The following is a 71619-nucleotide window of genomic DNA, read 5'->3' on the forward strand; positions in this document are numbered from 1 at the left end:
CTAATACGTTAAAAATAATATTATGTTGATATTCACTTTCAACAGATACTGAACTAACAAAAAATAACAAATAAAACTGTACTTTACATTTATCTTAATTATTAACTGTGAATGCTAATGCAGCTTTTAAAATGTGGTTACCAAATTGCAGGAAATGTCATGTTGGTGCATAAAACTGCTGTACACACTGGAAATGTAAACTCTTAGTATAGATTTTACATTTCCAGTGTGTACAGCAGTTTTATGCATCACTAGTATATATATATATATATATATATTTTTTTTTTTTTTCAACATGATACATTCTGTTAAATGCCATCATAAATCAAACATTAATCATATTTAATTAATTTAACAGTTAATCACATTTTTCCCACCACATAAAGAGGCTCTCAGACTACATGTAAGCCATATTTTGTAGAGTTATATCGTTTCATAGTAGCTGATGCTTCCGTGTGTTGTCTCCAGCCCTTACAAACCTGCTCAGAACGTCCTAACTGCCCTGGGAGCAGCTGGACAACAGCTGCAGCTCCTAAACACATGTACAACCACAAGAGCCTTGAGGAACATGTGATGGACAGGGCTCTCTTCATATCACTATACAAGTTTGAAGCATTTATGTGTTTAATCATGTTTGTCTTTTATTGCTCATTCAGTGTGCCATTTCTTTTTAGTTGTGTAAATTCTTTTGACAAATTTATTTTGGGGTGGGGGAGGGGTGTGTGTGTGTGTGTGTGTGTGTGTGTGTGTGTGTGTGTGCGCGTGTGCATATTGTGAGTTTTACTAAGCTGTTTGCTTTTAAAGTGCTCTGTTTCAGTGTCATTCATTCAGGTATGTTGAGGGAGAATTCATAATTAAATAGACTTTTTAAAGTTGGCTACTATTTTTTTGCAGCAATGATATCACAATTGACATTTTGTCCACAAGGCTGTTCTCTAAACTAAAATAAATATGTTGATTAATTTAAACTATCAAAAGTAAAAATTTGACATTATGCTTATTTGAAATAGTTCATTCTGTCTGTGTCTGTTACTATTATAATGCACTGTTTTGAAATCAGGAATACACAACAAGCAGAATGTTGCTAGGTGCATGCATTGTAACCAATTAAAGTTACAAATGTTATTTTATTAAATATTCTGTTAAATTCCATTAAAGTAAATAGCAGTCCATTTTACCTTGTGACAATAGTACAAATGCACCGTTTTGTTTTGCAGATGTAATGTGTTGCACATTACATAGACAGGAACTGCACTTTTGGATTTGAAATGTTTGACAGCTTTGGTCCTAGAGTTCTACTGTCCTGATCTAAGACCTATAATCTAGGCCTTCCGTAGCATCTCAATATAAGAATCATTCATGTTGGAATGAATCTCTGCAGGACAGTGGCTCTCCAGGATGAGCCAGGCAGCCCTGCATCAGTACACGCAACAGTTATTTTTTAAAGTCTGCAACATTTCTCGTCTGTCTAGTTTGATATTCTTTTTTATTTCCTTTTTTTTTTTTTTTGTACAGGTCTTTGGAGTGCTTTGTATACACTGTTTGGGTTAAAAACACCCACCTTAAATGTAGATAAATGTCAATTCTCAGTCCACACTAACTGACGTGTTTATTTACACCATGGCTATATTTACACCAGACTAATACGTCTCTGCTGACAGTATGCACACGTCATTTCTGAGTGAAATGTAATGGGTATTTTTTGTGTGTGTGTAAATGCAGTGCAGTGAATGCAGGATTAAACCAATTACAGTTGTGTTACTCTAATCATTACTAAGTAAGTAAAATAAGTGATAGTCATGATGCTTGACTGACCTGAGCTTGAAGACCCAGTGCCGTCACAGCAGAGCGGTGCTTTCTGAGCAATGTATTATTTATATGCCTTTCAGATCTTACAAAGTACAACAAATAAAGCAATTATGGGATACCTTACCGTAATGTAAACAACAGTCACATGGTGTTTCGAATTTTGAATAAATACTTTTTTTCTGTTTACTGTATTAGCCAAGTTCAATGACCAGTATCTCATGACCAACAACCCCAGTGTTACAATTAATTATTTATTTTTCTATGATAAAACTTGAGTTCCCCGTGTTGTGTGAAATTGGGAAGGTGGCAATATGAGCGCTTCAGTTCGTTTTATTCCGCACCATATGCTATGTGGTCTTGGCTCAAGAATTGGTAACTTGATTCTTGGACTAGACAGAGTGTCACAGAGTGACACGGTGGGACTCAGCAGTACTTACTTTGTTCACTGACAGAGCGTCAGGGAATGAAAGGGTTGTTGCTGCTGTGAGACGCTGAATCTGTTTAGCTCAGAAAAAATCTGGGCCCCAGCACAAGGCCAGACGACAAAATGCCAGGTAGGCAAACAGCTAAATTGTTTACTATTCTATAGCAAATTTCATTAACTCATAGTAAAATCTCACTAAATCTGAGTTAAAGAATTCTTGCCTTGCTGGTCGCAGGTATACTTGCAAAGAACATTTATTTAAACATTTATTCATAGGAAACTGATGTAAATTGCATAAAAGTAATATGGAGGCACTTTACTAATAGCACTTTGTATAAGGTTTTATTTTTTAAAGAGGAAAATCATAGTCACTAGTTCAGTCTAACCCTGAAATGTCCAGTCTCACAGCAAGCTAACCTAACACCAAAATACACCTTAGTAACTGAAATAGGTTAATTTTGGTCTTAAAAAAAATAAGCTGCAGTTTTTATCACGCCTGCATAACTACATAAGTCTTTATCACTTCTGCATAACTACATAAGTCTTTATCACGCCTGCATAAATACATAAGTCTTCATCATGCCTTCATAACTACATAAGTCTTTATCACTTCTGCATAAATACATAAGTCTTTATCACTTCTGCATAAATACATAAGTCTTTATCATGCCTTCATATTGCCTAAGTCATTCCAGCCTCAACTGCCATCCAATAAACGGTGGCATTTCGTTTAACGGCCATCTGGTCTTATGGTCCGGCATAGGAAAGAAGGTCAGTGTAGCAACTGTGCCATCAATCGAATGTGCAAAAGGTTCCTGACTCATGAAGGTCATGCCAGAGGACAGTTCACACAAGCAGGCTAGAGTAGGGGGCACCAGGATGTAAATATCTTTTCTTTTTTTCTTTTAATTCTTTTATTAGACAGGGCTATTCTAGTCTGGAGCCTGGGAAACACCAGACGAAGGCCAAATTTATGACTGCATATTAGCTGAGGAGCAGCTTTGTTTAGATTTTAATACCAGTTTGTTTCTACTATAAAAACATTTCCATTTATTGGGGCTAACATCTAACAGTTTGGCTAAAGAGTTAAATAGATATATTCCCAATGTGAAAGTGTGAGTCCTGGCTTTGTAATGTGGCAAGATAGACTATGGCCTAAATTCTGATGTCTTACGCCACGCTTTTTTGCTTTCTAGAAACAGATTGCAATTAAAGGCATTATAAAGACATTATTATAAATACAGCGTAAGAGCAGTGTAGTAAGTAGTTTGCTGAGTTACAAGTTATTATTTGAGAAAACAGTATGTCTGTGATCCTCACTATCAGCTATTAACTTTAATAGAAAACTCATACCTGCTGAATTGTTTGATTTCCTCTGTAGATTGTTCAAAATGTGCACAAACGCATACCAATAATGATACAAGATAACATGAAGGCAACAGTACAGCCAACAGCTAGTTTCTGATGGTCCTGTTATTTATTATCTACCACTCTGTAGTGCACCTCAGTCTTACCGTCTGTCTCTGTCTGACTGCCTATATTTGTCTGTTTTCCTGTGGGTGTCTCTCTCTAAGAGGCCTTCGTGACTCTGGCCACTAATGTTGGCTACTGTATGGGCAGTCTAGTGGTGGGCAAGTGTTTGCGAAGGTACGGGACCACCCGCAAACTGGTTGTGATGGTCTCTCCCAACATTAGTGCAGCGACGCGGTAAGAAAAGACACTCAGTTTAAAAGGATTCTAATCGCCAACACAGTTCATGTGAATGACAGTATGAAGAATTGTTACTGGTGCAATTAGCATAATCTTGCATAATGTTAACAGGCCCTTTCTGACTTTCATTTATTATGAGCTATGTTAGCATGTTAGCATGTCACTTATTGTCATCATGTTTCAGTGTAGTATTCCTGTCACCTCACATCCATCAAGCATAACCGAGATGCCTGATCATGCCGTACCTGATCATCTGTTTGCTTGGGTACCCAGTTTGTCCTTAGAGGACGTCTTTGATGAGGTCGTAGTAGTGGACGTTTTGGACAGCAGGGACCGGGCCCACCTCTTGTGCCTGGGGCGCCCAGACCTGGGCATCACGTTCACCAAGCTCCACTGCTGGACACTGACACAGTACAGCAAGTGCGTCTTCCTGGATGCTGATACTCTCGTGAGTGGCCACTATAAAAACCAACATAAACGGCATCTGTTCCTTTTTCCTTTGTCAGTTGTCCTTAAAATAAAAATATTCCCAGCAAGAAAAAAAAGTTGACCCCTATTGCATGAGTTTATTTATTGAAGCAAACCATGAAATCCAGGCTAGGAACAGGCATTTAGAATAATGGAAGTCTAAGTAGACTGACATTAATTTCATTCATCCAAGTCAGTGATTCCTGACAAATATTGCTCAGTGCACATGGGAGGTAGTTTTGGTTGTTTATCCTACACGAAGGTATGAGGTTGAACCTGTGACTCGATACTGAAATGAGTGTGCACAGCATGCTGGTGAAAGGGCACACTTTCTTTGCTGACAGGACAAACAGCAAAGTCTTTACCTTAGGGTGTGTTTGGAGGTCATGGTCAGTTAAACCACCTAAACTGGACTTCAAAAGACTGGGTGCACTGTGTAATTTCACATGAATTGCACAGAGGCCATGTCCAGTGGTCCACAACCAAACAGTTTTTTGTTTTTCTTAGTAATACCGTTTGTCACTGTTACAACTGTAACATACTGTAAGTGTATAACTGTAGGTTTACAGTTAGAGAGTATAGCCAGTTGGTTGCCATACACAATTTGTGTTAGACATCCACCAACTCATCTATGGTCAGCTTCTGAACTCTGTATCACTGCAGGCAAAATAAAATTTTTATATATCAAGATTTTTGTTTTAAAATATGCTAATTTGACCATATTTAAATAGATCATTCTCATACATAAATGTAATTTGGGAGAAAACTTCCAATCCTAATAAAAGTATTCCACTGGGAGAGATTCATTGTGACTGTTATTAAAAAATGACCCTGTTATGCTGTGCTGTTCCAGGTGCTGGGCAATGTTGATGAGCTGTTTGAACGTGAGGAGCTATCAGCTGCTCCGGACGCAGGCTGGCCCGACTGTTTCAACTCTGGTGTGTTTGTGTTTGTACCCTCGCTGGCCACCCACACACAGCTGCTGGAGCAAGCACACCTGCACGGCAGCTTTGATGGTGAGGAAGAGGAGGACCAGCAGTAGCACTTCAGTTTTTATATATATATATATATATATATTCACCGGTGACTTTATTAGGTACACCTATCCAACTGCTCATTAACTCATATTTAATCAACCAATCACATGGCAGCTATCAATGCATGTAGGCATGTAAACATGGTCAAGGCGACCTGCTGAAGTTCAGACTGAGCATCAGAATGAGGAAAGAAGGAGATTTCAGTGACTTTGAATGTGGCCACATGGTTGCTGGTGCAAGACGGGCTGGTCTGAGTATTTCAGAAACTGTAGATCTGCCAGGATTTTCATGCACAACCATATCTATGGTTTACAGAAAATGGTCCAAAACAGAGAAAATATCCAGTGAACAGCAGTTTTCTGTGGGAAAATGCCTTATTGATGCCAGAGCAGAATGGCCAGATTGGTTTGAGCTGATAGAAAGGCATCAGTAAGTCAAACAATCAATTTATTACAACTGAGGTATGCAGAAGAGCACCTCTGAACACACAACACGTTGAACCTTGAAGCAGATGGGCTATAGCAGCAGACGACCACACCGGGTGCAACTCCTGTCAGCTAAGAACAGGCAACAGACTACTGTTTACACAGGCTCAACTGTGGACAATAGAACACTGGAAAAACTTTGCCTGATCTGATTTCTACTGCAACATTTGGATGGAAGGATCAGAATATGGCATAAACAACATGAAAGCATAGATCCATCCTGCCTTATCAACTGTTCAGGCTGCTGCTGGTGTAATAGTGCAGGGAAATGTTCTTTGTACACTTTGGGCCCCTTAATATCAATTGAGCATTGTTTAAATGCCACACCCTACCTGAGTATTGTTGCTGACCATGTCCATCCCTTCATGACCACAGTGTGCCCATCTTCTCATGGCTACTTCCAGCAGGATAACAACCAACGTCACAAAGCTCAAATCATCTCAAACTGGTTTCTGGAACATGACAATGAGTTCACTGTACTCAGATGGCCTCCACAGTCACCAGACCTCAATCCAACAGAGCATCTTTGGGATGTGATGGAACAGGAGATTCACATCATGGACTAGCACCACGTTGGATATATGCCATGAAGAATTAAAGCAGTTCTAAAGGCAAAAGACGGTCCAACCTGGTAGTAGCAAGGTGTACCTAATAAAGGGGCTGGTTGGTGTATGTGTATGTATTCTTCAAAATCAGTGCATGTAGAAGCTATTGATGCATTTGATGTTTCCTAACATCAGGGTCACGTTAGGGTTAGGATTTTATAACACTATGTTGTCTTTTTTTTAGGAGGTGATCAGGGACTTTTAAACTCTTTTTTCAGTGACTGGGCAATAAAAGACATCAGTAAACATCTGCCATTCATTTACAACCTCAGTGCCAATATGCTCTACACATACCTCCCTGCTTTCTGCAAGTACGTCTTCAGTGTCGAAATTAAAGGGTAGCCATGTTCTGTAGCTGCAACTGCAATACAGTATTTAAATTACAAAAACAGGACTTGAAAATGTTTTTTATGAGATATTTTTGGTGTTATACAGATATGGCCATCAGGCAAAAATTGTCCATTTCTTGGGGAAGACCAAACCCTGGCACTTAGGATACAACCAGCAACCAACCAGCGGTCTTCCGTCATGGAATTCCAACAGGAATTTGCAGCGATATGTAAATCTCTGGTGGGCGGAGTACTACAGTCAGACACAAAAGCTTTCCGAACAGCCTTCAGAACATCCTTCCGAGCTTCGGGATTCTGCCCCGATTCAGCATGTAAGGTTCAATTCCTGTCTATGTTATGGCTTCCTCTCAACCTTTATTTATAGCATATAGTGTGACATTAATTACACAAATCAGAATCACTGCAGTCTGGTGAACTGTAGTTATAATTGTAGTAAATGCAGTGAATGTAGTTGTAGTGAATGTAATTGTAGTAATGTAGTTGTAGTGAAGGTAGTTGTTGTGAATGTAGTTCTGAATGTAGAATATGGGAGGAAACATTACTGCTTATTCTTTATGCTGTTTATGCGTTTCTAATAAATACCACTGCCCCTTTAAGGCTTAAGGCCTGCCACAGTCCCAATCTTTAATTACGATACATTTTTTATGAGGCAATATTTGAGTAGTTGCGTAATTTCATACAATGGTAGTTTTTAATTCAAACTGCCGCAGGCCATTATGTGACCTCTAAACACTTGTGCTTTATAATTACCTATGCACACACCTACACCCACACCAAGTACACATGTTGCGAATGCAGGTGTATGCATCGACCCCTCCATAACACATGTTCACCTCGGATATTTAATCAGCATGTATATCTCCCCCCCACAATAATAGTCAAGGTTAGTGTCACCCTCTCATCAAGGTTCCCGTGCAGGAAGACGCGGGGGCGTGTTTGTCCGCTGTCCCCGCCCCTCTTCAGCTGCAGCAGGGCCGGTCCGTGTCACCGCTACGGATGACTCCTCCTCCTCAGAGCTTGGAGATGGACTCGAAGGTCCAGGGTGAAGATGCGCAGACAGGCAGCCCATCACTCGGGGAGGGGACTTTGAGTGAGTCCCCTGCAAGTTCGTGCCAGCAACCACAGGAGGTGGTGAGTGGGAGGATTCCGGCTAGATTGGTTCAGTTTGGCTCGTTCTGATTGGTTTTGTTTGGCTCGTTCTAATTTGTTTAGTTTGGCTTGTGTTATTTGTTCCACTGCAATTCACACAGAATTGCTGAAAGCTCTGATCACAGCTGGGATGTGTAACCAGAGTTTGCTTTATCAGTGTCAGCGGCGTTTCTGTATGGATTTTTGTATTTTCACACTTCCCCTCTGTCTCTCTCTCTATTTATTTCTCTTTCACTCTTTATCTGTCACACCCACACCCACAACCGCAAACAACGAAACACAACAAAACCAACAAAATATTTTGAGGATGAGTCAAAAGTGAGAAAGGAGTTCACCACCCAACTATTCACTGTCACTCAGTTCAAGACACATTATTTACACACTGTAACTATATTGAAAATGTGCAAATAATTTTATACATTTATGAGTACTGAGGAAATTTATTTTTTATTTTTTCCCTTTTGGGGTAGCCATGACTTTGTACCTATGGCTGAACCCTGCTCAATAAGTCTGTACTTGGTTAGAGTCCCTGATAAGGAAGAGATACCCTACCAATGTATCATCTTTCTAGTATAAAATGCAGTAATTTGTGTTTTGATATATCATAATGTAGCACACTTTTGATTTATCTTGGTATAATCTATTGTAATCTAGAACACCTTTGCTTTATTTTACAGACGTGTTAATTTTGATATATTTTTTTATTAGTAATAGTGTTTGTTGTGTATCAGGGCTCTGAGCGTTAGTTTTAGAAGACAGTAGAGAACAGTGGACCCAGAACTTTTAAGTTTCCACATCAAGATATAAACCTTTTGGTTGTTTGGAAAGATCTGTTCTTGTCTATGGAAAATCCAGGGAACTAAGTCTCACTATTTCTCCCCGTGTCTCTGAGTGATAGTAATAGACTCCACCTAAGCTCTAAGCTTTGTCTGCACTACACCCTCAGGGCTCAAGTTCTAACTCCCTAGTGAGGAATTTACGCGCATGTACCAAAGTACACGTCAGCCCCTTTGTTCACTCAGGCTTAAACACACCACCAGACAAGGTTTACTTCCTGTATGAAGCGATCAGCAGAAAGAAATGCTATAACCGTACGTTATACAAAACTGAAACAAAAAAGTTTGCCCTTAAGTTTTGATTAATCTGACCATTAAACCCTAATTATTCTTGCTCTGTGGTTGCTAACATGCTAAGTAGTACTGGAAACTAGTTCTGGTATTGTTGCTGATTAGTTTATGTCTTCCATGCATAATTCCTCACCATTACAATTTATATTACAAAACGCTTATATGCAGAAAAAAGACATGCCATGTTTTTTGCTCATGTCTCCTTCTGTTTGCCCCAACCCTCAAGCTATCTGAGTCTGAGAAAGTAACTGCTAGTGACAGCGACGACTCCGACTGGTCGGAGATCCGGGATGTCGCCATTGGCCAGGAGGGTGGAGACACAGGAACGGAGCCCGCCAATGACTCCATCACACCCCCTGACGAACCAGGATCAGATACCGTGTGTTTTGTGGTGTGACACCGGAGCCACCAATCTCACGTGTTTATATGAGTTTAATGGGCAGCATACATTCTCTGCCATTTTAGTTCTGAAGCAAATGTAATGAAGTGGGTCTTGGCTTAGACAGGAGTTACCAAATCATTCCATTTACCACTGAACCAAGAAATTCCAAGGCTTTTTGCTTACCCTGACAGGTTTTCTCAAACCAAAGAAATACTGCCACCTTCTGGTAAAGAATAAGTGCTGCGTGGCATGTATCAGCATGGATGCTTCACAGCTATGTCGCGCTGTAGTCTGTGGGGTATTATAGCACTGTTGAGTTGTTAGGGCCTTACAGGACACTATTCTACCGCTCAGGTGTTCTTCATAACATGTAAGGATTATTCCTTTTGCTGACCTTTAATATATAAAAACGTTGTGGCAGGTCATTATGTAAAAAACAACAGCTGCAGTGAGCTAAAAATATATATAAAATAAATGAGATGTCCACAGTTCTGACTAACAAAATATAATATTATATATATATATATAAAAGAATTCATATGAAATCTATTGAAACCTTCCTTTTGACACTTGCACAGGGAGCACAGGAGAGCGAGGAGGAGAGTCGGGAACATCGGAGGAACTGGGAGGAAGGGCGCGTTGATTACCTGGGCAAAGACGCCTTCGAAAACATCCGAAAAAAACTCGACCGCTTCCTCAATTAGCCGTATGGTTTGTGTGTCGCTGTGAACGGATGTGTTACAAATTCTCATTTGCATTATATGTCCATTATCATTTCTACCTCTTTCCGTGAAGTAGTTCTTTGAGGGAAATGTTTCTAGACGGTGCGTTTCTTTTTATTTCAGAGGCTTATGTGGCTCCACACCGTTTCAGAATTAGTTCAGTAAAACATTGTGATTTTTGTCATTTCTCCCAATGTTCTATTAAAACCAACTAAGAGTCTGTAACCAGTCTAATACTGCAGTGTTAGCTCTTGTTTACCACAAGGAGGCACTATTTCAGCAATTTGCAACAAGAGCCTTCCATATTACGGAAACGGAGCATAGCGTTGTTCACCAAGAGTTAAATTAGATCTATATAAAATCCACACCATACTGTTTAACATCTGTAATATCATTTTAGATTACAGCAAATCTGTTAAATACCGTATGTACTGAGATAATGGAAGTCAGAGCCATGTGCATCTCCTACAGGCTAGTTAACAAGTTTACTACATACGCACTTGCCTCCTGGTCAGAAAATTCTGGCCTGTAACCAACAAGTCCTACACGAGGCCTCACGACCTTGACCTGCAAACAGGCCATGTCATCTTCTGCTCTTCCCTTTGAGCTGTCTGTATATCCACATCCCATTGTTGTTGTTTACAAACAACATCTCACTTAATGGCCCTTGATTTATGGTCAGTGTTTGAAGTTGATAACTGTTTCCCCATCAGGCTGCTCCTCTGACCTCAGGGGCGTGGCCATGAAAAAACGGCTTCCAGGTCCAGCATGGACCTGCTGCTGAGACAGACGAGGAGTGGAGGGTTTGGAGTTGCACTTTGAAGGGGCTTTTCCCTCACTGGTCTGTCTTAATAGCAACTGAGGAATGACAGAGGGTGACTGATCTGAAACTTACTCATCAGATGAATTATGAATTAGATATGAAGATATGGGTTTGGCAAAAAATAAATAAAAAATAAAAATCCCCTGAATGCGCTGTTATTCTTTTGCAGTCAAACTATGCAGAACAATCACCTTAAAATGCCGAAAGTAGGAGTCACCATTTATCCTGTGCTGCTTTCACTGAAAGTCTCGACGTCGGCGTTACATTAAGGTAAAGCATACTCTGTGTGACAGCTATAAACTCCGTTTACCCCTGCTGTAAGCGCTTAGTCTGGATCATAAAACTTCTTCATAGCTTCCAGGACAACAGATCCTCCCACTGCATTATATTCTAGAGTGCTGGATTTGCTTTTTACATGCCAGGCCCACATAGTCATGTACCGTCATGGAAACAGAAACATGGCTTCCAGCAGGAAAGCAAATGGAACAGTCTCCCTGGCTTAATACAAGCCGTGGCCTTTTACATCTAACACCTGCCTCTGTGGCTACAATTCCCACATCACTCATCTTGACATTTTAATAATCTTTTACAAGGAATCTCCTCGTAGACAAAGACAATGGTAACCTTTAAGATGTGATTTTGGACCCCCTATATTTTTCCAAGCCAATTGATGTGGTTCGTCAGGATCTAAGTGTGTACCATAGATGTCTGGTTGTCTGGTGACAGAGACAGCAGGATATGGTAAGGCAGCCGAGATGATATGAGATCCCAAGAGCAGTACACCGAGTTTAACATTGGTCCACATTAGTCCACCTTACTCATTTGTCTTATCATACTTTTATATCAGGCAGGTGCTCTTTCTGGGATTTCTTTGGTTTATTGTGCTTGAGAGCTGATGAAAGCTGATCCTGGGTCGGTATTCCTACTCACATATAAGTTGTCATCACCTGCAATATTCAATATCAGCTTAAGAATATTAAAAATATGGTAAATGTGAAGATTTACATACTTTCATACTTTCTGCTACTATTGCCTTGCCTTTTAAAAATTTAACTGAGGAACAATATGAAACCTTTCCGTCTATATTTTATGCAACTTTTCCTTTGGCTTCTATGATACATACTAATCCTATGAAGCGCACTTCATGCGCAGTAATGATTTGACTAGCGTTGCTGATCTGTATTTGGCATGTCTCTGTGGGCCTGTCACAAAGGAAGTGGTTCCCATAACAGCAGTGAAAGATGAGGAACGGAGGAAAATCCCAGACTATCTAAAGCATCTCCACTTCGCTCAAGTCAATTTCCATCTTCCTCAGCCAATCCCTTCGGCATTTCGATGCGAACGCATTTGTTATGGTTGTGCACATCCGGCGCGACGTTTAATAGTCAGTAGCATACGCACCTTCTTGACAGATTTCCACTTTAAACCAAATCACGCTTAGTGCGAAGGATACACTCAGGTATTTAATTAACAGCATGTTTAAACGAAGCAGAATACACTGTGTCAGAGAACCGCGCTATGGACGTTGGGGAGAGAAACATGCCACATCTGAATGCTAAACTAGTACAGCTCAGCTAACTAAAAGCCATGGGGAAGTTTGGCGGAGCGCCCTGGGTTTGCATGCTCTGAACCCACCTAAGGAGGGCCTGTGTGTTGCCACTTGCACATGGGAACTTTTGGTGTCTAGCAGGCACTTAGTCCAGCAGGCTAATTACTGGCATTAAAAAACCAACGATGAAGACGGAGGGCTCAAGCTACCCAACTCATTCATCATGGGCAAAAACACCACTTATATTACATTTTACATGGGTTGAATTCTCACAGCTGGCATTTACTGCTTGTAAAGTAATGATAGATTTAAAAAGAAGAAAAGATGCTCATAAACAGTAGACAGCTTTCTCTGCATCCTGGCTGGCTGCCTGACTCAGGGGTTTGTTTTCGCGCTGTAATGTATCTGCTAAGTTTGCTTAGCTCCAGGCTGAGGTACAGTATAGGTCATTTTCATAGGCAACACATATGTTTTGAAGGGCTGATGTGGCATAGGCATGAACTGCATGGGTTGTCCTGTAGGATTTTGGTCACTTGAGCTGTGAAATGGTAGAATATATTGAAGATTCTGACATACCTAATCAATTTCATGTTATTGTTTTAATTTGTATTTGTAATACATGAAATGTTTTCAGTGAGCAAAAGTTAACAAAAGCCAACAGTTGTTAAATGCAAAACAGTGCAATATAACAAATCTTGAAAACAGAGAGGCGAGCAAGACAGCTGGCCTAAATATTCAGGAAATACAGTCATTACACAGCAATCCATTAATGCAATGCAAAGCGCCCGGTTGTGCCTTGAGTGTCTGGGCCTGATTCCCATTAAGAAAAATAAGAATTTCATCCCTTTTCTTACTTCCTTTTGGAAAAGTCCCATGTTGCCAGTCCTTGCATTTTTAAATGTTGTATAGCCTCTTAGGGGTGCACCTAAAATTTAGCCACACTTATTCAAGAGTGAGGAATGCTTGGAAAAAAATGACAAGACCATTAAACACCATTTCAGGAAGCCATAAATTATCTTATCACTGCATCATCAAATGTCCAAGGGAGTAGACGAAGTGAATGATTTGAATTAGAATTGGCATTAAGCCTGGCTTCCCCTGTTTTATAAAAGCTCAGGTCAGCAATACACACCCAAGCGTAAATATGGAAAGCGCTCGGGCCGGTTGAGATGGTAACGAGATGCAAATATATACACCCAGACCCAGGTGGTTTAGAGGGAAGGCTAGTTTAAGTATCTTCTTGCATACATGTGGATTATGTGAATAATTTGCATACTACTAAATTAATTGTTTATAATTTACATATATATTTACATATCAGTTTAATATCAGCATATCAGCAAAACCCCTCTGATGGAAAGGTATTCAGTAAGTACCATTCTTCTTTATGCATGTGGAGTTTAACACCACATGACAGTTTTCCCAGTTGCAAATATGGAAAATGAACAGGGTATTTCCCCCATAAATCCACATTTTTAATTTCTGTAATACAAACCAGTGACACTGTAATAACTCCCACAAAAAAAAAAAAAAAGAAATTCCCTGAGCAAACACTTGCAGGGCAAAACATTTTCCTTCCACTTTCGACCCATTTATTATTAATCCACAGTAGGAAATTGCACTGTATAACATCTTATGAGTTTTACTGACTGTCCTAATAGCATAAAAAATAAAGGCCTTCCTGACTCTTTTCCTGTCTATATACTGCCAAGCTATGAAAGTTTATGTGTAATTGACTCTGGGTTGTATCACTTCATTGTCACTTCACATTGTATGTCTGGATTGTCTGACTTCAAAAACTCTCCACTGAGTTGTTTTTTGTGAGTTCTCTTTATTAAAGACAAAATAACAATATGTCTCAATACACATCTTCAAAAGACAAATAAGTTAAATCAAGGACACGTAATACAAATAAGGGTGTCATTTGGGGTTCTTTGGCGATGAAAGCAGTATGTCGGCTTTAAACAACTTAATATGCAAATTTAAATCATGTTGACTGCTGAGCTTGTTTGGAAAATGAGCAGGAAAATATGAGCATTGCACATAAATAAGTCTTATATGCAGTGGTACATGGATGTTGCCCAGTGACATGCATGACTCTCAGTATGCTGATGCACACTGATTGGTTGATCAGTGAAGTTTGATTCTGTGCCAACACAGACCTTATTTGGCTTCATTCATGCCATCTACCGACCTGAGACGCAGGTAATCAGGAGTGAACAGTCTGCTAATTTTTTTTGAGTGTAATGAAACAGGAAAAGGTTAAGTATTCAAAAGCAATTAGGTAACAATAACTCAAAGCAACTTTACTCCACCTATAGAATAAAAAATAGCTAATGTAGCTCTGGTCTAATATCCCTGAAACAATTCTGCATAGAAGACTGCCATAGAAGATATCAGTAATATTCTTAGATTATTCTCCATGATTAAATAAAAAATATAATCTTTCTCATCTATACAATTTGACATACATTGTCATTGTCTGTAACAGTGAAAGAAGTTTTGAAATATCAAAAGGCTGCATTATTTACATGAATCAGGCTTTAATACTAAGGTTAAGTAGCACTTCGTAAACGCTTGGAATGTATGCAGTAATTGACATAATAGTTCTGTCAAAGTAATGCTGAGATTTCCTGACACATAATAAGAGCTGTCGTAGAACTAAAGAAAGCCATGTTCACATTGACAGATGCTTTAGAAATCAAGCTACTGCTTAGCTTGATGGCTTAGCATCGCAGTTCCCCGGGCATGTTATGAAATGACATGAACACACGCACACACTTCTCAGTACACATGTAAATATGCCCCCCTGGAGTCAACTCCTAGCACGTTTCTGGCTGTGCATCTGTAGAAGCCTGTGTCTTTCGGCATGGGATTCTGGATGATAAGGGAGCCCTGAGGGTGCAAGTACTTGTTTCCAAACAGCCGTGGCTGAGGGCTGACGATTAGCCGTGTCCTGTCCGGAGTCTCCCACGCCACCTCTGCCTTGGGGATACCGACAACTACACAATTCAGTTGCACAGCCACTCCTCTTCGGGCATATGTGGTAGCAGCTGGGCTACTGGTGATCCGTGGTGGGTATGCTATTATAATAACAGAGATTGTTAGCAAGGAGCTCCCGTATTCGTTAGCAGTGCGGCAAGTATAAGAGCCTCGGTCATATACAGAAGCCTGCTGGATGGAAAGTGTTCCATTTTGTAGAACGGTATAACGACCTGCCCGCTGTGGTCGGTTTAGAACCACCCCGCTTGGCAAGGTCCAAGTGAGGTGGACGGGGTCACTAGCAGATAGACAGTGCAGCTGGAGGCTTTCGCCACTGATGATGCTAACAGGTGAGTTGTACCTGTTGTTGATCTCTGGCTTCCGCCCTGGTGATAGAACCACTGTCCTCTCAACCTGACCACCAGCATTGCGTCCCAAGCAGCGATAATTTCCTGCCTCTGACAGAGCAGGATTACTAATAACCAAAGTCCCATCAGTCTTGTGGAAGAACTTGGTAAACCGAGAGCCGCTCATTAGTGCAGTGCCACCAGGAAGAACCCAAGTCACTTGGGGGGCTGGGGAACCCTCAACAGAACAGTTAAGGGTAAGTGTCCTGCCTACAGTTAGGGAAAGAGATTCCATTTTGGGGCTCCTGAGTCTTGGTTTCTCTATTGTGTCCAACACATCGAGCTGAATGATAAGCTTTGCCTCTCCTCCTTCATTTTGTGCAATACAGGTCAAGAAGGCTGCATCAGTTACCTTCAAAGATTGAATATCAAGAGTGCCATTCCGATGAACTGTCATCCCAGCCCCATAGTATGGTGCTGGGAGAACAACATTCTCAGGGAGAACCCATATCACACGGGGAACAGGAGTGCCTGTTGCCTCACAATGGATCAGTTTCCTTTGATCTCTCATTGCTGATACTTTTAAAGAGTTTGTGGAACCTCTCAGCCCATTGATTGCAGGTGGTGACACCAGGATTTCTAGCCTGTATACTTTTTTATCTTGCCCTGCACTGTTTCTTGCCAGACAAGTGTAGTTACCACCATCAAAACGCTGCACATTGTGAATAAATAAAGTGCCATCATTATGGATCAAATATTTGTCTGAGGCTGAAGTAATTGCTCTGTTGGTTGGGGAGATCCACAGTATGTGTGGGTTAACCTCTCCTTTGACACTGCACTTCAGTGAGGCCGACTCTCCGTACATGACCCTGACAACCTCATAGGTTTTGTTTCTGATCACAGGCACATCAGACACGACTTTGACATGTACTTTCATCTCATCCTTGCCGATCTGGTTCTCGGCATAGCAAGTGTAGTTACCTTGCTCTCGCATCCCCACTTCATTGAGGAAGAGGGTGCCGTTGTCAAAGACCACATACCTGCGACTGCGGCTGCTACTGCTGCTGTCAGTTTTCCTGACGCTATTGACCATAGTGCCATCAGGCAGAGCCCATTGGATCTTTGGGTTTGGCAACCCTGATGCCACACAGTCAACTTTCAGGTCACTCCCGTACATCACCTTCTGGTTGGCCTGAGTCCTCTGCTCAATCTTGGCTGGCTTCGTTAAGATACTCACCTTGAGTGGTACATAATCGTCTCCAATTTTGTTACGTGCCACACATAGAAAGTCACCTGTGTCTTTGTCTGTCACAGAGTGGATGGACAGTGTCCCATTAATAAACACTTTGATCCTTGGGTCATAACTGAAAAAAGAGATTGAGACCATAAATATAATATCATGTGTCAATAATCAGTGCTTTTGTATTAGGTTATCAACAAGTACTTTTTATCATGATCAATGGGAACATTGCTAATGGGAACATAAGAAAAAAATATTTTAGTAAACAAATACTTTATGTGCCTATATTAAAAAAATAGTTGTAAGTTGTGAGGTCCTTTTGGTTGAAGTTTGGTTGAAGTGATTTTGTTACACTATTGCTTGAATCCTGAAAGGCAATACAATATTGTGTGTGTGTGTGTGTGTGTGTGTGTGTGTGTGTGTGTGTGTGTGTATGTGTAAGTGTGCATGGGTGAGTACATATGCATAAATGGATGTATACTGCAAGTCCTTGAAAATGTTGATGTGGCAAGTGCCTGCTTCTATGCGTCCGTGTATTTGTGCCTGAGCGGTTTACAGTATGATTGCATTACCTGTAATGAGCATCCACAAGCTTCTTGGATGGAGTCCTCCATATGACCCTGGGCTCTGGATCTCCTGAGGCAACACAATCAAGCTGCAGCCTTCCCCCATAGATGACCTCTGTCTTCTGCGCAGATGACGAGGTAATCCTGGCCCTGGCTGATGCAACACTCTGTATCACAGTCAAACTAAGTGCTCTCAGTGAAATACCAACTGTATTGGTTGCTGTGCATTCATATTTTCCTGCATCCACCTGACCTAAATGACGAATATACAGGGTCCCATTGGGGAAAACAAAGGTGTTAGTTCCACTAACAAATTGTGAAGGCCAGAGCTGTGTACCATAAGGTGTAGTCCAGCTGATTGTAGGGGGAGGAGCACCCGTGGCACTACAGTTCAAGTAGGCAATGCTGCCTTCGGAGAGGGTGATATTCTCTCGCCTCAGCTGTTGGATCACCGGTGGCAGGGCAGCAACCATCAGGTGTACTGATGCAGCATCTGCACCAGCGGCGTTGCTAGAAATGCATTTATATACCCCTCGGTCTGTATAAGTAGCAGACGTAATCCGAAGTGTGCCATTGGCCAAGATCAGGAACCGTCGGCCAGGTGTGGGAGCATCTGCATGTACAACTGTCCTATCAGGTAGTACCCAGGTGGTGCGAGGATGAGGGTGCCCTTGGGATTGACACTCCAGCTCAACAGTTTCTCCGAGGTTCACAATTGCATCTTGATAGCGTGGCTGCAACACCTTGGGATGTTCTGCTAAGACTATCAAAGTGACGACCATCTTGTCTTCTCCATACTGGTTTCGGACACTGCAGAGGTACTGGCCCTGGTCCACAGGGAGGACATGGCTGATTGTGAGGGTGCCGTTAGGGTGGACCTTGAACCGCTGGATTCTGGTGTTCTGAGCAATGCTGGCTCCTGTATAGAGATATAGTGACATGAATGTATGCAATTATATACATAAATAGGAAATAATTAATATATCTATTACATACTTGATGATTAAATTTTAAAACACTGATACTCAACATTAATTATTTCTCTTATGACCGTTTAAAGTATTTGTGGAAAAGAGAAAAAATGTCAAAGTCTGTCATTGCAGTTGAGAGGTTTAGCTTTTGATAATTTAATAACCATAGCACCTTTTTGGACAAAATGTATTTCTATAGATATTTAAAAGAAATCAAGATTATTGACTGAAACACTTAATCAACTGAAACATTAAAGTTACAATTAATGTGTAAACAATTATACATTATCAAACTATTTTAATATACTTGTAATATTCATGTGATATTAATATATGTCCTTCCTTTAGACACAGTTCTCTTCTGGTATATAGTAAACATACACACAAGAAAAACAGAGAGAGAATTGATGACATTACTGCATCCTCTTTTGCAGTGATTTAACAATATACACTATATGTAATGTGTCTTCATCAGTTTTTCCAGTTAATTTTACCTGAACCTATTTTTAATGTCCTACTCCTCATGTCACAGTAAACACTGCAAACATTAAACAATGAAAAATGTATAGCAGATCAATCACAACACACTAATGCAACATTACTACATGATCACTGGACTCCTCATTAGCTAACAATTTTAGTTTTTGAAATATTCACTGTAGGTGTAAGTGAAGCTAGTAGATATTTAATAAAGGTCTGCATACCTGTGGTAACTTTAGTCCAGGAAAGAAAGGGCTTGGGCAGACCTCTAGCCTCACAGGGTAGCTGGGCATCTGACTCTGCTTGTACTGTTACAGTGCTAATCTCAGTGCTTGTAATCTTAGGCAGCCCTCTCCTGGCTGGTTTTTGCTGTGCACCTCCAGATGTACCATGGTGGACACTGGAGGTGCCCCTACCTTGACTATCCGGCCTGCTAGGAGGGATTTGACTTGTAGGTGCTGCTACTGGGAATTCTGGGGCAGTTGTGGAAACTGGTTTAACTGCATTTTGTAGTTTTGGCTTTCTGGTGTTTGATACCATATCTGTGACAGCATCTTCTAAATGACCTGTAGAATGAGAGACAGGCAGCATTGCCTTATCAGTTTCTTTCTTTTTATTTGGCCTGCCAATGGTCTTCTGTTCTGTGATTACATTTGTCTGTTTTGGTCTGTCAGGTATGTGATTTGTACTGTCAGGTTGACCTGCCCCACCTCCACTAATAGGTATATTTTGTAAAGATACACGTGGGTGAAATCTAGATGGTTTCATTTGCTTTGCTGTGGATGCTGTTATTGGTGGTGCAGTTACTGCTGATAATGAAGTGGATCTATTTGTTGTTGGTGGTACTGTACTAGTAGTAGACGTAGTAGTAGTAGAAGTAGTAGCTGATGTTGCTGCTGATGATTTATCTTTGGCTAGGGAGGTGATAGGAGTATTATTTTCCTTCAGAAGTACATTTTCTTCTGCTAGTCCAGGTTTTCTAGGTGAGGCTGAATCTTCTCTGATATAATCCCCATCTGCTAAAGCAGTGTGCGGCTTTGTTATAGTAGCTAACGCAGATCTTGGAGCACTTTGGGAAGTTGCTGGCATCTCTCTTGTAACTTGAGAAATCCCATGAGCCTGCTCATAAATGTTTGCTTTTGTTGAGCCACCAGGGACCTCTGAGTCATGACTCTCAATGATTTCATGCCGCGTATTTGGGGCAAATGAGGAGAAAGGCCTCAGTGGAAATTCCCACATATTCTCCTCCAAATGTTCAGCTTCACTGGGCTTGTATTGATTTTGAGATCTGTCTTTACCTGTACCCGTACCTGGTGTCCCTTCTAGTTGTGAGAGAGCACTCGATGGGGATGTGAAAGAGTTTGGTCTAGAGGTGGGTCCTCCTGTACCACGTTGCCTTTGTACCTCATCAACAGCTTTAACTACAGGGGGTTGGATAATTGTAAACATCGCCTGGTTAGCTGCTGTGAAAAAAGAATTGTGAACTGGAGATAAAGTGGAAACTGTTTCTCTGGCTGTGGTTGATTTTTCTTGCCCTATATAACCTAGCGATGTTGATGGAGACACTGACACTACTGGGATGCTCATAAATATATTAGGTGGTTTGGCATAAGACAAGGGTGTGTCCTTGGCTCCTAACACTTTCTGTTTGAGTGAAGAATTAAATGATAGATTGTTGCTGCTGCCATATAAAGGACCTGTGTTCTTTTCATGAGTCATTTTGCTTAATGACGTTGCTTGGCGTTCAGTAAATGGAACAGCGGTATCCACCTTGGCTCTGGCATCCGTGGCCCTTGCAGATGTTTCTATTTTAGACTGAGAGAAGGCTGTTGTCTTAGTGACCTCAAAAACGAAGGCTGAAGTAGTGGGCTGCGGTGTGACATTTGTGACGTTTGCAGATGATTTGGAGCTACTTGGCCTTGGTCTAATTTTCTTCGGTTTTCGGCGTCTGCCACCGTTCTTGCGTCGCGTATTGGACGAGTACTTTGCACGCGAAAGAGGTACAAGACTAAGGGAGATTTTGTATGTTTCTTGGTTATTTTCTGAACTGGGTTTAGTTGATGGTACTGCAGTAGTAAGTAGCAGAATTTGGGAGTTGTGATGTTTCTCCTGTGGTTTGGATATTTGTAGGCCCTGTGTAGCTTGCTGAGATGTGGTTGTTTTTGTAAAGGAATTAGAATCAGCATATTTTTCTATGCTTTGTTCTTCAAAAGAAACGGCTGTGGTCATAACTGGTCTGTGATCAGACTCTCCATGATAAACTTCTGCTCCATGTCTAAGGGGTTTTGAGATGCCATGAGTGTTACCATTATCATCACTTTCAGCCTTCTGAATTGCTTCAGTTACTTTGCTACCAACTTTTGTGTGGCTTTGGTTTCCTTGAAAAGAACTTTCATATGAGGCTGCATTCCCCACAGTGCTTGGTTCAGCCAATGTTGTAACATCTGGGCATGTCACCAAATGATGAGTTGGCTGTGGACTACTTGTGGTCTGCATGACATATGTGCTGGATGTAAACAAGTCTGAATCTGGGCTGACTTCGGGAGCCGAAATATGGTATGTTACATGGGTCCGATCCTGAGAGTCCAGAGGTCTTATGTCTAGGCTTACTTCAGTAGTTTGGACAGGTGTCTCTGATGCAGGAACTGTGTATGTTGCTTCTTGTGGTGGTGCTCTGGTCATAGTACCATCTGTTGATGATCCCCCAGTCTTGTCAGGTAATCCTGGTTGTTTTGTGCTGGCAGTGTCAGGTTCCTGTAATCTATTTGTGCTAGCAGAGCTTGGAGTTGTTGTACTTGGACGGCCGCCACCGCTGCGTACCTTTGCAAGAATGTTAGCCCAGCGCTCTGGATCTATCTGACTGTTTGACACATTGATTCTCCTTCTTGGATCTACTGTGTTACTCCTGTCAGCTACTGCAGAGACCCGTCTTCTTGGTATAGCAGGACGTCTCCACTGTTTTCTGAAAGGTTGTCCACCCCGTACACCAAGGTTTGGTATTTTCCTTCTATTAGGGGCATCTATTTTGTCAAGAGGAGGTTTTACTTCAGCTTCTCCATTTCCAGATGTCTCTACATCATTGTCCATGGGGGCTTTTATTTTTGTAGAGACTCCTTCTGCAGGCTGAGGTCTGCTGGAATATTTCCTTAAAGGTAGTGCACCAGAGGGCCTTGTCAGGGTCACCTTTGTGGCCAGTGAGTCTGCACCATGTTGATTCCCTGCCACACATTTATAATAACCATTATCTGATAGCTGGCTGTGATAGATGATTAAAGTTCCATTTGAGGCCACTTGCATCTTGGATAGGTTTGTCCTCATGTTTATAATGCTGCTATTAGGAATTATCCAATTTATATCTGGATCAGGAGAACCTGAGGCGTCACAGGGAAGATAGACAGATCCACCAGCAACTCCTACCACAGGTTCAGCTACCTCTTCACCTACAGGTGGCGCAGTCGAGGACTCCTCCACTGTCAGATGAAAGGGCAGAACACTGACATCATCGGCGACTTGTGCTATACAGTAATACGCTCCTGAATCTGAGTGATCCACAGCTGTCACTACCAGCAAACCATTGGGAGATGCTGTGATTCTGTTATCACTGCTTCGGTATGGCGCTTCAAGTTTAGAGCCATCAGGGAGCATCCATTTGACTGATACGTTCCCAGAGCTGCGCACACTGCAGTTCATCCGAATGCCACCGCCCACCACTCCAACCTGCGATAATCTTGTATCATTTCTGGACTCGATCATAACCCACCTTCTCCTCTGCTTTCTTGCGTCGTCTGCCTCTATCACTTGGTTCACGTAGCTGCTTAGAATGAGTCTAACCTTTTTACTTGTGGATTTGGGTCTGTTTAGCTGAATGTCCAGTGATGACTGCATTACCCATGAAGGCTCTGCCACAACACTGGCTTTCACGCCAGTGTAGTAAAGTGCATCTTTTTCTGCATCCTGTCGATACCTGTAGCTAATGTGAGCCTCTTGGCTTAGCATGAGCTCCCTTTGCAGGTGGGCAGGAACATCACTGTAATATGCAATGAGTCGCCACAGCCTCTCATAGTTGGATCTGTCGATTGGGCATTCCAGATCTAATGCCAGTGTGACATTTGCAGAGATCTGGTGTGGATTAATGTGGTCCCAGTTAATTCTGGTTGAATCTGTAATTTCATTGATTTGGCACTTGAGATCAACTGTGTTTCCATGCTCATCTGACAGGCCTAGTGTAATGTTCCCAAAAGGTTGCCGGAAGTTGTTTATGGTCAATAGTTCACTCTCTGTGTCAAGGGCAGAGGTTCTGTGAGGGACACTAATGACTGGACTGTTACAGGTGGGACTGTATAGCTTCTGAAGGTCTTTTTTCTTCAGGTGTTTAGGAGAAGAACACAAAGGGCACAGCTGGCCTCCTGCAAATGCTCTGTCTTTCTTACATTTGAGCACACCTGATGAGAAAGAGAGAAAGCGTGAGAGACAGAGCTAAGCAAGATGTAAGAATAATTCACTGAAATCTTAGTAATCTGGCAATTAGTGTTGTCTTTACTGATTTAACTGGCATTAAGTACATTATTTAATTGCAGTCAAGTGAAAACAGCATATAAAAGTAGTTCTCAGACTACATGTAGTATGTTCAACAATTCCCAAGGGTTATTCAGCTGTTTAAATGTATTTATAATAATTATAGTTATATTGTATGCATATGATTTATCATAGTTTCATTTCTTACTGTATGTACTGTACTCCACTACTCTACCACTTTTTTTTTTTTTTTAACATTTGAACTGCTTTCTAAAATAATAATGACCTGGTGTATTGGTGCTCCACTCGTTGAACCAGCTCATCTTGCAGTCACAGACCCAGGGGTTCTCATGCAGGAACAGGCTCTCCAGGTGAGGCATGCCAGCTAGCATCTTCTGCGGCAGTGTCATCAGGCCATTTTCTGACAAGTACAGGTGCTTGAGGGTGGACACAGGGAAGTGGCCCAGCACAGAAAGAGTTGCAAAGGTGGCCGGATGTAGCTGCTTGAGCTGGTTACCCTCCAGCTGGAGCAGGCGAAGGGAGGTGAGGCCTTGGAAGACATCTGGATGGATGAACTCTATACGATTGTGGTCCAAGTGCAGCCGGGCTAAGTTCCAGAGGCCCCGGAAGGTATGTTGACTAATTACTTTTAGCTTGTTATAGCTCAGTTTCATCATCTGGGAGAGGAGAAGGTAAAGTATGTGAGTGTGTGTGTGTGTGTGTGTGTGTGTGTGTGTGTGTGTGTGTATATACACACACACACACACATACAGGATATATGGTTCTTTATCAGTAATCTTGATCTGCTAAAACAAGGGAGATATAGTAACTTGATAATATCAAGATATTGTGAGATACAGTGAAAAGCATTTACTGTGCATGATTTACACACCTGAAGGGATATCAGGTCGCGGAACACCCCACCAGGAATGTTATGAACGTCATTTCCATGCATCAAAAGGAATTCCAGTTTACGCATACCGGCAAAAGAGCTGTCGGTGATTCGGTTTATCGTGTTGAATCTGAAAAACGAATAAAAGTAGTCATACTAAAAAACGAAACTATAATTAACTTATACAGGATTGTAAATCCTGATTTGGAATCTTGCACTGAATCCTGAGCTCGCATGTAAATCTCTTTGCTAGACAGGTGTGCCATTCCTCATCCCGCTCAACTAATTTCAAGCTAGCAAAGGAAAAACAAAGAGATCTTTGTTGGAGCTTCTTCGGTCTCTCAACTGTTGCCACACGCTTACCCCAAGTTCATGCGCTCCACTTGTCTGGGCACGCCGGCGGGAACGGTGAGCAATGAGCGGAACGTACAGTGCACTTCTTTCGGCTGGTGACATGCGCACGGCCGAGGGCAGCATCTCGATCTTCCCGGCAGCGTTGCCAATACCAGCAGCATCAAAACACGAGCAGCGGAACGGCCCATCTTCAGCTACGCAACTGCGGGCGCCTCTCGCTGCAGTCAGACGCGGGTGTCAGAATGTAATTTTGCACATCACCGTCAAACAAAATACATTCTTAGCAGAAGCATTATGCAGACGATCTCTATGATGGAATTTTTCATGTCAAAATCAAATTAGTCAAGCAGGTTTTAAAGCGCTCGCCCATAATAATAATAAGAAAAATAAGAGACAGGAGAACGCATGTGGAAAATAACTTGACTGATATTAGAGAGGCAGACATTGCACACAACGTGCACGGTAAACGCGAAATAAAACATTTTGTGTACCAGACTTTGGTGTTTAAGTCTTCTACGGTTATACAAAACATTGCGGGTAAGCACTAAATCATTCGTTTGCAGATTGTGTCAGAGTTGCTGTAGTAATATTTTAACTATTAAGGTAATGATATAGTACTAGAAGACTTACCTTAAGTTCTTTTTGTTAGCAAAATCCCACCACTACCAAAGACCAACATGACTTTCATTCATTACTCTTTTGAAAGGTTGAGTTTCGAATGACTTATACCACGGCGCAGGATCAACAACGAAGTAATAATGAAATTGCAAAAAACCAAAAAACTTATATTCATGAACATTCATTAAATATATTTCCCTGCTGCAAAATTAAAACAGATCCCCTCTAATTCCAATTCTGGAGAAAACGTTTACAAAAAGCAGCCTCCTTTTCTAAATAAATAAATGTATATGACTTAATGTATGTTTTTTCTATATGTTTGCGACGCGATATTCCAAATCGTCTTGGTGTTCCTGCGTGTAGCTGTCTCCACACTTAGTTGAGGAACTTGAAATTGGAACTTTCTTCTGATGGCGCGTGCGGATACGTCTGCTTGGCGCTAGGGAGGAGTGACTGAGCGCGCGTTCTCGCATCAGCACTTCGACTGCGACTGTCTACAAAGAGTCACTTCGCCGATGCATTGACCCAGGTTAAGGGGTGCGTTTGTGCATTAGTTTAAACTGTGCATCCGTGAATGCCCAGTTGTTCTGGTCCATCACTTCAACATCTGTGGCAACGTGACGTGTTTTCTTTTGACAGAATTCCAAACAAATATTTATTTATAAAAAACGTTTATAAGTAACATGCAAATAGTTGTAAAATAATAGGTTCTTTAGGTTGTTTATAAAATGGTGTATTTTCTGTGCCAAACTGGACGTAAATGGATAAGACAGCTCTTAAATAAGGGTCAAACAGGGTTCAAAGTGTTGTCATTAACCTTACGAGACAGACACACACACACACACACACACACACACACACACACAGAGAGAGAGAGAGAGAGAGAGAGAGAGAGAGAGAGAGAGAGAGAGAGAGAGAGAGAGAGAGAGAGAGAGAGAGAGAGAGAGAGAGAGAGAGAGAGAGAGAGAGAGAGAGAGAGAGAGCCTTAGCCTTGCATTTCTCTGTATTTCTACCTTTGTGTGGTTCTTAAAGTTGTGAGGTATATAAATTATGCTATGACAAAACTTCAAACTAACACCGCCCCATAAACAAAATAAATATTTTGACATTAATTTCTGTAATATAAGTGTTTGAATTAACATGTTTTGGGGTCCACACCAATATCCTTGTAAATATCATTGGGACATGATAAATGACAAAGCTAAACAGAAGCCTCACCCCTCTGTGCCTCTAACTTTTTCTGAGGTATGTCTAAGTTCCTTAAGCTTTGTAGTCATTGGTTTTCATGGAGCATTTAGAGTTTAAAAGTGGATGACTAAGCACAGTCAAAGGTTGCAGGTCCTGCCACAGTTCATGACCATCCGGAACATTCCATTCATCACCGTGTCACTTCAAGAGCATTAGCATGTCTTCATGAAAGCAACATGTAGGTGTTGTCATACAAGTTATTGAATACACAAAGAAGTTAATTATGTACTGCAGAGCAGATGGTGGGGAAAAAAAGTGAATTCGTTAACGTATTACATTGTTTCTTTCATTAACAATGAATATAAATATGGCAAACTCCATGATTTTAATACATCTGAAATAATTAGCTAATTTAAGATTAAGTTTAACTGCATATTATCAGTCATTTTTGTATGTTGGAACAATTTAAGCCAATGCTGGGTGACATATACTATTGGTAAATAAATAACAGAAGAAGAAAAGTACATAGTAACAAGAAAGATAATGTGTTTGTAATTACTCATGACAATATATTTGTATTTGCATCATTTTATTTCCACAAATGGCTTCATTATGTTTTACTAAGCTCATTAAAACATGATAGAAGTGAGTTATGAGATGACAAAAAAGAAAAAAACAGTACAAAAGGACCTATTTGTTTAAGCTTTTAAAATTCTTTGCCAGAGGCATGCTGACAACTATGAAAACAGCCAAGAAGCCTGAGACAAAAACATTTAATGAGAAAGAAATAAAAGAAATAGACTATCAGTTACTTCTCAAAGGAAGTTTAGATTTGCTATAGTCTATAATATAGCAAGACTGGGGACATGGACAGAAGAAAATCATTTTTCATAACTAAGAAAACCTTGAAGCCTCCATAAAGGCCCAATTCAGGAACGAGGCTACTGATTTGCTCTTTTTAAGCAAGCAGGGACACATGCACACATCACACACACCACAAACACAAAACACACAGTACATTTTTCACTCTTTGCATTCTCTTTGTTTATGATATGTGACCTCTGCGTGTGGCTTGCTCGCCTTCTATTGGCCCACCTAATACCAATGTTTGTCCTCCACAGCTGATAAAAACAAACAAACAGACAGACAAACAAGCAAATGCCTCTATTCTGGCCAATGCTGGTACAATGTATGAATACTGTCATGCTACATGACCTCTGAAAAAATTCCCAGCCCCGGTCCCTGCATGCATTAGGTGTGATGGAGTACATGGTAGAGACTTCAGATTCCTCTCCTATCACCTCTGTGCACAGGGCAGGCTGAGAAAGAGTGGCCTTACTGTGTCTGCTCAAGCACCATGACACTCGAAAATAAACCGACAGTAATATGTCTGTGCCCCAGACATATGGAGATCGGCTGTGTCGCACTACAGCTGGGCTGAATTCAGAATGAGACAAACTGGATTGGACTCGAACCAAGAAGTCGATCAGGAGTCATCCACACATGGGCATAATTACGATTTGCTTGCCATAAGCATACTCTGGAAACGTGGATGCTTGAACTGTTGGACAACACTGGTACAGTGCATTTAATCCTGGAAGAGGGGAAAATGTGCTTTGGAGTCCAGACTGGCCTTTAGTTTTATAGAGGTCAGGATGGGGTTTTAGTGGTAAACTGAAAAGGATGTTCTTTAAGGAATCTCTACCTACAGTTTAAAGTCCAAGACCATACTGGAAAAGAGTCTTATCCAGTTTTGCCTGAACAAAGAAGGAGAGTTCATCTAACTGAAATCAAACTTAGTTAGACTTTAGATATGAAACATTAGGCCACTTAGCATCCCTGATTTAGATTTGATTACAGGACACCTGAGCATGTCCTGTGTTTACAGGTTGTTAGTTAAAAGCTGCTGTATTATGACCCTAGACAGAACTTTTGATGTTTTCATATAGGGTCAAAATTAGAAGTCAGGCCATTTAATGCTAACCTTGAACCTGGCATGTTGTGCACAGCATTAACAGGGGAGCCCATCAAAGCTTGCACCTGCTCACAGGGACTGTTGTCAACAGTCATTTAAGAACCGTATCACTGCTCGTACAGTGGTGCCAATTCCACCTGGCTTGCACGTGTTGGCTTTTCAATCTCCAGCCGTTTCTAGCAGCAATCCACGATCTCCTGTTTTCCTGAAACAGGGTCATGGCCTTGTACACACTTGGCCTCTAGCAAACAGCCTTCAGGTGTAGGGGCGACCTGCTGCCAGTCAAGTTACACAGCAGACAATAGACAGTTTCAAGCTGTGAACCAAGAAGGGGAATAGACCGATAGGCCTTCTCAACATTCAGCTTTTTTTGATACTTGTTGCTGTATGTCAAGGATGATACCTCAAATTGTTATACATCCCCAAAAAACAAAAACAAAAAAAAAACAACAATTATATATATATATATATATATATATATATATACACACACACACACACACACACACACACATTTAATGAGGTTCAATACCTTGATGAGGTTTCTTTCCAAATTCAGTAAATTCAGTTAAAATAGAACTTCTGTAAGTCTTACTTTATTCTTGTTTAAGTCAAATGTTTTAAGGCCTGAGGACACTTTTGAATGAATACCTTTAATAATAAATCAACCCTGTAAGACACAGGAAATTAACAGTCCTTGTTTCCATTACATGATTAGATTTACTGCAGATACCAACCCAGTCATCTCATCTTATGATGTCCAATTTGTTATCCATTTTGTTTTACGCTGATCCCAGATCAGCCTCACTTGTCCAGATCATTAGCGCGACGCTCACGGAGCCATGAGAGCAGTGTTAAAAGGGCAGCGTGAAGCTTCCACGTGATGGCCAGCCCCCCCCTCGGTGGTGTTCCCTCCCATCAGACTGCTCTCCCACTGGGCGGCCCCTCTGTGCCTGAAGAGGCCCATCTGCGGCTGCAAGCTGACCTGCAGCGCAGCATGGTTTAGCAATAATAATCCACGCTCCCCAGCTTCCAGTGTGTTTACTCTCCTAGTGTGCGTGCCGCTGCTTGGATGCTCGAGGATGGGTGGCTCAGCACGTACGCAAATGGAACGTGTATAAAGCAGATTGGCAGATTCTGCCGCTCTGGAATTGAAGAAGTAACCGCAAGGAATCAACAACTGAACGAAAATGACTGTTTGCTAGTATCACTTAGTATTACTGCCAGTTTATGTATGCTGTATATCATACATGCTAATCCATACTAAGACATTCAGAGATGTTGCAGGAATACTACTGTCTTGCCTCTACTTTGGCAGTGATGATGCAGAAAAGTTTCCTCAGGGCATAAGCTGAAATTCCAACTCTAATCTAATACATCTGGATCTAATATTCAGGTGTTCTTGAGGTTCTTCATTAGATACCATGGTCTTAGATTAGGACCGATGGTAAAATCTTCAGCAAACTAGCAGGAATGAACTGTAAGAAATTCTTCTGTGTGTTGTAACTTGCCATGCTGGTTTGTAGTGGATGAAGTGATGTGTAATGGGGACTGTTAGCCATGGTTTCCTAGCTGAAAAACAAACACATGTCAGTAGAGAATGGTAACAAACTGTCATAATGGCACTGACACTGAAGCCAAAACCTTAGCCCTGAAATCCCGAAACAAATCCTGCATGTTATAAAACGCTTCAAAAGTGCACTACAGTGAATACTCTGAGCTCACGCTACGCCTGGGCGTATTGCTCATAGCTGTCTCTGATCGAACTCATCGCACTTCCTCCTCTCTGGACAGAGGCTGCTTCCCGTCACTGTCTAGTGGCTGCGTTCTGTTAGAGCTCGCAGGTTTGTAGGTCTTTCCCCATGCTCTCCTCCACTCTCGGTCTCTCTCACCTGGCCCTGTGCCGAAGCTCCCCACAGTCAAGGCTGTGCAATAAACAGACTCCCGGCCTGCTGCATGCAGCTGGGACCAGGCCCTCATGCTCGAGTGTTGGTGGTGGAAAAACCACTGGCATGTTGCTCAACAAAGCCCCTACCCAAGGTGCCAAGCTGTTACCTGCACGATGAGGGGCCCAGTGCCAATCTGAAACAACTTGGAACACTGTTCTTTATAGGCTGGCTCTGTCCAAATCCAAACGCTAGATAAACCTACTCCGTTCTTATGAGCCACTGGGGAAATGCCCACTAGTGCATTGACCTACTGTGGCCTAATCTAATCTAATCAAATATAAACCAGAAATTCCATTTTTGGATGATATGACCATTTCACTGGATTTTGAGACTTCGTAACTGGTTTGGCAGGGTGTTGTCCCAGAGAAAAGGTTTTTGGGAGTGAACAGATGATGTGAATTAGATATTTCGTTAAACATAATCAGGTTTTGATACTAGGAACATCTTAGGAACTTCAGCTGTTTAAGACATTCCTGTATGCATGTGCTGCTGAAACACATCTGCTAGTTTACATTTTGGAATATTCATCCTAAAATGTTGTAACAGCATGTGGATCTTGAGCATAGCATTACACTGACAAGAAGGATCCTAAGATTAAGCCTTTGAGTCATGTCATTCAGTGAACTGCTATGCTCTAGTGTACAGGAAGACATGCAGCCAAGAGGAGTATGTCAGTGAGCAATTATTTGTTCTCCGTAGGCAAGCAGTACACTACCTCCCTTACTATTCTCTTTGCTATATTGTGTCTGTATGTCCAGTCTGGAGATCTACAGATTGATGTACATAAAGTCTAGACACTATACTTGTGCAGTTGCCATGGTAGCAAGCCTCATCAATGCCAGTGCATGCTCATCAGTGTATTTTGTCCCATCCTCATCTGCAATCTTTGTCTCGAAAGCACTTAGACAATCAACAAAACCACTAATCACATGCCACATATGCTTAAAAACACCCCGGAAAGTCATTCCATCCAGTCATTTTATCCAGGGACGTCTTTACTACTAACACCATTCATTCTTTGGGTTTGGAAAGAAGTGCATTTTTAGTGAAAAGGCTTTCATAGAATGATCTCTGCAGTTAAACCCCTGTGTCACTTCATACTCCAGGGTCATTTGGCTCCTCCGTAATGACTCATGGAAGCCTGAAGGAAGGGGGTGTGGGAGGGAGCATGAAACCTGGGGAGAACTGATTAAAACAGTCTGATGAGAACCATCTGTGGAATGGTATTTTAATGAATACCTTTCATTCTGGCTTGTCGCATTCGAAAGCAAGTAGCCGTGAAACCTCATCAATAACATCCCTGACAGAGAAAGCAAGAGAGGAAGAAAGAAAAACAAAACCTAATGTCGGCTTTCCTAAGCAAACCTGAAGCAACTTATAGCGAGACTGTTTTGGTCAAGATGAACCCAATAGAACCATTGCATGGCATTGATTTGGGACTTTTTAGGTTGATGTGTAAAAGTGAAATGGAAAAATTTTAGATTATAATATACTAAGAAGGTGAATTTAAGTTGAGTCAGTAGTTTCCTCATGCAATGTGCATGTTCTGCATGGGCTCATGAATGGGACCAGATGCAAATCTCATAAAGGCAATAATTTTACTGTAAGTAGAGGATTATGTAATGGGTACCTGTAGCTTTGGTAATGGCAAAACCACAAATGGCAGACACATAATTTATACAACAGCTGTTCTGCACATTCTTCACATTAAAATGCTTTTAAACACACCAGATCCAGAGACAACAAGCGTTAGTATGGCCATGTATGTTCAAAGTAATTGGAAAGGTATTGTACTAAGGTGATCAAACTCAGAGTGGCTTCTATGACTGCATTATACAATATTAGCTGGAAAATGTTTTTAACAGTATCTGGACAGTATCTTTATGAATATGATGAAATGTTACAGGCCTGTGAGCAAACCAGGATCAAGTGAATGGCTCTATCCAGAATAACTACCTTTGCAATTGTGGAACTGAGTGTCAGTTGTTGATAGATCTAGAACAACTGTTCTAAAAAGTTAACATATGTCTACATTTGGACTATGTAGCAGGACTTCGTTTTAACGAAGGCAAATCTAGGCCTAAATACATCAAGCCTCTGTACTAAATAAACTTACATTCCTTATTGTGAAGACTTGCTTGCATAACACAGAGATTGATACTACATCACTGCAAAGTATGCGTTTGGAAAAAAAGACGATAGCAGAGCCAAAGACAGATGGGATAGTAGCCGTGCGCTTCGAGGGGGTTTTAACGGATGAACTTTCTGAAAGGCTCCATATGGATCCCTTTTGGGGCTTGGACTCAGGGGCCCTGCATATGGAAAGAAGATTGCAGGACCACCTCCAGTGAGGAAGACTACAGGACAAGCACCACAGAGCTGGACAACTAAATCCCCAGGACAGCATCGTCTACTTTCTTGCAGTATGTGCTACAGAATAAATCAATTACAGTGCTTTCCACTCATTAATAATTCTACCAACTATCTCATTACCAGTGACTAATTTGCATAATGTAATTTAAAAAAATAGTGCAACTTCACAATTCTAGTCCACTAAAGAGCATTTTCACAGAGCATAGCTGAACTGCTCAAGTTGGCTTGGTGGAATTATTGCAGTAGCAGTGATATTTTCACAGAACAAATGTGGTTCCTGCTTGGAATACAGATGGAGCCCTGCAGCTTTGGGGAAGATTTACATATCCCCCCTCATGTCCATATTCCAAAAAAAGCTACCGTCTCCACAACAAAAGAAGAAGAAAGAAAGGAACAGATAGCAACACTGAAATGATAAAAGGGGAAACAACAGTTTATTGGGACTGTTTATTGGTGCCTTTACCGTACTGGAGAAAACAGCTGATTCCTTTTCCAGTGTTGATCTTCTGGACCATGGGGCTCATCTGGACAAGCGCAGAAGGTCCGGTAATGGCACTGCAGGTGCCAGTTAAACATGGAACCTCCGGGGAGACTGAGTGCTGTGAGGAGGAAGGTGTGTAATAAGAAATTTCATTGACTCAATCAGGCTTATCCTCCAGGGAAAAGCACCTGAACTCTGAGATACTTCCTGAGGTGTGGAAAGCTGTGTATGGAAAAAGGAGGGTCACATTTAACAATACATATCCTCTAAAAATCTCTGTCTCTGCTTGATGCTGTTGGAAGCCTGAGGCTCAGGAAGATCAGAGATGCACTCAGTTCTTATCAGTAAATCTTTCTGACAGTAATGACCGGGTGATGACATTCTGAACGTTTGCGGAAGGAGCAAAAATGTGATATCCCACGAGGACGAGGGCCTTAAAACAGAAAATGTATGACTTTATATGCATAAACTTGGGCACTAGTGTGAAATCATGACATCATGATTTGGCATGGGCCTCCCTAGAGTAGATGGTTATCAGCTTCCAACTCAAGTCTGTTACATTCTGTTATGTTCTGACTCTGATGCACATTTATTCACTAACCTCTGCAGAGAAACCTTGGGATATCAGAGTCTGCACACCCAGGACCAGCTCGGACCAGCTCTGTGTCTGCATGTGGCTGCTCCTTGGCTATCAGCCCACGTTTCCTGTTTCCTTGGCCAGCGCAAAGAAGACATCCTCTGGACCACCTCCCAGATTACACCCAAGATATGCACAGTATGCGCTGGTGTGTTGAGGCCCAAGACCTGTACTGGAGTTGATTTCACACAGTAAATCAGGTAATTGGAGTACACAGAGGTTTTGTAGAGTACCATATGGTCATGGTCTTATCGTTCAGTTAGAATTTGGCAACATATAGGTAAACTAGCTATGGAATGTACCTAAACAAGTTTCCCAATGACATACAAAAGGTAATACAAATTTTAAAAAAATGTAAAGAAATCCCAAAACAAACAAAAAAGCCAAACCTATAAGATAAAGGGCCTATCCAGATTTTCACAACAGCAGTAAAAAGCACAATATCATCTGATACTATATTATACTAATACATAATTCTATAATATTTTTGCATAGCCAAATCAATTTAATATGTCTTCATATTCATTTAACAAAAACAAGCCTATAGGACATGCTGTCCTCCACTCCATCTACAAATCAAGCACTACCTTCTGCTTAGCTGAGCTAATTGTTAAAAGCCTCATTCTGTTATATGAACATCTATAATCCCAATATAGTCTACGGCCTTGCGGTCCCAAGAGCTGCATTCCCTCCCGTTTGGTCCCCAGCGAGTCCACTCCTCAGTGAACACACACCTCATGCCATAACCAGCCATCATACTGAACAGCTGCTTAATCGGTACACATTACAGTGGTGTGGTGATAAAACTGCAGCTTTAGACTGACCTAGTTTATGATCACGTCAAATCAGCGAACCTCAATTGTCCTTGACCAAAGTTGAAACTAAACTTTTGCTTTGTCCATTGTCTGTATACACTGCAGTTTGACTGACAAAATAAGGCAAAATTACTCAGGACACGTAAGACTACACAGTGACCGAACTTACATGATTCTTTATTATATAATTAAAAACTCTTCTCACACTCTAAACAGTAGAGTTCTAAACAGTTCTAAACTTTTCTATAATTAAGGAATCAGTCTTGCATACGATAATTAACTTTGCATATTATAATCAGACAAGCAAAGTAGAACTGGGCCTTTGTACATTTAAGTATAAGCATCAGAATTGCAAATAAATATCAGACTTACATGCTTGTTATAGGACCTTAAGTGGACAACAGGAATGATGTCATCGTGGCAAAAAGCCAAGCACTGCATGACCCTAGGTACAGATGTGCTTCAGGGCTTGTCAGTTCCACTCAGCTCTTGCATGCACCATTAGGGTGGACAGAGACTTCCTTCCTTTTACAAATCAAATAAAATGGATATTTTATTCATCCTGCTCATTAAGCAAATAGCCACTTATCTGTCTGTCCATACAGTAACTTGCATGGCTTGTGAAAAACCAAAAGAATGCATTTAGTTACACGAGATATTATGCTTGGAAATGTGGGTCAGCACAGCTGCTGAAAGCAATGGAACAATGGAGTCTTTTCCATAGAGTGCGACATTGGCTAAAGCATGACGACGCTTCCTTTGAACAATCGTTGTTGTCCTGCGAAGCAAAACCCCCAATCCTCTGATGGCAAATCAGCTGTGTTTCCCTCCAAAGTAATTCAAGGTAGACTTCACTCTGCAGCTGCACTTTCAGCTGAGGACAGATTTGAAGAAATATGTGGGTCAAAGTGCTCTGTAGCCCTATATCCACTATACCGCCTCTCTCGTGAACGTAAATCAATGCTATATATTTGTGCATATCTAAAAAGCTAAAACTGTGTTTGGTTTTTTGCTGAGGATTATTACTGAGAATAGTGCAACAGAGAAACATACTGTACTGTTGCAAGTGTGCTTTTTACGGGACTCAGAAGTGATGAGTTTTCCTGAACAAAGCCATTTTCTGCTCGTCAGCATCTTTTTGTGTAGGCGTGGGCACAGCACAGTCTGTCTGATGACAGGCTTCTTTGAAGGGATCACACCTTGCACCTTCAAGTGGCTAGGAAAGAGAAGTAAAGCTGTCATTTCCAGGGTGGCGACTGATAGGGCTGTTTGCTTAAGAGGGCTGTTTTTGTTCATAGCTTGTTCTTTCTTGTGGTCTGCTGAAGGTGAGGAGTTAATGGAAACGTGTGTGTGTGTGTGTGTGTGTGTGTGCGCAGTTGCGTTAGACACTTGAACTGCCTTTGGCTCGTGTCCCAATGAGAAGGTGGGCAGCTGACACAGGAAGCAACAAGAAGAAAGCTGAAAATGATGCCCTGTTCTAGCAACAAGAACATGGGATACAACTTATGAAGGGTTATAAAGGGAGAAAGAAGTCATTTCTGCTTAGAGCAATCAAGAGCTACCTTTTACTGCTCTGTGAATTCAATTTCTTACAAACTCATTCAGTGACTGGTGGAGTAAAAAACAGAGTTTGCTACATGTCAAAATGACTTTTATTATTACATAAATGTCATCATGATTCAATAAAGATGTGTCCTGTCTACAAAAACAAAGGTCTAGGAACAGGTATAAATGGCCCTTTCAGAGTGATCAGCCACTGGTCACAGATCCTCCTTGCTCCTAGAGGACTTCCTGCAAAGTTTTAATTTCCCCTGGCCTGATATAATCATGATATTCAAGAACATCTTGACTACTAGAAGCAGGTAAATTTGATTACAGCTGGACAAAGGCCTTGCAGGAGGTCAGATCTTGAGTAGGGTTCTGCAACTGGTCGTGGTCAAGAATCAGGGTAGGAGCCTTCGGCATGATGAAAGAGGCAGATAGCCATGACAGCATCAGTCAGCGCCAAGCAGATCAGGGTTAATTTACAAGTCCTCTGTTTACATGCTGGTAAAGGAGGTGCTTTGTGCTGCTGGTACTTTATAGGGGTTCTAGAACACCTGTGTAGCATTTATTAATTTATTTATTATTTAATGTCATGGCATAGCTGGTTTATAAGAGTGTCAGAACCACTAGGCTTGCTCCCAGATGCATGTCCACACAAACACCAGGCTACACTTATGTCATGTAACGAGGTTTTTTGTTTGTTTTTTTTAAACCTCAGAGGATCAGTGCGCTGCTGACCACACACACATTTCTGCTTTTCTGTCACGTGACGGAAAACAGCATAAAACATTGCAACACACTTTTTGCTCAGCCAGGCAGGGGTATTTATGATCACAGGAAATCATTAACTAACAATTAGACCCTCAGTTTCCTAAATATCCTAAATGCCATTATATTGTTTAAACAGAACGTTTAGCTGCACATGGAGAGGGGGAAGGTATGCTTGATGCTTGGAGGCATGCTAGGGCTGAAGGCAAACTCAGCAGCACCACATTAGCACACAGGCTCACTGGGCATATCTACAGGGGGTCTCCTCTGGCTCATACATTCTTGAGGATTCTCAAGAATGTATTCACGCTAGAACACAACGCTTGTGTAGACCTGGGTATTGTGGAACTCAGAAACACAAATGGCAGGTCAAGTCATTCTCTGTAAAATTGCCCTGCTACTTCGAAAGTCTCCTCACACTGCTTGCAACTGGTACCTGGAGGGATGTTGGTCTGATGCCAAAAAACTGACATGGTGCTGTGGGATTGTGTGTCAGCCAAGTGGAAAAAATGGCCTAACTCGTGCCTGCCTCCTTACCTCAGGATGGCAAACAAAAACAATTTTGTAAAATCTGAAACAAGTTAATCTTGTTACCTACGATGTTAAGAAAAGGGTCCCAGAGCATTACCCACATGAAAGGTTTATTCGTATTTGTTTTAGCTACCAGAACAGCAGGTAATACTGCACTTGCACTACTCTTAATACACTGTCAATGCTTTGAAGAAGGCAAATCAAAAGGAACCCACTAAAGAACAGACAAAAGGCAGAATTATAACAGAGTATAAATGTTCCTATGGGGATTCAGGTCAGTATGTTAGTTCACAGAACTCTTTTCAGTTTTTACTGTAGAAAAGGACAATAAGTAAAATACATTTTTTTCCCCTTAGAGTAGGCAAAGTAATTAAACATTGAGAAATTATAAAACCATCCAGAGCCATCACAGGATAACCCAACACACAGTTTATAATTGAAAACTGCATATTGTCTAAGATAAAAACATTTAAAAAACAAACAAGAACTGTTTTTTTACATCAGTGGTAAAAGGATGAAAATGCTTAACATTTGAAGAGTATTAAACTATACAAAAGAGGTCACAAACTAACAGATTATCCATATGTGCATCGTAAACAAATTTTAAATAATTTAAGTTTAACAAAAAAAAACAACAAAAAAAACCACTTTAAACTATTTAGGTGTTTTGCTTCATATGGCTACACATCTAAAACTGGCATCAACAACAAAGTTACTTCCAGAACATTAAAAAAAGAAAAATAAACAAGAGACTGCAGGTCACTCCCAAACATGTTCAGAAAAGCAGGAGTGTTGAAGGTTAGGCATACTGCTTGAGCTACTGAAGTTGCACGTTTTTAGGCAGTAGAAAATATCTAGTATAACCTTCAGCATACATGATGCCACCTGTAATTTGAAACCTTTTTAGTGTGGCTGATTGTTCCCCACAGTTCATTAACTTATTGATATATACACATTTTGCAAGGTAACACTGATCAACAAAAGGCAAATTTTTCTCCAAAGATGTCCTGATTGTAGGTTCAATAAAGGGTTAAGAATTTAGATATATACAGAAGCTACAGTGTTTAAGTGTTTTTTTTTGTTGTTTGTTTTTTAAACTTCCACACAAGTCTCTTGTCTCTATATGGTGTTTTTATGTTTGATAACAATTTTGACTGCAGCAGCTGTTTTTAAAACACACCAGTACTATTCTGTAAAACAAACAAATAAAATCAAGAAGTCTGTAATTTGATTTACACATCCTCCTATAAGGCCACCTTAGGCAAGTTCATTGATACTCAAGCACTGAAGGATGACTGATTAGGAAGCAATTACAGTACGAGATAAGGAGGACATCACTTCATGACCAGATAGACTGAAAGCCTAAGGCTGCAGTAAACCTTAAAATAAATGAGGCTCAGGTTTAAGGTTCAATTCTAATGAAAACAGGTCTAGGTTAAACATTTCTTCAAGCACCATCTCTCATCTTACTCAGAATACCAAAATCCTCAATCCTGGACCACTTGTCAGTGTGGTACAGTTAGCAAATAAGCCTGATACAGTACAGTCCTCTCTTTCAACAATTATGGTCCCATAAAACATTTCATTTGATATTAACCATAAAACCACACCTAAAATGAACAGACTAACATCTACAGCGACAATGACCTTTAGAATGTAATGCTTTGGGTTCTCTGGCTGTTTGAGAAAGTGGAAGCATCTACGACTACGTCACTTCACAACAGCACAATCAACACGTCCCAAGCCGCAAAATGTAAAGTTCACATAGCTTACGTATAAATAAATTGCATCGTGCTGCTGCCATGTAGCGTGATCTTTCCTTTGCAGCAATGACTCACGGGCAAAAAGGTAACTCCACATTTTGAGGTAAATTAATCCACAGTTTCGCTGATTCAGCAAAAAAGAATAAAAAAAAAAAGAAAAAAGGTTTTATTGCAGATATGCGCACATATTAAGAATATTAAGAACAAGTCATTTTTGGTGTATGCAGCATTTTTTCCTCATTTGTTGCATAAGAAAAGTAGGCCTGGAGAAACACAAAGAGAAGTCCTTCGCCTTTTCCATTTAATGTTAACAGGCCAAGGAGACAATGGCAACTGCAACCCCAAGCCTTGTGAGTCCAACTGGCCTCCGTTAAGGAGCGAGTAAAGGGACGTCTCCTGCACCAGTGGCTTCTTCTTTCTCCCTCCCATTCCCATTTAAAAAGTTGAGCTAGAAGTTTTTAAAAATCTCCAGGTCCTTTGGTGCCACTGGAGTCTCCTTCTTCCATTCATCCTCAGGGTAGGCATCAAAGTTGGAGGTGTCTCCTTCGTGAGAAACCTTGGGAACTATGGGTGGCTTTGAGGAGAACAAGCAAAAACAAGGAAAAAAGTCTGGAAAAAGCCTCAACATTCGTTTTCCATGATTCAGCCACCACAGAAATGACAGCAGAGCTCCGGAAATGACGGCATCAGTAGATCTTTGCAAATATCGTGACTTTATAAGAATACAAGGTTATGAACAGGTTTTAAAGTTACTGGTTTTAACAATTACTTATTACTTTTGAGTTAGTCAACAAGCTGCAAGCTGAAATACATTATCAGGATAGTTCCAACAGCTATCATAATGTTGGAGCATTTATTTTAATATGTTTGATATTACAATACAGATGGGTTGTCTATAGTAATGGGAGGCAACCAACAACCATGACAAAATGACTTTAAAACTGAGGAAAACTGACATCAGCAAACAGGAAATTTGGCACATATACCTTTAGTCTTCCATTTGGCACTGTCTCCCAGTCTATAGACTTGAACCACCTGTGCTTTTTCACATCTTCTGCTCCATTCTGCCAAGTAAGAAACACATCAAGGACTAGTTTATTATGGCTAACTTACAGAAGCAATGCACGTTTTATGAAAATTTAGATCGCATTTGGAACTGGCCCAGTAAGAGAATTAACTTTCCTGAAACAGGTCTGTGAAATAACAATTCAACAACATGCTTCAACATGGTTGCCAATTGCCTTTCCATCCCACATGCAAAGGCTCAGTAAAGCCTTAGATCACACATGTAATTGCTCGTGTTTCTTGGACAAAGAATAAAACTTCTGAGTAAAAGTGTAAAGTAATCCAAAATTCTCTTATTTACTGTTTGATCTCAAGTCAATAAAGAAGAGACACACACACAGGCAGACTGTCCACAAAACAAAAATTGCATGTCATTAGATCACAAGGAGCATCCAAGACTCCTTGGCTGCCTCGAGTAACTTGACGTGAACAAAAGCAGGGCTTTTTTGTTGGGTGGCTTCAGCGTCAGCTGTCCTTGCAGCTGGTGCGGTAGGGGAGCATGCCAGGCTCGTGCTCGTCTGAGTGGAATTACGAGTCTGCGCTCTTGTGAAAGAGTACTGGCTGGAGTCACCATGGAGACACCAGGCAAACACACAGCTGGGTTCTGGCTGCTTGCTTTCTCAGCACCCTTTGCTCTATCAAACTCACTCCAATTCCCACTCTGTTGGTTACTAACCAGCAGGTTACTGATTTACACATGCACATGCACACAGACACAGACAGAGAGAAAAAAACAGAGAGGGAGAGGGAGAGAGAGAGAGAGAGAGAGAGAGAGAGAGCGCAATAAATTAACAGCAAAGCTTTGACTGAGAACTCCATCCACCCCATTTTGACATGCTTCACTTCTAATGTGCAAAGGGGGAAGAAGGAAATAGTCTGTGTGTGAACAGCTCACTGGAAAATGGTGAAAACAGTGCCCGGGCATTCAAAAGCTCCCAGGGACAGATGACATCAGCATGGCAGTATGTGACCCATAATAAAAACACTGCAACCAGATTACCCTGTGGCCACCACATCTAATGTTAATGTGTGAAACATCCTCAATTTGAGTACAATTGGAGACACAGCTGCCATCAGATTCAGGTCACCAGCTGCCACACTTCACCAAGGCTAGGGGCGTTTGCATAAAGCCCATGCCATCAGCTGCCAATTCCCTGGTTGCCGTGCCCCACTGAGGGGTGGAAGCCCAGCACTGAGAGAGCCGCGCAGTTTCAGTCTACTCACCTGGGTACGCAGAGAAGCTCTTCAGGTCTTCGTGCCACTGATGCTCACTATAGAGCTTTAGAGACAAGGACTGAACCAGGAGCCCATACTGTTCCATATTTTCTAAATGCATTCTGGGATTAATGTTTGGGGAGGTGTTGAAGACATGGCACTTCTCCTACACTGACGTTGATCTTTTTGCAATGGACATATTTAGCATAGCGTCCCATGAAAAAAAGCGGACAACCCTGTAGGCTTAGCAAGAAGTTCTACAAATCCAGCGGCAGGAAAACGAGTTGCAGGAAATGTACAGGAAATAACTAACTGTGGTTTGGACAGCAACCAAACCAAGACCAAAGTTGTCGCATTCAGTTTGGAAGCAGGTCAAAAAAGTACCATAGTCTCAGAATCTTCTGAGCTCGTCATTGTGAATGTTGAAGTGCTAAATAGGGTGCCTGGTAAGGAGAACTGACAGACTATGAAGGAGTAACAGTACCTTCATGTTACCCAGTCTTCTTTGTCGGTCAATCACCAGCAACTTCTTGATGAGATCCCTGAATGAAAGGGCAGAGAGTGAGTGCGTGGTGATGCAAACATGAAGCGAGCACAGTGGAGCTCTGTGCTCAGCCTGAAGCTCACAGTTGTTAGAGCCTCCGACCCAGCCAACAGGCCCCACAAAATGACTCACAAGGACTCAAACAATGCAACATCAAAAAACGCTGGCATCTCATCCAAAGAGGATGAGCAATGAAAGATTATCCCTGGCCCCAACCTCAATAATTTATCCACTTTCATACAAACGTTCAGGCGAAATTTCAGTTGATTGATTGTCAACATAACAGTAAATGGCATCTTAAAATAGGTGAAGTTAGGCAGCTGTGAAATACTACCAAATGATGACTTGGCCATTAATCTTCGAGCATCTGCATGAATGGAAAGCTGTAGATATTTCACTACATAAATAGGCAGCCTTCTAGCCAAACAGTAGGCATCAATTAATGATGTATTGCTGTCTTTACAATATTCAATTGCAAATATTTCCATCATCTCCCACGGATTATGCTCAAGGGGGAGCTACGGGCATCTAACTCTCGGTGAGCTGCCAACTAGCCTATTAGCACGTTGACTGAGGTGGAGGACTCTCAGATTTCTTATACTGTCAAGCTAATGCGAGTTGTGCGGAGGGGGTGGAGGGGTTGAGCACCTTGGCCATGACCCCAGCTCCTCTTCTGTTGTGTACTGTGCAGATGCTAACAAGTCTCCTGTGGTCAGCAGAGCCAGGCGCAGGGATCTTATTAACATGTCTTATATATTAGCATATCCTTAACATATCGTCCTCTGTTGATCGATGACTGACCTACTTTCGCTGTCAGAAAGGCAGACAACGTGCCAGTAAAAGGACTACAGGGTGTCCGAGTGTCCATAACCATCTTCAGAGTTTGAAGTGGCTTCGACGTGTCCGTCACATGCTATCGTGGGAACACGCGAGGTTCCCCCACTGGCCGAATGATGTACTGGCAGAAAGCATTGCAAAGCATTACATAATGCTGATGGTAAGGCTCTGTGCAGTAAGTACCATTTTATTATTGCTAATATTGTTCTCCCACACGACCACCCAAACTCTGGCCTCAAAGGTCTTATAGGGCCCCTGAACAGCAATTGCCTGGTCAGTCGGCCAAACACATCAGGAGCCCCTGCTGTATTCAACAGGCCTCTTCAGCGCTGCGGAAATTTTAGAACTTCGCAGCAAGCCATCAAACATAAGGAAGGTGGACTAGATCAGGTCCTGTGCAAGCAAAACTTGGAACCTGCCTCTTAAAACAGGCCTCTCATTGGCATTACCCTTCTTCTTCATCTCTGATTAATGTACACAAAAGCTGCCTGATGACAGATATCTGAGTGGGCTTGATGTACAGGCATCGTCAGCAGAACGCACAATGGCTGTGCTCTGGGAGGGTCACAAGGGTCAGGGCACCAGTGGCTTTAGGTCTTCTGGGAGAGAGGGCTCTACCCTTCCCGCCGTCATTAGTAGCATCCCTCTGGATGTCAGCTAACGGGTTCATGAGGCCACGGGCATTTTGGCTGGCTGGCGTGGGTGGATCAGAGCGCGTGTGCACATTTGTCTGCAGAAAACAGTCAACTGCGAGCAGGTCAGAGAGGCTGTCGATCGCCATGTGGGCAGTAGAAGTGATGACAGGGTGGGTTAACGCATCTGCAGTGTGTGGGGGGTCATTTGTGCGGTGATGGAGTTCAATATGATTGGGACACTTGTTGCCTGCTTTATCAGTGGCAAATGTGCAATTAAAGCTAATCAGTTTGTTTGGTTTGAACTTACTTCACATAGAAATCCAGATGTCGTGGAAACTCCAGCTTGCCTGCCAGGATCTTCTGGTAGATGCCAAATGGATTGTCGTCATAAAATGGTGGGTATCTAGAATTAAAAACAAACAAAAATTAAATAAATCAACTCACTATTATTAGGGAGGAAAAAAAAAATCCTTCTGGCTTATTAAGATAGATTGCTAGATACATAATGAATCAGACCTGCTCAAGGCTCCAAATATAAGCATTTAATTATTTCCGACACTGAGAAAGACAGCAATTACCGCGTCAAAGGGAAAAGACTAGGAAAAGATCTGAGAGAAATAATGTGGCCCCTAACTGGCAGGTCGACTGAATTCAGTAAATCTGTGCAACATAATGAAATAGAACAGACAATGTGTATCTAGTTGCTCAGTTACAAAATGCCTCCTCTAATTCTAAGAAACACCTGGATTTAGCTAGGAAGCTACAGCCAAGGAAATTACCTACTCGAGAGTGTGGATGAATGCACATCAGTGTATTCAGTATAGCAAGTGTCATATAATTAAAATCCAGATTTACACCCGTCAGGAATACACGGTACACAAGCACAATTAAATTGTGCAGTTTTTGACTGGTTATGTAAAGGCATGTTCACCCTTTATTTGCCTGTTTTAATACACGTAATGAGTCAAAGATTGAATGAAGGCCTGAGTATTTGACTGTGCGCTACAGCTCAGGTGGACTGAGCTTGCAGTTATGAATGGCTGTCGGTGTGCTTTTCCAGTGCTGACTGTGGAAGCCATCAACCTGTTAGCTTGCATTTACATAAGCAGCCAGTCCAGTTCTAGACCACAGCACCCTACCCCAAGCCCTCACCTAATCCCCCCTCAGCTACCCCTCGTTCTGCACCAACCACTCACCTCATTCTGCTTCCACTACTTTTGCTGACTGAGACGTCTTTGACAATCTCTCAGTATGTCATGTCTCGAGTTCAGCTGTTCCAAGTCACTCAAATTCAGAATTGTCCAAAATGTCATTTTGATCTGAAGTTGTTTTTTGCATCGGACTGTTCTCCTGTAAAAACTACTACTCTCTTGCATAAACCCCACACCCCTATACTTCACAATCACAAACCCGCACACCCCTATACCAGTGTACTTCACAATCAAACCCACACACCTTTATACCAGTGTTCTTCACAATCAGAGATCCCTTGCCTCAGCACAAAGAGAAAAGCTCATCAAAGAGCCTGCCACTTGTCATTTTCAAGGAAAAGTTTGAAAATCATGAAATAGCGTGTCTTTTTGATGTAAGCAACGAAAGTAAATAAGGATTGAGTGCGGCTATAAATAAGAGTTGAGCGCAGCCGTCCCACTGGATGGCTAAGGCACTTCCATGAAGCCCCATTCTATGCAGAATGTTCAACTTAATACTTATAGAAGCTCAAATTGCCTGTATGAGCTTCTGAATAAGTGCTCACATTTAATCTTGTACATCCCCACTACAAAAGAAAAAGCAACAATGATCTCAGATCAGCGCTCTGTGGCGTTCTCTTCACACAGCTTCCACAGCGAGGGCCTTTGCATGAAGTAAAACAGGCGGGTTACAGTAATGGACTTAGCAGCACAGAAAATGTGTAAGCCAAAGAGGGGGAAAAAGAAAAAAAGAGTGAGAGAGAGCAAGCAAAAGCTAGTAAGACAGGACATAGTAAATGATTTTGGTTATGCAGCTGAAAACTCCTTATGCAAAGCCAGAGGTGTCATCAAATCTCCAGAGAGCACGAGAGAGAGAGAGAGGGAGTGAGAAGGACTATGGAAAAAACAATCTTCACAGTCCACAGACCGTCAGGCATGGATGGTAGAACCTTACACCTCAGCAGCAAGTTGTGCTTTTACACCTTCATAAGGGTGTAATAAAGCTGAGGAATCGCTGACTTGACACACCATGACAGCTGGCGCAGACCAAACCTGCAGGTGGAAGCACTCATCGTGGCTGTAGCAGACTGCAGTATAGCATCAAGGCCAACTTTTAGCACCCCAAAAAAAACTAAAAGACCTTTGGAAGGACATGCGCTGGTTATTTTCATCATCGCACCCCGCTTTGGAACCTGGTCATTGGACAGTCAGATTGGATGAACACGAGCTGATGCTGCAGAGCTTGGCTGGAGCCAGGGCGGAGGTTTTCCACACTGAGGGTCCCATTTCCTTCAGGATCAAAAGAGGAAGCAACGGCCACCTGATCCTGCAGTTAGGAGGCTTAAATTAGCACAGGTCATGGCTATGACCTCGCTGGAAGCCTAGCCTGGAGACACAAGTAGGCAGGTACATGTGCCCGCTCGCACATGCGCTCATGCGCGCGCACACCCTGCTGCTTTCGTATAAATGCAGCTTCACAAAAAGCATTTCCAACGCCAGGGTCCTCTGGGGGGTTGCACCTGTACATGGTTAGCCTCACCATCGCAGGAGCTCTTCCCACATTTCTACTTGGGGCCGTGGGGAACCAGGCATGCCACAGGAGCTCAGTAGGAGATGCAAGACTAAAGGAGGGGAACACATGCACGTGTGTGTGTGTGTATATAAAAGCAGACAGTGGGTCTCTCCCTCTCTGGGGAGTGAATGCTTCTAAAGGAGTGGGGTGAAAAGGCGCGCAGCTCAGTTTTTCTACGCCACAGCAGTCCGCGAGAAACTGTGTGGTGCACTCCGAGCGCAAAGAGGGCACGTGAAGGCAGCAATGACCACAGACCCACACGGGAGGAGCTGAACTTGCTGCTGCACACGCGCACACCGAACACATAACCAGATGTGAAGCAGCGTTACGTTAGGATAAGATCTGCCTATTTATAAAGTCACCCACACAGCACTGAATGGGGGAGAACCATCATGGATCCCAGCTGTCTATCGAGAAATGCACGACATCAGCGTTAGTGATTTTAAATAGACTTTAGGCAATTTGTCTAAAGCAGATGGAAAGATTAGATCTAAAATGATTTGCTGAGAAGGCTTTTGGGAAAGAACACAGCTGAAGAGCGCTAGCCATGAGTGTTCAATTTTGGATGCTAGACCGCAATTCCTGAACACTGTAGTTCTTTTGAGTTACGACATGGTGGCCAGGTCATTTGTCTGTGATGGTGTGTGAAGCGCCTCCAGAGGCAACAGCAGCACTGCTGGGCCAAGCAGCTGAGGACTCAGGCATTAAAGTGCCGCACAGGGAACGCAGGGTGCCATGTGGACTTTGGCTGGTGAGGTAGCTTCCCATGGGCGGTTCCAGGTGTATCTTGGGGTTCCACAACGGCAACAGTAGCAGTTTTCCTAGCACCCAAAGTCTGTGTAAGCTTGGTACAGAGGATTTTTGGGGCAATGTTTGTGTTGCCTTTCAAATGTTTCAAGGAGCATATTTGTCTTAAATGACTTGCAGTCTGACCTATTCCATGTGAGTTCTGACATCTAGTGGTGGAGCACTGCCAGTGTTTCAGGCCTTGCTGACCAAGTACTGCTGATGTGAAGCTTGCACATAAAAGGCACGTGGCAGACAACCAGCAAGCACTGTAGAAAACTCCACACTTGGCTTTTCTATGCAAATATTTGGGAAGGCATCAAGGGCTTCTGCTTATGGCTTAAGTCCACCCCGGAGCTACCCCAAATGAAATCCTATCACAATTCACTCCGGTGCTTGACTTTGTGCGTGTGTGTGTGTGTGTGTGTGTGTGTTGTGTACATCCATCTTACCCCGCAAGCATCTCGAAGATGAGGACCCCCAAAGCCCACCAGTCCACAGCCTGGCCGTGACCCTTACTCTGGATGACTTCTGGGGCTAGGTACTCAGGAGTGCCACACAGAGTCCATGTCCTGGAGAGAGAGGGAGGCTGTGAGTGTGTGTGTGTGTGTGTGTGTGCGTGCACGCGCGAAAAAGTGAAACAGAAGGCAATTACACACAGAGAGAGAGAGAGAGAGAGAGAGAGAGAAACTGAGGACAGAGTCTTGGTTGATTAGAGAACCAGAGAGAGACATTATACTTTTACTTCACCGTGCATTTCATACCAGACATTTGGAATGCTTAAAACACATGCATCTCAATAGCACCAACAGACCAACAAGCCAGGTGAGGCATTCACCTGAGCCGACGTCCACACCTACTTTACCTGCCACTCATGCACTACTGTCTCCAGCGACATGAGCCCAATCGCAATATTCTATCAGTGTGGCAAAGAGTGAGATTTTACACAAAGCACAAGAACATGGCGACATCCACTGCACCAATATTGTTAGTATCGGTTATCCCAAATAATCATTATCACAATAGTGGTCTAACAGACAATATATTGTGGAGCACTACTTGGTAGCGGTAGCAGTTCCAGTATTCACAAGACTATGTTTCCACAATAGGGAGGTCAGGTGATGGCACAATGGAGATGGAATCCAATGCTTCAGTTTACCACAAAACAGTGGACGGTTTGGCGAAAGCCCTCCTCTCGAACCGAGATGTCCAAAGGCAAAATCGATCGTCACAGCCACTGAGCCGTGAGAGATTAAGTGTGTGGCCTCATAGTGATGCTGGTTTTACTGGGATGCTTTGTTCTTACGCGGTCATGCACACAGCCCAGCGGGAACTGAGACAGCAAGTGGAAACAGAACAGGGCTGCTGTGCCCTGTGCAGAGAGATCCTCTTTAAAACTCTCAACATATGCTCTGCTCCTCCTCGTTCACTGACAATGGCCATCTCTAACCTGAGTGTCACTGTCATGAAGAAATATATACCTAGAAATATAAGAAAAATACACACGTGACTATGGTAGTACAAAAATGAGATCAAAATGGTCATTACTCATACTAAAACAAAGCATTTAGAATTTCAGCCAGATGGAACAAATCTGGGCCTCTGTATGAACTCTAGAGTGTTCTTAGCCTATTACTACTCTTAGCCAGTGCTCAGCTTGCGGCAGGACCCGGGTGTCCTGCTGGCTATGCCTCATCTTCTCGACTGGCCCGCGGCTGCCGACGTCAAGGTACGGTGTGACACTAACTTCCACTCAGTGGTGCATCCGCTTAGTTGCCTTGGCGACAGGAATTCGGAAATGTGGAGGGACGGTTGCCAGGAAAGGTTTGGCCCTATGCGCTTGGATGAAGAACTGTTTAAGGGGGCAAACCTGGAAGATGCACAAGCCCTTTCCTGCAGAGGTTGCTCTCCAGTGTCTCTACTTGGAAGATGTGCCTCAATGTGCACGTCCTTTGTGTAGCACCTGTACTTGTGAACCAGCTCACAAGGACGAACGAGAGTGATTCTCTTCAAGCGTCCTTGACGGCTGGAGAGACGACGGCGGTCCCCGCCCCTCCGTCACCCACTGAGACGGAGTAATGAGCTTTAATTTTCACAACATGCTCAGCCTCCATAAGCACCACCTCCGTGTGCAAGAAACAGCAGGTAACTCAGCAGAGAGGCACCATGGATGCAGCCTTTACCACTGACCTGGGACCAGTGTGACCGCTGTGAACCATATCCATCACTGCTAGAGGAGACAATGAAAACAGCCACTGAACACCACAAGGCAGAGCGCTGCAACGCTGTGCTGTGGCCATCAGGTGGCAGTGTCGTCACACTGCAGCACCCCTGGTGATCTCCCCTCCAGCTAGCTTACATGGCAAAGCTGTGGGTAGACAAGTACCCACTTGCAGGGGTAGTTGTCTTCCTCCATCATGCTCAGTGGCCCTTTTTTTAATTTCTTTCCATTTATATAAGTGGGTCAGTTGCACATCAAAGAGCTCCCCGCACTCTAAATCTACCCCTCCTACACATAATCGCTCTACATTATGTTTACATGTCACCGGGGCCAATGTAAAAACTCCAAAAAACTGCAGCACTCTGCACTGTGGACACACACACACACACACAGTGATGATAACAGGGCCGTTCCTGTTGGGATTTTCAATTTCACCAAGGTTACACCGGAATTGGTCCGAGCCCCTCTTGTTGACAATAAAATAACGTGGAGCTGATTGATGCAGTGTGGGCAGAGTGAGTTGAGAGCCTCATAACACACAACCCCTCCCAAACACACATCCATCTTCTTACACTCACACACACACACACACACACACACACACACACACACACACACACACACACACACACACACAGGGCAAAGCAGATTTATCTTCTGCTAATAAAGACATCTACTGATCAAAGGGGGCGGGGGATGTTTTGGGGCCTCGGGGCTTTACTCTTTTTCAGTACCTTTTGTGCATGTACGTAAACACACACAAGCACGCACGCACACACACACACACAAGCACACACAAACACACGCGTGCATGCACAAGCACCTGTGCATACATCCAGAACATTACAAGCAAGATTAAAGAAAATAAAAGCAAATTATACAGTAGGACAGGCACCCCCTGCTGGAGAGCAACTGTCCTGCAGCGTTCAGCTCCGGCGTAAAAAAAATATCTGTTCTAGCTAATTAATCTTAAAGGAGTTTCTCTAGAGCCAAGCGAAGTAGATAAGATGGACTGGTAAACAGCATTAGGCTGCAGTCTATCCGTCTAGTGCGGAAGCCAGCCTTGCCATCGAACTCAACCCAGCGGCGGTTACCCACCTGTCCGAGAGCTTCTTGGCGAAGCCAAAGTCGGTGAGGCGGATGTGGCCCTCCCCGTCCAGCAGGATGTTCTCTGGCTTCAGGTCCCTGTAGACGATCTCCTTGGCGTGCAAGTACTCGATGGCGCACACGATCTCGGCCGAGTAGAAGAGGCCCGTGGCATTGCTGAAACGCCCGCGGGAGCGAAGGTAACTGAACAGCTCGCCGCCCGGCACGTAGTCCATCAGCATGTAGAGCAGGCACTCGTCGTGGTGCGTCCAGAACCTGCCGAGCAAGGAATCGCCCACTCGCTTTATTCTGAATTTCATGGGATCAAGTGTTTCGACTGACTTTTGCTAAGTGTTTGCACGCCCACTAGTGGTGAATGGAGAACTGCGGTCTGCTTTCATTTGTCCTTCCGTGTTGTGGCGGCTGAGGTGAAAAAGCGATTTTCAGTGCCGCAGTCCGCATGACCAATCTACGGTCATCGCAACACTTGGCGCTAGACACTTGAGTCTTCTACTTGTTTAGCGGTTTTCCAGGGCCAATGGCCTCCATTAAGCATCACACTATGCTACCTAACAGCATACACACTGCCATGCTTTTAACAGGCTACTCTAAACTGCAGTAAATGCATATTTGGTCCCAAAGTCGCACTAGGGCCAAAAAGTCAAAAGAGTCAAAAGAGTTTTGAGTTCAGTTCAATTTCGTCTACTTATTTGAGGGGTTCAGTCTAGTTTACTTACATCTGCAAAATGTTACACTTATACAGTCAGGAATTGATACTTAAAACTGATGAACTTTACACGTATGCACATGTGCATGCACACCCACACACCCCCACAAACTGAGGTGAACTCAATGACTCAGAAGACATGACAGCTGGGAGCCTTATCTGAGCCATTTTGCCTGCCTGTATTAGCGCTGAGACATGGATCAATATGAGAAGAATTCGAGTAATCTGCACATCCTGTGCATTATTGATAAATATGATTAAATGGACTGTATTAAAAGAGAACAATCTTTTTTTCCACAGCTTTTGCACACAATATTACACGGGAAGCGGTAGGTATGTCTAAATATGCCTAAAGTCTTAATCTTGTACTCTTGGTAACTGTACCCTCTTCACAAAATAACAAAATGTATGAAGTTGTAAAGTAAATCATAAAACATTTTGGAAAATAATTGCTTTAAGGGCTCGCTCCTGGCTAGAAGTATTCATATCAGTTTTGGTCGTCATTGCTATTTTAAGGGTGGAAAAGGCAAAAAACGCAAAAAGAAAGTCATTAGCATAACTGACTTTCAAGGTGATTTCAAGGAGTGGATTGGTTAATAACTGGCTCCAAGCCTAGTAATTAAATTGTCAACCAATGCTGGATCAATTAACAACACTGAATCAAATCTGTTTGGCCAGCAGGCGTCCCTTTCTGCACCAACTGGCCAATTTACTTGATAACAATATTATGGAGCTAGCCCACAACTCACATATACACCACATCGCATGTCATTACCTGCAAAAAAAATCAAAAAAATCACTGGGCTACAATGATGAAATGTGTAATGCAGTTAGATTACAGCCAAAAACACCCTTTAGATCTTGGACAAATTTAATTTCTGATGCGAGCGATTTCCTGCAATTTCCACTGGCTGTTTGAAATCTGAGGACGTGGTGGTGTCAGGGAGGGGGTGTGGTTGCCAGTCGAGGAAGGATCCCACTCACAGCCTGATGAGGAAGGGATGGTTCACCTCCGTCAGCACCTCCTTCTCGTTGTGGACGTGCTGCTCCTGCTTCAATCGGATTACGTCGGGAATCTTCATGGCCTTCAAGGCGAAGAAGCCTCTCGTCTTCTTGTCCTTCACCAGGAAAACCCTGCCAAATGTACCCGTACCTGTCAAAGGTGGCAGGAGGAGAGCTGCCATTACAAGGGTGGTCCTAAGACCCCTGCAACCTAGCGATGGTCTGAGAGGTGACACATCAAATGCTGGGTCCTTGAATCTGCAGTAATATTTTTTACTGGGGACATGATTTGACAGCCCACGTTATCTTATGCAGCGTACGAGCGTCAGACTTAGAACAACACCAGGACCAAAATCAAAGAAAATTATCCGACGTGCTCAACCATTAGATAACAGCCACAAGCCCAACGACGATCAACAGTTTAGGCATTAGCAACAGCCTAAAGCCTCAGAGAGCCAATGAATTACGGATCCAGTAATGGGAGCACTCAACAGGCTCCTGATAAATCCAAAATGGCTTCCCCATTTGTCATACTGTGCCCTACGCCGGTTGGAAGAGCAACTGCAAAGTGCACTATGTGTCAAGCAGGGAGCCATTAAGGAGCTACTGTTCATCTTTGATTTCAATTATCTGCCAGATGTGACTACAGCATAAGTGTAGCGTTTAGGCTCTTGTGGCCTTTTTCGTGTTCCTCCCTTGACGACACAAACGCTACCTTCTTCTTCCCCAGTCCCTGTCTGTTCAGCGTGGGCACGGTTTCAAACTCTACAGGTTCGGGTATGCTATAGCAAACAATGAATGAAGGCTAGTTGTGCTGCTTGGCTTGGCATCAAACAGCGCTAACATAGCCAACAAGAAGCACTGTTAGCTTTTATTGAATCCCTTTAAACTCCTTTGCAATAAATATAGTTGTATTTGTTTTCATGCACAGTGCTGAGAGCGTCGATCGCTCTTCTGCTCCAACACTATGTGCGCGCGAGGGAGTGTTAGTATGTGAGACGAGTGCGGCTCTGATCAGCACACCAAGACTAGTACAAAGCCTCCGGTGGGAGTGCGGAGGAAACATGGGGCCTTGCTGAGGTATAGATCCAGAACTGCTCACGCGATCGATAGTGATGACTTGGATGTGTCTATACAGGCAGGGCCTGGTACCCTGTACCTCTGACCAATACCTACCCTATGGCCTTTCTGCAGCTTTGCACGTACACACGCATTTCTCCGTGATTATTTCGCACCATGTTAGTTCATCTTCAACCAACACATGCCATCCTGTTGTATTAGTAAGCAATCAACATTGACAAATGGACACTGATCAAATTCATTTGAGTATAGTTGAAATTGGCATGGTGTCAAGCGAATAATGCATGAGTTACACAAGCACTGGCTTGACTCGACTACGACAAGAAAATGGAGCTGGAATATTGTTGCAGCAATGTAACCTCTCTTCTATTGCCTAGTATAAACATCGTAATCAAACAGGAACAACAAGTTTTTTTTCTCTCAAGATATACAGTTGGCAAAAAAGTGTGAGATAACCTAAATAATATTTTTAAGCTATGTTCATACTGTCTGGCATAAAAGAACAAGATGACCCTTGTGAAATAACAAACGGAATTCTAGTTGTGTTTTCACAACTTCACCTAACACAAAGGCTCATTGTTCAAAATCCACTGTGTATCCACGGCTACATACAATAAATGCAACTGACAACAAAGCAACTGCGTGTGTCAGTCAGAGAGGGGAATTACTTAGGAGTGGAGTGTGTCTAAGCATGACCTCATCACGGCAAGAATGACACATTATTAGCTCACCCTTCCTTAAGGGGTGCTGTGCTCGGAAGAGCAGCGAGTTATCCGAACTGACAAGGCCACACACCCAACGTTGGTAGCAGTGAGCACGTGGAACTGACGGTACCGCTGTTGGGCGTGTGGCGGCAAGGACCATGAGGAACCTGGGAAGTGTTTGAGAGTAGGACAATAGAGAAAAATCAAAAGTGCAGCACACGCTTGGACTTGCCTGCTCGACGACAGCGATGAGGATTCGGTTGGGCGAATCTGTAAGGTTTTTCTTACAGCTGCTGGTTGTTCACGAAAAATTCGCAAAAGCCATTGAGCCTCACAATGGCGATAGAGAGCTGAAAGTGATGATGTACATATAAAGTTTGGAAATTAACTCTGTACTTTATTTGTGCTGATCTAGTCAGCTTAAATGTTTTGTGTCGGCCTCAGTCTGGTTTGCTATCCAGTTTCTTCCTTAGACAGAACCATTGTGCTCCAAACGAACAACTGAACTCAACAATTTTCAGAACACACCCAAGACACTGAATATGCGCCACATTGCATTTGAAATACCGTGCAATGTTTTGTGCAATAAAGATTACAAACAGATGATCTCACTTTCAGAAGTAAAAGCAAGCAACAAGCAGCAGAAACGATGACCCTTAAACACACGGCACCTGCAGGGTACACAGTTAATGAATGGAATGCTTCAGTATTTTAGAAGATAACATTCCTCAAAAGTGAGTGAAAAGTAAAACTGCTCAACTATGCAAAAGTGACCAGCTGTGTACAACTAAAATCATAAACAAGGTGACCTTGTGGAGATTGTGATTTTTTTTCGGGCATGGGACGCTACTTTTGGATCATTTTGTCTTTGGTTGCAAGATCCCTTTTGACCAACTGACAGACGGACGACCCAAGATCAGCTTGCCTTTCATACAACCAAAGAGAAACAAAACTGCTTTCAGATAAGGCACCAAAAACCTCTCTCCAAAGGGCCACACCCCTAACAAGCTCCAGCCCAAGTTAAAGCAAACCATGAGAATATTTTTGAAACAGCATAAAGAGATAATTAAGCTAAATTGCACACACATGCTTAGGTTTTGTCTGCACTTGTGCAATGGCACCTTTATTTGAATTGATCTGGTGGGTGGACATCCACTGTGCTTGAGAAATGATTCAAGCGACCACATCGCTGCCATATACAAATGCTTTTAACACGGCCTTTATATTTGTGTAAATTTGGTTAATCCACTAAACACTTTGCTAGTTAGGCCCCGAACGGCTCCAAGAAACATTGGTAATTTCAAAACATGGCACACCCTTTGGAACCACGGTGACCACTGCAACACTAAACTGTTTCATCGATTAAACTTGCTGAAACTGCTCAAGGGTCATTCAGGATAATTTAGAATCAGTCTCCGTGAAACGAGAGGATCTTTCACGAGAGACAGTAACATTCTGACCAACTGATCCATCGCTAAACGCAAGAGCAGCTCCTGAGCGCCTCGTGACAAATAGAGGTTACCTCATTTGTCCGTAAAACTCTATATCAGAGCGTGAACATTTCTCCACCGCCCAGTTTTGGTACCGTAATTCAGTGTCAAGCTGCAACTCAAGGGAGTCATAGATATCGCTGATTCATGACAATGAGCCATTTCCTAATCATTTTAATGTCAACTCTGTAATAAGAGCATTCAGACGAGAGCTTAAGTGATTCGTTACAGGCTGTAAATCCCTAGCATCCGACCAAAGGCTCAGCAAATTGGATTTTTTATGCTGGTCCTAATGCTATATGCTTTCCATCCTGCCACGGTTCAACTGGAGGTCTTTTCCCTGAGTGGTGAGAGTTACATTTTACTTTTACGCATTCTTAAAAAGGGGGGGGGGGGGCTTGATCCATTATTTCGTAGATGGACATAAGGTTGTCTTTTAAAAGAAATATATGCATATGCAGTTTGGTGTAAGCTGTAAGACATGTCCATTATATGAGGATCAGGGATGTGTGCAGAATTCTGGGAATGAAATCAGCTACTGTAGTGCCTGACTTGAAATGTCCACTGCAATATAATCATCTAAAAAACAAAACACTATGACAAAATACTACTGTCAAAGCAATACTAATTACATATAAATTCTAATGCCAATTACAATCTAAATTCACCAGATGCAGATTCACTTTGAATATGCTTTGTGTCCAATCAGTCTTGGTTAATTTTGTGTGTCATTAAATTAATTCACAGCTAAGTGACTACATTTGTATTACTTTGCCTGTGCCTACTTTTTGTTTAGGGACAAACTCGAAACTGCTGGTTATAAGGAATAAAAACAACAACAACAAAAAAAATTACCTATTCTGAGCCCATTCAATTGACTACTTTCTCAAAATTAAGCAAATTATGGACTGTGTTTATGACCATGGAACATGATTTGCTGTTTGAACTTGCTGTGAAAATGAAACCAACACGACAGTACTCGTGGCTGTGAAATATAAGAAAAGTTGTTGCTGGTGTGTATGAGTGTATGCTTGAGTGTGTGCGCACATATGTATATGCACGAATCCTGAGGCTCTTCCTCGGTCCCTCTCAGAGCTGTCCTTTAATTCCAATATTGGAGGCCAAAGAGACTGACGATGACATCGTTTCCACTGCTGTCCCCTCACGTGCACGCTCACAAGACGATGCCCTCTCACGTGCATGCTCATAGGATGACATCTAAATATATACAAGCAATTGTGTCCGTCACCCAGACTCGTCACTGTAGTCTTTGTCAGTCTTTGTTAGTCTTTGTCAGTCTTTGTTATAGTGTACAGCAGGCCTCTCCAGAAGCAATAGAGACCGAACTTGGAACGGGAACTATTAAGCTTTCCTACATTCCCTTTCCAAAGATAGTTTTTGCACAGCATCTTGCTGCTCGACATACTGGTTTTGTCAGTGATAAAGACATCAGGACGCTTCTGCCAGTACAACTTAGTCAAACACAAGAACACAATTCTGACAATTCACTGTATTTTGGTCCCTGTCAAACATGCCTCTCCAAATATTTCTCTGCGCTCCTAAGCATGCACGCGCACACACACACACACACACAGACTCCTAAAATAGCCTTTTCTAACACTTCTAACAGTGGAGAAGGTGCTTGATATAACTCATTAAAAGGTGTCTGAACTGTTACAGGAAGGAAATCTCCAAGGTAGGAAGGAACGGCACAGTACACAAACCATTATAGAAACTATTCCGAAAACTCAGAAGTTTAGAACATCGGCGTCTAATTATCCCTAAAAATCACCAAGTTCCTGTTAAAATTGTGTACGTGAATTAAACATTAGTAAATGCGTTTATATATTAAGAAACTTTAGTAAAATAGACAAGAAATAGAGGAAAGCGAGACACACATACACACACACACACACACATATATTATATATATATATATATAAATAAAATGTATGTATGTATGTTTGTTTGTTTGTTTGTTTATTTATTTATTTAAAAATAGCCTAGGGTAGCTAGCGGAAGGCGAGCACAGGTGCACCCCGACCGTCTCCACGGGTGTGTACCCCGGGCCTCGGCGCTACTCAGCCGAGAAAACTCAGGTTACAAACCCTATGTTCTACCGACACCATTATGCAAAATAACTTAACTATGACCCATAACAACATGTTTCTAATGCGAAGCAAGGTTGCTGTGCATTCCGGCGGATGATTAAGTGCAATTAACTTTAGTGTGTGGTTATGAAAAACCAACTTACCAACGGTAGCAACCGTCTCAAAATCATCCAGAGAATAAGTCCTATTGTTGCTCACTGATAACGCCGCGGCCGCGGCAGATAACGCGGGGCTGCTCGCTCCTGTCCCGGTAGTCTCCCGATAAGGACTGCCTTCATTGTTCAGTCCAGCCTTGGCTTTTGTTGTTGCCATCGTCCGCCGGATTTGGATACAGCGCGGGGTCTTGTTTCTAGATAATATCCTTTTCGAATTATTCTGCTTTGTTTCCAGAAGACGGTCTGTTATTGATTTAATGGACGTTGAATTGTCTCGCTTAAATTAACATCCCCTTTGTTCATACAGACCTGACTGTGGCCCTCCCTCCGGTAGCGCATGATAACACGCGAGGTGGATGACTATTGAGCAAGCTTCTTTCCTACGTGAATCCCAAATACTCCATGGCAGTCGAAATGTCAGTTACTCGTTACTTTCTAAGTTGAAAACAGACTAACAAAAAGGAGAAGTTGACTAGAGCCACAGCGCAAAAACTAAAACTTTAGCCTTGTGAATCCAAGAAATATTCCGGATGACGCTATGACTGTCTAGGGTGCGGTACGCTACGTTAGTTGTTGGTCCCGGTCGCAGTTTGCCAGATATTTGAGACATTTGAATTATTTACTTCCCCCTTCCGTCCGTAGATCGAAACCCGAACCCCGGTTCCCCCCTCAGAAGCCTACTGAGCGGTAGGAAAAGTGAGAATTAGTTGAAAATGATTGACAGTAGTATTAACCAATTATATATGGAACATGTGAACGAGCGCCAATTGTGTAATCGAGGAGGCGGGGTATAATTTGAGCGACAGCTACGACAGCGTGTTTTCCTCGCCTTGCACATGTACACATAACGCAGGCATGACCACACCTTGGTAACTATTGGCTGCTAGAGGGACGCAACCTCGGCTGGAATGCAGCCTGGACTATGAAAGAAAGAAGCTAGAGTAACCTACCCTACGAAGAAATACAATTCATTTACGGCATTGTTACTGCAGTATATCTTTTCTTTTTTTCTACATTAGCTTTTCCTTTCTTTTCTTTTCCTCTTATTTAATAATGGGTCTTGGCTTATCACCTATATAGATCATAGATTTGGATGACCATAATATTTTCTGATTAATTTAATATTTGCTATGGTGTATTGTATATGTATATATATATATATATATATATATATATATATATATATATATATATATAAAATCAAGCAATTATATATATAATAATTATTAATATATAATTAAAGTTATAATTCAAATTTTATATATATATATATAGATAGATAGATAGATAGATAGATAGATAGATAGATAGATTATATATATATATAATTGCTTGATTTTATATATTTATATATATATATATATAATTATTATTATTATTATTATTATGAGATTATATAGATAAACAAACATTTTCTTTGAATTTTGTTTCCATTCCAGTGAGCAGTGGAAAGGTTGGATGGTAAGGAGAGTTGCTAGAGGAGATCCTCTTTGCACAGGGTTGTCCTAAAATACACCTACATTTTAGGTTGTTCTAAAATCTTTGGATACACTAGCATACTAAGGGTTTGACAAATACACACACACACACACACACATGCACACGCACACGCATGTAATATACACACACACAGTTAGACTCACCGACCCTCTAGCAGTGTCTTAAGTTTGCCTTTGGTCTGTGCATGCTTCTCTATGGGCCTGTGTGCACTACATTTAACTACTGCAGCAGGCTGTTCCAGCAAATGTTATTTAAAACAAATATAACTCACCTTTTGAATGTCATTTTCACCTTGATGGAAGTAGTCGAGTCACAATTCAAGATTGATGTGGAAAGCTGTACAATGAAGTATTACTTTCTTTCTTTATCTTCCCTTGTCTGCAGCCTTTGATGCATCATCTGCACCTATGAATCACATTAGTAAGGTGTGCATCCTCCATCAGGTATGTAACAGCATTGGCTATCATTTTGAGTTTTTACCATAATGCTGTCAGTCAAACAACAGCATGAGTCCTCTTGAGTTCTTGAGTGGTAAAAACTAAATGCCAGAATGTTTTGCCTCTGGCACCATTCTGGAAACACCACACACTTGGTTACAATAATAATAATAATAATAATAATGTGCAAAACTCTGTTTGTTGTGGTGTGGCAGTAGCTGCTGCTATTATACAAGTGGGGTCATCTCCTCTGCTTTTGTAGAGGCCTGCACTGTTGTTATCATGCTTATCGTGTGCTTGTGTCAACGTGCCTGGAGTCATAAGCTTGTAAAACATCAGATCTGTTACAGATATGGCTTTCCATGGGACAGAACTTTATGCCATGTTATCGTAATGCAGTTTTGCACACTGGATTTTCTGCTAACATTTAAACCCAACTAATCCGTTTAGAGTCGTTTGTTGTGTATAGAATGAAATATTGGTCTGTCTGTTTGTTCTTGTCTGTTGCATCTTGTCTGACACAGCCCTGGCAGTTTTTCATGGTCTGGAGAGCTGCCAGTCATGGCAGTCAGTAGCAAGCATGAAGAGCAGTTGTGCCCAGCGCCGCACTAACCCCACACAGTCCCCACAGAGTCCCCGCAATGACCCCACACGGACCCTGCACTGACCCCACACAGTCCCCACAGAGACCCTGCACTGACCCCGCATTGACCCCACATGGACCCTGCACTAATCCCACACAGTCCCCACAGAGACCCCGCATTGACCCCACACGGACCCTTCACTAACCCTGCACAGTCCTCACAAAGACCCCAGGCTGACCTCACACGGACCCTGCACTAATCCCACATAGTCCCCACGGTGACCTCGCACTGACCCCACACGGACCCTGCACTAACCCCGCACAGTCCCCACAAAGACGCTGCACTGACCCCAGGCAGGCCCCACACAGAACCCGCACTGACCCCACACGGACCCTGCACTATCCCCACACAGACCCTGCACAGACCCTGCACTGACCCTGAATACTGCGCCTGCCAAAGTGACAGCAATTCTCAGGTGGCATGGGGTCAAACGGGAGACAGGTGTGACCCTAAACTGATACAAGCTGGCTCTCTGACATTCCCTGACATTCTGGACAGGAAGACCAGGCAGTGACCTGCTCTTGTCCAGCCATCTGTTGCAACACTCAAGAGATCTGAGCAGAGTAAATTATTTATTAACCGTAGTGCCATTAACTCGTCATATATATATGTGTGTGTGTGTGTGTGTGTGATGCTCAGGGCGAGGAGGCTGGGAGGAGGTGGGGTTGACCCCATACTGCCACAGTGTCATGTTCTTCTGAAATCCAAGCTAACCACTCTTGCCTCTGCCCAGCTGCCTTCCCTCCCTGCTTCAGCACAGTGGACTCAGCTAATTACGATCCCTTTGTGAGGTTTATTGGAGCGTGCTGCAGCAGGCGTAACACTAAACCCTGAGTGAGGAGTCCCTGCCCTAGAGAAAGGGCGCACATAGAATAAGACATGGGAGTCACATATTTGTGCTCCGGCGAACTCCATCGGTAGAGGTCTCCTGTAACAGGCTCGAATAGAAGCGGCACCTACACCTTCATGAAGATGCCACATATAGTGCAGTGACCTGGAGCACACAGGCGGCTGCTGTGAAGAGCCCTGATTTGTGCAGGCTGGCTCCCAAGCAAAGCACCTGGCTTGGTGTATCAATCAAGCCCAACCGTTCAAACCAAAAGCGGGGAGTATACTTTTCCATCAACTTTATGCAACTGGGCCACCAGGCCCTATCAGCATGTGAGGCCACCAGGCCCTATCAGCATGTGAGGCCACCAGGCCATGTGAGGCCACCAGGCCCTATCAGCATGTGAGGCCACCAGGCCATGTGAGGCCACCAGGCCCTATCAGCATGTGAGGCCACCAGGCCATGTGAGGCCACCAGGCCCTATCAGCATGTGAGGCCACCAGGCCATGTGAGGCCACCAGACCCTATCAGCATGTGAGGCCACCAGGCCATGTGAGGCCACCAGGCCCTATCAGCATGTGAGCTTAGCCTGGCGTTTGGCCCCGACCTCAGTTCCAGGATGTCACGAGAGGGACGTGGTAACAATCAGAGTATCTGAGCCCTGCAAGAGAAGTGCGTTGAAATGCAGCTTGTTCATCCCTTCGTTCCTGTCTAGTCTGGAAATCCGTGTTGTGGAAAAGAAACACAGAGAGCCCACAGGGAGTCGATCAGTGACGCTCAGCGGACATTCAGTGCAAGATCAGTGGCGCTCGGACATTCTGTGATTTCTCCATTTCTTTTTCCCCCTGCATTCAGCTGCATTTATCGATCCTCTGCTGTTGGCACATGGATATCCGCGGCAGCGTTGCACACGCTGCCTCATGCACAGCCAAGGAGCTGCTTTTCCTCTTTTCCATCGCCCTTCCCGCGTGTGCTGTTTGCCGCGGCACCCTCCCATGAGTGTGTCTCCACGCGTTCTGGTCTTTAAGTGCATGCAGCGGAGCAGGCAGCTAGTCACGCCTCCCAGTCTCCCGCGGTCACGGCGAATCGTGTTGCACTCCGTCAGGCTCGGCGATGGGGATCGCTTTGGGGAGTTTGCGTTTGTCGCGCCGGTGCCCGGAGCTGTGGCTCGGAACGTGGCCCCATCTGTTTAAGATACCCGGGTGCGGAGTGGGGGGTGCGGAAATGGGCCCCCTCGTCCCAGTGCTTCCAGCCCCTCGGCATCTCGCCATCTGTTTTTTGGCGGGTGTCGCCCTCTAGCTGTGGTTGGTGTCAGTCCTGTTTTGGAGCTCCTGCGGTATTTTGTTTAGGCATGAAAGGCTTAAAAAGAAAAGGAAAAAGGAGCGAAGGAGTCATGTAAAAAATGGGAAAGAAAGAAAAGCATACCGGAAATAAATAATCAAACTGTCTAATACCCCGAGGAAGCATTTTCTTCCATCACACTAATCCAAACATGTTTTCTTTCACTCCTCCTTCACACGGAGCCAGTGAACATCAGATCAAAATAACAGCAGGCGGCAATACAAATAAGATATTTACGATCAGATCGCACAAACTCCCTCTCTCCCTCTCTCCCCCTCCCCCCGCTTGTACCCTTCACACACACACAAACACGGCAATATTGGTGGTGTTGGCACCATCCAATTATCAACTGAGAGCTGTAGAGACGTGCTTGGATGTAGCAACTCTGTCTACACTGACAGAACAAAAAGAGTGCGCTGTTGAGTGCCGGTCGCAGTTGATTACGAGCCGGCGCCCACGGGGAATGCACGGCAGACAGCGAGCTGCACGTTTTAGGAGATGCGCGCCTCGCACGTTTGCGCCGGGAATACCAGGAGAGCAGTCGCGGAAGCGACAGAGGCAAGGCGAGACTGCAACGCTGCCAAGGAGCGTCGCCCTCAGGGGCTGGAAGGTGGCAAAGCAAAGAGGTTTCAAGGCTCAGCGATCAGATGCACGTCTCCTTTTCATGGCTGGCGAGAGGTAATCGGCATGTCGACGGAGTCGCTTCGTGTGTGTGGAGCAGAGCAATGGGACTGGAGCAGAGCAATGGGACAATCAGCACGCAGTGCCGCTTAGCATGAAAGGCTGAACTGTGCAGAAGCATCGCTGCAGAGGTCAGAGGAGTCGGCCCTCAAAGAGACTCCTTCTTTACCGGCATGAAAAGAGTCTTTTACCTTCCCCCTCCCATCAGATGCCAATGCATGAACTCTTTTCATGTGAAAAGTGTACCACTCTGTCTCGCCCTCTCTCCTCCTTTCAGTTCAGTTCAAATCAATTTAGCTGATTTGAAACCTTTATTGGCTTGACTGTATGTAGTACAATATACTTAAAGCACCAAAAAACTTAATAAATTGACCTAATGAACAATATTATTATTAATACTACTACTACTACTATTACTACTACTACTACAACTAATAATAATAATGAATAAGCACAATATCTGCAATAACAACCAAGGCATATGTCTATAATAATAATGGCAAATAAACAAATAACATTTTAGCAAGATGTTAAAAACATCAGTGGAGAATATGGTGTGTGTGTGTGTGTGTGTGTGTGTGTGTGTGTGTGTGTGTGTGTGTCTGTGTGCGTGCATGTGCGCGCGCGTGTGTGTGTGTGTGAAGGGTACAAGCCTATGTCTTCATCATGTGGAGTTGTGGGGCTTTTGCTATTCTCCTGGGCGTTTTGTTGAGAAGCACAAAGGCAACAAACTCATCGCCTGCTTTCATGAGAATAGGCCTGCTGCTCGAGACTCAGTGTGTTACAATGCTTTGTACACACACTGATGTAGTGCTAAGCCTGCTTTTACTTCTCTCTCACACACACACACACACACATACACACACACACTCACGCATGCACACACACACACACACACACACACACACACACACACACACACACACACACACACACACACACACACACACACACACAAACACACACACACTGCAGTGTATAATACACATAATAGTGAAGTGTTGGTTTGCTCAGCCAGAATCATTTAGACTCTGTTCAGCAAACAAGCTGTGGGAAAATGCTTTGATAAAAAGATGAACACATAACACTAGTAAAGTTGTCTTTCATCGTTAATATTATCTGAGCATTGCACCTTGCACCTAGAGATTAATTTGAGATTATTAATTTGAGGACGGCATCAACCTGTTTTCCTTCTTTATTTTTTTTCATAAAAAACATTTTGTTCATCTAAAATCAGACTCAAGATTTGTTGATACATTATCATACATCTACAAAGCATATATGTGCAGCATACTCCTCAGTGCTTTTATTAGAAACACCTACCCTGTACCAACACTGTTTAATTAGGAACACCTTTTCTGTAGGTGCATTTAAGTGTTCAGACTGTAGAGCAGACTGTACATCCGCAGGCACACACAATTCACCAGCTGCCCTACACACCATTAATCACTGGTCACTTTCTGACCACAGAGGACGACAGAACAGGATATTATTCATGTGTTGGACTGTGTGCAGTACAGCATTAGCAGTGACGTGGTAGTGGATGGTGGTGAGCGGTTACCGGGAACACCATCAGCAAAATCAATAGCAGTATTGCCAGGGGTTTTGTATTTGTCACTGTTTCAGCTGGACTGAAAGAGGTTGGAAGCATGACCACGGATAAAAAGGCTTGAGGACCAGATAATGGCTAACACACAATGGGCTGTTGACTCTAACTTAAGACCTGCAGGGGGTTTCTACTCAATAATTGTATGTAAACATTTTCTACACCACTTAAACTAGACACTAACCTTTAATATAAACTTCAAGCTTCTGTGTTTGGACACATGAGTTGTAGAAAGTGACACTGCTGACAGGCTCCAGGGACTGTTCTGCTCCTCCGAGCATGGCATTGTGGGTCATCGCTCCAAACTGGCCACACAGATAAGCCCTGGAGCCTGCTGGGAAATGCGGTCCTCCTAGCTTTATCAGTCTCACACAGGGGGCCTTTCTGCTCCATAATTCTCTGTGCCAGGCGGATAAGCGGCAGTCTAGCCAAAATGGGGAGAGAGAACATTCCGGAAGTCTGAGCCGCTTCACTGAGGACACACAGTGGGGGTTAGGGGGAGGTAGAAGACCAATGTGACTTCTAAGAGTGAAACATTTCACTAGGACACACTGCATAAGACTTGACCTTAGATCTCTAAATCTGTTTTATCATAGTGCTTCAAACACATGAGGTATAGAGCAGTATTGATTCTTACTAGTGATTGTGGATTCAACTATATGGTTGTGAGGATTTGTGCAAGCAACAGAATCCATAAGACACATGGTTCTGTAGGTTTATTCAGTACATGTCAGTTTGCGATAAACACTGAGCAGATGGAAACAGTTATAATAAACTCTCCTGCCTGACAAAAAAAAAAGCCCCACACACATTCACTTTAAAATGTTTCAGCACCGACTAATGACCCATTTGGCAAACTGATTTATTCCACTCATCCCTCATTATATGTTTCTGGTGCACACCCTTGTGCCCCAATACCTAGTGCTTTGACATGGTTCCTCTATATCCCCTTCCTCCCTTTTAGTCATTTAACATGTCTCTGTAACTCTTCTTATCTAACTGGTAAACACATCTTCAGTTTTGTACATTTTCTTCAAATATGAACAAGATTATAATGACAAAAGTGACATTAATCTCTCCACAGTGGTAGCAGTTGCGAGAGTTGGCAGGTTGGCTACTTCAGTATATCTGGAGAAGTAATCAACTACATTGATGTAGTGGCCTATTCCCACTGAAATATGTCTGCCACCCCTCGCTGCCTTGCTCCTACAGGTAAAGACATTGTAAACAAGGGTTCTGTTCATTGACGAGAATGCTGGCATCTTAAGTCACATTGTTCCACCAGCTCTCTGATGTCTCAGCTGCCCAGTCCACCAGATGGGCTGCCGTGCCCTCGGTAGTGCACCTTATCACGCCCTGGTGTCCATGGTGGATTTTTTTCATGCATCTCTCTACACGTGGCTGCTGCAATAAGGACTCATTAAGGATCCCATCTTTCATGCATATACCTTTACGCACTCGCTTTCCAGCGTGTCCCTCTCCATAGTGCTTTCTGGTCCATGAAAACACATCATCCGCCACCGGTTGTTTCTCTGGGGCATTAATTATTCTCTACTTGAATCTCATCATCTTAAGCCTCAATTTGAATACTTCATTAGTTCAGTCAACAAGTGGTGGAGAGCGTAGAAAGGAGATCAGTGATTTGTGGTCTGTACTCACAGTCCAACCTGAGGAGATATGCACACAGTTGCTCACCAACCTCATCACAGTGAGGACCTCTTTCTCGATCCGTGCACACCGGGTTTCAGTGGGTGTCAGGCTCCTGGATACGTACACCACTGGTCTTCATTCTCCTTCTGGCTGTCACTGCATTATCACTCCTCCGTGGCAACATGATATTGCATCTGCTGCACTCAGGTGCACTCAGTAAAGAGTTCTTTCTTTACTTACTCAGAAGCTAACCTTTGCTGCATGCCCATGTCCAGGTGCTGTCATTTTTCAACGGGTCTCTCACAGGCTTCATGAGAGTAGGCAGGCGAGGGCAAAATCTGCCCACATAGTTCACCATCCCCATAAAACATCTCAATCCTTTAGTATTCTGAGCTTTGGGCATGTTGATAATGGCTTTCATTTTCTCTGGGTCAGCCTCAATTATTTTATTTATCAGTTATTTTATGTCCCAGGAACCTTGTTTTATTCTCTCTGAATGCTTTTCATTTAGAGCGGGGCCTGCATTCTCAAACTTTCACATAGACTTTCACATAGTCTTTCATTACGCTCCACCTAGCACACTGTTCCTGATCTGCCTGCAACGATCTGAGAGATTCTCGACTGAAAGTGTTTGGGCGCCGAAGTTGATCCCAAAAGGCAGTCTCTTAAGGCAATACCTGCCAAAAGGTGTGATGAAAGTCAACCAGGGCTCAGAGTCTTTATGTAAGAGGATTTGCCAAAATTCTGATGTGGCATCAAGTTTGGGGAACACTGCTGGTCCCTCCAGTTTCACTCACTGCTGGGAGTATGTGTCTCTCTTGATGCACACTTTCATTGAACCTTGTTAAATATACACAGATCCTTATGATTCCACCAAGCTTCCATACGACCACTATCCCTCTGTGGGTTCTTGAACTTATCAGATTTATCGGATGACGCCCGTGTTCTCCCTCCTATGTTGATTTGCGTCCACTTTGCCAAGAAGGTGTAATTTGACAGATCAAGGGGCTCACAGTGCATATGGTATTAGCCCCTCAGATGACTTTATAGGTACCGTGCACCTTCGCTAAGCCTGATAAAACTTTTAGGAACATTGTTTTTAATTTGTTACCAATAATTCAAACTGCTGCAGTTGGCGGATGCCGGGGAGTCTGCAAATGCAAACAAATACTTCCTGCTTGTTCCCACTTTTTTAAAGATGCTCAGTAAAGTCAGTGGTTGGTGTTGGAAAAAAACTTTGCTGAGCATTCTGAGATTCCCATCTCTAATCCTGGTATGGCTGAGGCATAAATGTGGAGGCCTTTTCCTGCATCGTTTGCAACCTTCTGTGAGCAGTGTGCTTTCCCTGCACTCTTCCCACCATCTTAGATTACGCTTCATTATTTTTGCATCTAAGCAGTATATGTTATTTGACTTCTGTTTTGGCCAGTTTGAGATTTGGATCTAATTGCAATTTTTTGCTTGCATTAGCCTCTCTGATGCTCAATTTTACATCTCCCTTGTCTGATGTCTCATCATTTGTTCAAGTAGAATGCAATATTGGCAATGCTTTGTGAGCTTCTGAACAACAGTAATAAAGCTTTCTGCTGATTCACCTGGCTGTTGATACCTGCTCTTAAACTTGGCTCTGTCACGCTGGCCAAACCTCAAGCACATTACAACACCCAACATACTGTTTGTCATCCGGCTAACGACTCAACCAATCATACACATTCCTTCAGATGCTCATCACTGGAATATTGATATCACCTGTTTCTCTACATTCAACTTTAAAGCTGCCTAGAACTTCCCAGTACTGTGAAGTATTGCCACTAGTATTTACTCTGCATACCGAGCGGGCTTTTCTTGATTTCTCTCCTGTGTATCGGTTTTGTTTTTCGCTTTTCTGTCTTCTGATTTTTGCCTGCCCCTTTGTGGAATAGTTTGCCTGGTTTCTGATTGCACTCTGTTTTTTTAAAAAACTTTTTTTACCTTAATGATTTGGATTACCCCTGTCTTTGCTTTCCTGGTTTTGACCCTGGCTTGTTCCCCACCACGAACTTGGAATACAATAAATCCATCACTCTACATTCGCTACCGTCTGACCTTGCTTGCTCCGTCAAAGGCTCTCTCGTTTATTATATTGTGTTTTCCAGTAAAATGCTCGCCCACGGCTTCAGTCATCTCTGCATACTTGTTCTGTTTGTCAGACAAAGTCAGTGTGTTCGAAACGTCTGCTTTTCTCCCCCATTATGTATCGCAGCGATCTGACCTAGGATACCTCACTCTTCTCTGCTAGTCCCGAAGCCGCACTAAATCATGCAAAGCATCATAGCCGGCCGCTGAGTCCAGCTTCTTGGCTCATCAAAGCTGGAGCTTCCTGGAGGTGCCAGTGAACATATCCGGTCCATTTCTCTCCTTATTTCTCTCCTCTCTCTATCGGAGACGGCTCGCTTGAGTAGTAGCCGCTTCCTCTCACCAGCGTAGGCAGATCCAGTCTATTTTCTCCAGCTTTACAAGTAATGTCAGCTGCCTACTCAGGGCTTCTTGTCGCCAATCTTCTGGCATCGCACATAATGTTCTGCTGTGAGGATTCAGAAGGTAACAATGATGGATAACATTTGGGGAACTCTGTCGTTCATTTCTCTCGTCCCTCATTACGTACGATGCATGTCATCATGTCCCAATGCCTAGAGCCACCTAGTGCCCTGATATGGTTCCGCTACACGTTTAGAAGTTTGTCTTGGGTCCCAGCACTCCAGCTGGCCTGAATACTGACACCTGTGGCTTGTTACAGCCTCTTCAGCACACACTTTATGACTTTACTGTGCATTTTGTTGTCGTGCCCTGTCTAGCCTTCTTATTTCATTTGTTTCCCTGTTCATATACTGAATTATTTTTGTTTTCTTTAAATGTTCACTGAGCTCTGTAGCATGCATAATTTGTTCTAGTTTTCATCATTACAGAGTTAAATGATTTGCATTTCTATAAAAATACCCCACTACTAATAGAATTCTGGAAAAAAATATTAAAAGGTGTTAAAAATGCAATTTCAAACTATGAAGAACAAGTCTGGTAAATAAAGAGCTGGAGGAAATGAAATGCCTCACTATTCTTCTGGCCTCCTAAAATTGGTCAACAAATACAGCACTGCTGTAAAAACTGCTGAGATGTCAACTCGTGTCACTAACCAACCACAGCTAGTAAAAATAGATTTGTTATGGATGAGATATACTCAATATCAATAACAGCCATTCATGGTAAACTGTGACATGTTAACGGGTTAGACTTTGCTGTCCACCACCTATATCATCAACAAGACGAATCAGGATGGCCGTTATTCTGTTTCATGTTTGTTTTGCCGCTAGCTGTTGCTTAGCCTTTAATACAATGGTGCTGAAACATCTACTTTTGTGTCTATTTCTGAGTCAGTTTCACCATTTTTAGTAAAACAAACTTGTTAATGAAGCTGATCTCCTGACATAAGCATCCAACACTCACGTTCCAATGTGCCCCCCCCCCCCAAACAGACAAATAAACATTATATTTCCCATCATTCCTTTTGAGGTAATTACCCTAATTAGGTAGCAGCAATCAGGCGATCCGCGCTGATGAACCTGACACCTGTGAGGGACGTTCCAGGTGGACAAAAGAAGGATGGGGAACAGAACAAAATGGGTTACAAAAACAGGTGCAGTCCAATCAGAACTGTGCTGCTTGCTAGGGGTGTTTTTCTGCCCCCCAAGGTTGTGACAAGGATAAATTAAGTATTATTGATGCACACTGTTTGGGGTGGTAGGGATCTAAACAACAACAACAACAACAACAAAAGATCAGTGAACTGTGCTCTCTGTGTTCTCTTTTATACCAGATAGAAATCTAAACACATGCACTTTAACAGGATGAGTTATACACTGCAAAGTGTGTCCAAAGTCACCTCTCCTTACGAGACGAAAGTCCAGCGCAGGACTCTGCCGGAGCCCATCACTTTTGCTTGAAAGTCCATAAGAGGACTTGTGCCTCAAAATCCAATTAAAGAGGTGCTTCCTGTACCTGTAGGGGGTGTGATAACAGAGGGGGAGAGAGAGACATTAATTTGTCTGATCTCAGATTCACACGTCCTCCTCACATGTGACATGCCACTAATGATTTAATGAAGCTCAAGCCTAGCACTGGAGAATGTCCTACACAGTGCTTAGGTGCCAAGGAGATTTTATCTCTTGAAACTCTGATCTTGGATCAGTATGCACTGTCTAGATCTTTACTTAGGCACATTATTTCCATTAGTGGAAGAGCAGCTAAGGATTTAAACCAGCACATAAAAGATTGTGTATTAGGGATTACAGCATTGGGTATTGAGAGTGAATCCATAGAAAATACACACAGATTAAATAAAAAACTAAATGCAAGTTATTGGGGAAAATACTAATGCCTTTATTATCATTTTATTACAAATCTAGTAAGCTAGATTTGCAATGCAATATAGTTAATACCAACATGTCAAAGATAATTCTTCTCTCTGGTGTAGAGGCAGCACCACAGACATTTTCCCAGTTGGCATCAACTAGGTCTCTGTTTATCTCCCCAGGCGACGAGTAACTGCAGCTCTCTCAACAGAGAGCCCCTTCCTTCTGACCTCTGTATTGACACCGTAGACTGCAGCAAATTACTCTGGCCACGAGCCATCGACCCGCTCGCCAAAGTTCAGCATGCGCAGGTCCCACGGCCCCCACTGTAGTGCATCAGACGCGCTCGTGACGAATGGGATTAAGCGTGCTGATTTATGGAATCACTCAACAGGTTAATACGTGAACAAGGAGAGAGGTGAGGAGGTCACAGTCCTTATGAGGTCGCCGAGGGCTGCCATTCTGGGTCTTGGTGGGAAAGCACTCCTTGAAACT

The 71619-nt window shown here is 42.8% G+C and overlaps 4 protein-coding genes across 17 annotated transcripts in view; 2 read left to right on the top strand and 2 right to left on the bottom strand.

Annotated features, from left to right (window-relative positions):
- The window catches only part of cd99 (CD99 molecule), a 17992-nt gene extending 15992 nt beyond the window's left edge, over window positions 1–2000 (top strand). For all 3 annotated transcript variants that reach the window (XM_081701090.1, XM_081701089.1, XM_035534743.2), the window contains one exon: window positions 469–2000. In XM_081701090.1, the coding sequence (XP_081557216.1) occupies window positions 469–497 (29 nt within the window). In that variant the 3' untranslated portion in view covers window positions 498–2000. The remainder of the gene's footprint in view (window positions 1–468) is intronic.
- Window positions 2001–2208: 208 nt separating this feature from the next.
- gyg2 (glycogenin 2) lies at window positions 2209–11239 on the top strand. Of its 4 annotated transcripts, none has more exons than XM_081701085.1 (9): window positions 2209–2363; window positions 3808–3940; window positions 4217–4391; window positions 5265–5427; window positions 6723–6849; window positions 6974–7199; window positions 7777–8019; window positions 9391–9555; window positions 10125–11239. In XM_081701085.1, the coding sequence occupies exons 1-9, from the start codon at window positions 2357–2359 to the stop codon at window positions 10248–10250; spliced, it is 1365 nt and encodes a 454-aa protein (XP_081557211.1). In that variant the 5' UTR covers window positions 2209–2356; the 3' UTR covers window positions 10251–11239. The 4 variants fall into 4 exon arrangements, with proteins under 4 accessions (XP_081557211.1, XP_081557212.1, XP_081557213.1 ...); XM_081701086.1 differs by having other exon boundaries at window positions 9391–9543; XM_081701087.1 differs by having other exon boundaries at window positions 7795–8019.
- Window positions 11240–14466: 3227 nt separating this feature from the next.
- mxra5a (matrix-remodelling associated 5a) lies at window positions 14467–26555 on the bottom strand. The gene is made up of 7 exons (XM_081701543.1): window positions 25618–26555; window positions 24997–25205; window positions 24634–24763; window positions 24028–24418; window positions 19451–23668; window positions 17782–18694; window positions 14467–17333 (listed from the first exon to the last, which is right to left on the bottom strand). The coding sequence occupies exons 2-7, from the start codon at window positions 25173–25175 to the stop codon at window positions 15425–15427; spliced, it is 7740 nt and encodes a 2579-aa protein (XP_081557669.1). The 5' UTR covers window positions 25176–25205; window positions 25618–26555; the 3' UTR covers window positions 14467–15424.
- A 47-nt stretch (window positions 26556–26602) lies between these two features.
- Window positions 26603–58733, bottom strand: prkx (protein kinase X-linked). 9 transcript variants are annotated; one of them, XR_014118209.1, is made up of 10 exons: window positions 58040–58732; window positions 52494–52662; window positions 50795–51058; window positions 47928–48047; window positions 44234–44329; window positions 42395–42452; window positions 40617–40694; window positions 35396–35548; window positions 34173–34375; window positions 26603–33689 (listed from the first exon to the last, which is right to left on the bottom strand). XR_014118209.1 is itself a non-coding variant. In XM_081701159.1 (8 exons), the coding sequence occupies exons 1-8, from the start codon at window positions 58206–58208 to the stop codon at window positions 40079–40081; spliced, it is 1218 nt and encodes a 405-aa protein (XP_081557285.1). In that variant the 5' UTR covers window positions 58209–58733; the 3' UTR covers window positions 36653–40078. The 9 variants fall into 9 exon arrangements, 4 of the variants coding, with proteins under 4 accessions (XP_081557285.1, XP_035390920.1, XP_081557286.1 ...); XR_014118208.1 differs by having other exon boundaries at window positions 34173–34380; XR_014118211.1 differs by lacking the exon at window positions 42395–42452 and having other exon boundaries at window positions 34173–34380.
- Between the last annotated feature and the right edge of the window lie 12886 nt (window positions 58734–71619).

The sequence above is a fragment of the Electrophorus electricus genome, chromosome 18, assembly GCF_041902795.1.
Source record: "Electrophorus electricus isolate QZ-2024a chromosome 18, ASM4190279v1, whole genome shotgun sequence".
NCBI lineage: Eukaryota > Metazoa > Chordata > Actinopteri > Gymnotiformes > Gymnotidae > Electrophorus > Electrophorus electricus.

What these genes read in the sequence shown, in the direction of transcription:
- gyg2 (XM_081701085.1), top strand. An exon ending in TCCTGGATGCTGATACTCTC is followed by an intron (nt 4,392 to 5,264) that starts GTGAGTGGCCAC and finishes GTGCTGTTCCAG; the next exon opens with GTGCTGGGCAATGTTGATGA. An exon ending in CCTGCACGGCAGCTTTGATG is followed by an intron (nt 5,428 to 6,722) that starts GTGAGGAAGAGG and finishes TCTTTTTTTTAG; the next exon opens with GAGGTGATCAGGGACTTTTA.
- mxra5a (XM_081701543.1), bottom strand. Translation starts at nt 25,175, where the DNA reads ATGGGCCGTTCCGCTGCTCGTGTTTTGATGCTGCTGGTATTGGCAACG. An exon ending in GCGACCTGATATCCCTTCAG is followed by an intron (nt 24,419 to 24,633) that starts GTGTGTAAATCA and finishes CTCCTCTCCCAG; the next exon opens with ATGATGAAACTGAGCTATAA. An exon ending in GTGGAGCACCAATACACCAG is followed by an intron (nt 23,669 to 24,027) that starts GTCATTATTATT and finishes CTTTCTCATCAG; the next exon opens with GTGTGCTCAAATGTAAGAAA.
- prkx (XM_081701159.1), bottom strand. Translation starts at nt 58,208, where the DNA reads ATGGCAACAACAAAAGCCAAGGCTGGACTGAACAATGAAGGCAGTCCT. An exon ending in GCCAAGAAGCTCTCGGACAG is followed by an intron (nt 48,048 to 50,794) that starts GTGGGTAACCGC and finishes CTCTCTCTCCAG; the next exon opens with GACATGGACTCTGTGTGGCA. An exon ending in ATCTTCGAGATGCTTGCGGG is followed by an intron (nt 44,330 to 47,927) that starts GTAAGATGGATG and finishes TTTTAATTCTAG; the next exon opens with ATACCCACCATTTTATGACG.